Source organism: Capra hircus, chromosome 6, assembly GCF_001704415.2.
Source record: "Capra hircus breed San Clemente chromosome 6, ASM170441v1, whole genome shotgun sequence".
Classification (NCBI taxonomy): Eukaryota; Metazoa; Chordata; class Mammalia; order Artiodactyla; family Bovidae; genus Capra; species Capra hircus.
Window position 1 is genome coordinate 70,902,081 of NC_030813.1, and position 60,948 is coordinate 70,963,028.

Below are 60,948 nucleotides of genomic sequence, written 5' to 3' on the forward strand. Positions count from 1 at the left end.
AGAACATGTTGGGTAACTATCAAATTCTCACACTGGGGAAAAATCAAAGGCAGGTGAACCACAAGAGAGCCTGTTGCTTTAGGCTAGGCTGCTAGTCACTGCTCCTGAAAGCTCAAACACATGCTATCGTTGGAATCTCTGGGAACCAGTTCAGTTCAGTCGCTCAGTCGTGTCCGACCCTTTGTGACCCCATGAATCGCAGCATGCCAGGCCTCCCTGTCCATCACTATCTCCTGGAGTTCATCCAGACTCACGTCCATCGAGTCCGTGATGCCATCCAGCCATCTCATCCTCGGACGTCCCCTTCTCCTCCTGCCCCCAATCCCTCCCAGCATCAGAGTCTTTTCCAATGAGTCAACTCTTCGCATGAGGTGGCCAAAGTGCTGGAGCTTCAGCTTTAGCATCATTCCTTCCAAAGAAATCCCAGGACTGATCTCCTTTAGAATGGACTGGTTGGATCTCCTTGCAGTCCAAGGGACTCTCAAGAGTCTTCTCCAACACCACAGTTCAAAAGCATCAATTCTTCAGCACTCAGCCTTCTTCACAGTCCACCTCTCACATCCATACATGACCACAGGAAAAACCATAGCCTTGACTAGACGGACCTTAGTCGGCAAAGTAATGTCTCTGCTTTTGAATATGCTATCTAGGTTGGTCATAACTTTTCTTCCAAGGAGTAAGCATCTTTTAATTTCATGGCTGCAGTCACCATCTGCAGTGATTCTGGAGCCCCAAAACATAAAGTCTGCCACTGTTTCCACTGTTTCCCCATCTATTTCCCATGAAGTGGGACCAGATGCCATGATCTTCGTTTTCTGAATGTTGCGCTTTAGGCCAACTTTTTCACTCTCCTCTTTCACTTTCATCAAGAGGCTTTTTAGCTCCTCTTCACTCTCTGCCATAAGGGTGGTGTCATCTGCATATCTGAGGTTATTGATATTTCTCCCGGCAATCTTGATTCCAGCTTGTGTTTCTTCCAGTCTGGCGTTTCTCATGATGTACTCTGCATAGAAGTTAAATAAGCAGGGTGACAATATACAGCCTTGACATACTCCTTTTCCTATTTGGAACCAGTCTGTTGTTCCATGTCCAGTTCTAACTGTTGCTTCCTGACCTGCATACAGATTTCTCAAGAGGGAAATACCAGACCAGGTCAGGTGGTCTGGTATTCCCATCTCACAGTTTATTGTGATCCACACAGTCAAAGGCTTTGGCATAGTCAAGAAAGCAGAAATAGATGTTTTTCTGGAACTCTCTTGCTTTTTCCATGATCCTGCAGATGTTGGCAATTTGATCTCTGGTTTCTGCCTTTTCTAAAAGCAGCTTGAACATCAGGGAGTTCACGGTTCACATACTGCTGAAGCCTGGCTTGGAGAATTTTGACGATTACTTTACTAGCATGTGAGATGAGTGCAATTGTGCAGTAGTTTGAGCATTCTTTGGCATTGCCTTTCTTTGGGATTAGAATGAAAACTGACCTTTTCCAGTCCTGTGGCCACTGCTGAGTTTTCCAAATTTGCTGGCATATTGAGTACAGCACTTTCACAGCATCATCTATCAGGATTTGAAACAGCTCAATTGGAATTCCATCACCTCCACTAGTTTTGTTCATAGTGATGCTTTCTAAGGCCCACTTGATTTCACATTCCAAGATGTCTGGCTCTAGATTAGTGATCACATCATCATGATTATCTGGGTCATGAAGATCTTTTTTGTACAGTTCTTCTGTGTATTCTTGCCACCTCTTCTTAATATCTTCTGCTTCTGTTAGGTCCATACCATTTCTGTCCTTTATCGAGCCCATCTTTGCATGAAATGTTCCCTTGGTATCTCTAATTTTCCTGAAGAGATCTCTAGTCTTTGCCATTCTGTTCTTTTCCTCTATTTCTTTGCGTTGATCGTGGAAGAAGGCTTTCTTATCTCTTGCTATTCTTTGGAACTCTGCATTTAGATGCCTATATCTTTCCTTTTCTCCTTTGCTTTTCGCCTCTCTTCTTTTCACAGCTATTTGTAAGGCCTCCCCAGACAGCCATTTTGCTTTTTTGCATTTCTTTTCCATGGGGATGGTCTTGATCCCTGTCTCCTGCACAATGTCACGAACTTCATTCCATAGTTCATCAGGCACTCTATCTATCAGATCTAGGCCCTTAAATCTATTTCTCACTTCCACTGTATAATCATAAGGGATTTGATTTAGGTCACACCTGAATGGTCTAGTGGTTTTCCCTACTTTCTTCAATTTAAGTCTGAGTTTGGTAATAAGGAGTTCATGATCTGAGCCAGAGTCAGCTCCTGGTCTTGTTTTTGTTGACTGTATAGAGCTCCTCCATCTTTGGCTGCATAGAATATGCAGTCTGATTTCGGCGGGAACCAGAGTGACCCCATAACCAGTAAGACCAAGGGAGTGACTTCCTGCACTACTCTGAGTCCCCAGATGTCTTTGTAATTAGCTTATATTGGTTAGTATATGTGACTCTTCCTTTTGTTTCTCTCTTTGGAGATCTATCAGCATTATTTTTGTTGTTCAGTTGCTAAGTCATGTTCAACTATTTGCGACCTCATGGACTGCAGCATGGAAGGCTTCCTTGTCCTTCACCATATCCCTGAGTTTGCTCAAACTCATGTCCATTGAGTGGGTGATGTCATTCAACCATCTCATCCTCTGTCTCTTTCTCTTCCTGGCTTCAGTCTTTCCTAGTATCAGGGTCTTTTCCAAATAGTCTTCACATCAGGTGCCCAAATTATTGGAGTTTTAGCTTCAGTATCAGTCCTTCCAATGAATATTGAGGGTTGATTTCCTTTAGGATTGATTAGTTTGATCTCCTTGCAGTCCAAGGGATTCTCAAGAGTTTTTTCTAACACCACAGCTCAAAAGAATCTTTTCTTCGATGCTCAGCCTTCTTTACGGTCCAACTCTCACATCCATACATGACTACTGGAAAAACCTTAGCTTAGACTATATAGACTTTTGTTGGCAAAGTGATGTTTCTGCTTTCTAATATGCTGTCTAGGTTTTTCTTTGCATTTCTTCCAAGGAGCAAGCGTCTATTTTCATTTCATGGAGGAAGTCACTATCCACAGTGATTTTCAAGCCCAAGAAAATGAAGTCTATCACTATTTCCATTTCTCCCCCGTCTATTTGCTGTGAAGTGATGGGACTGGATGCCACTATCTTAGTTTTTTGAATGTTGAGTTTTAAGCCAGCTTGTTCACTCTCCTGTTTCACCTTCATCAAGAGGCTCTTTAGTTCAGGGCTGAGAGGGAGACAAAGACAGAAGGGGCTGGTCTGCAGGACATGAGAAAAGTTCCTGCCGCCATCCTGGGCAAAGTCAGACTTGGGACAGCCCCAGATCCATGGGGCCAGCGAGCTCCAGCTCCCCAGGGAAGCGTCTGCCACCTGTCCAAGCAATGGGAGCAGGAGGGCCGAAGGCAGACAGAACGCAGGGAAATGAGCGGATTTCCCTGACGCAAAGAGGCCGCCCCTCTTCCAGAGGCTCCTCGGGAGCAGCTGTAGATGGAGAAGATGCTGCTGAAGGGGGAAATGTCTGGATTTCACTTTCTGTGTTTGGGGTAAACCCAAGGGCCCTTTGGAGTCAAAAAATTATTGACGTCAAGGAGGACTGACAGCTGAGGTGACTGCAGCCCGCCTCCGCTCAGCAGGCTGGCTTCGGAGAAGATCAGGATCACAGAGCCCATCTGCCAGTACTTACCGCTGAACGGCCACGACCAGTGGTGCGCATGCGCAGAAATGACGCAATGCCACGCGGGCTGGGAGGGTAGGTCTGGAGTCCGACTCCGGGAGAGGGCAGGGCCTGCAAACAGCCTGCAAAGGTGACCAGCATACCAGGAGCTGATGGAGTGAACCCAGATGAAAAGAAAGGACTTAGGAGGGATTGAAGGACAGCAGAGCGTCTCCTTGCCAGTGAAGCAGCTCCTCGAGCAAGGGCGCACAGTAGGCCCTGGAGTGGGACTCGTGAATCTGCTTTTGAACAAAATCCAAAGCTGGTTCCAAGGCAGGTGGTGCCCTGAGCCACATTTTGACTGATGAGAGGTTTTATAGGACAGATCTGTGTGTCCTGTGGACATAGGAAAATACATTTTTTTCAATCTTCATGTTTTGGTAAGCTCTTCCAGGTCACTGTATCTTCTTCTGAGGCACAATGGCAGGGAAAGAAAGAAGAAAAAGTACCTCTGTGGGGCAGGGAGTCCTGTCCTAAAGGGGTCGCTTGCCAGCCACCGGAGAGGGTGGAGCTCCGTGCTTGAACTCAACCAGAGTCGACTATGGAAACTTCTGTGGGCAGAGTGTTTGCATGCCTGCCAGCTCACACACTCCCATGCAGATCTGCCCTTGGTCTTGCTGACTGTGGATCTGTGAAATGAAGATCAGTGGTATAGGGACCTGATCCTCTGCCTTAGAGTCTTGCCCTTACATTATCACTATGCCTGCCCCATGAGTTGTGACCTCCGTGTTCCTGAAACTGGGGTCTGACTAATTTTTAGGAATCCTAACATTTTTCCTCTGGAGTTTTGTTTTCATGATCATCTAATGCAAAAGTTTCACCAGTTATAAAAATAACACTTTTCTTTTGGAGTAATGATTCTCATTTGAAAGTTTTCTTCCACAGAATCAAACTTGATTTTTTTTTTAAAGTCAGTGTTTCTCCAGTGATGGTCTCCAGAAATATTAGGAGACCTTCAAATACATTCTCTGGGATCTATATGAATGGCCTTTTCTTTTTTCCATTAAAAGTGAAAACTACCATTTTTGAGAGTTGCAATGGAACAGTAGTTTTAAATATAGGATCTAGAAATGAAATTTTCCTTGGCTTATAATGACGTTAGGTGGAAAATCTCCAAGGTTGAAATACATCATGTGCCAATTCATTTGAATTCAGTTCAATTCAACGACTATTTATTAAGCTGTGGTCCTAATGCTATGGTTGGCACAAGGGAATAGAGTGCACTGAAGTTCCTGATGTACTTGGAAGAGAATTATTGTCCAAGAAGCAATGGGAGCATTCTCTCTGGAGGAATCAGGAAGAGCTTCTTAGAAGGATGAATTCACCATTATGACTTGCAAAGAGAGAAAAAGAAAGGGGGAGAGGGAGAGAAAGAGAAAGGTAGCCTGAACATGACAGATGCAAGCTACAGCGTGAACACAGACACAGCCTGTAACATAGTGTCATCAGTGCACAGGGTTTGAGGTCAGATAGAACGAGAAAGTAGATAAATAGACAAGGACACATGTGCCATGCTGAGGAGCTTGGGCTCATTGGCAGGAGAATTTAACAACTCTTCTAGGTTTTAATGCCTTTCCAGGATCTCTCTCCCTGTATGCCTTTATTACTCTGTTTTGTCTGGAAAGTTTGAACACGCTTAAGGGCCGTGTTTTATTGGTCTCACACTCCTAGGTGTAAAGAAGTTAAAAAAAGGAGACATAGTATATATACATAGTATGCATATATATATATATATATATATATATATATATATATAATCTTAGCAGTGGCATCAGAATTTCATTTGGAGAAAGAAATGAATGTCTTTGTTGGAAAAAATATGTTGATAAAGCCTTGGGATAGATTCCAAATATCTCAGAATTTATGACTTTAAATATCAGAAGAGGGGAAATACTTTTGCATAATTGGGGACAGAGGATTTGGGATTTAGGTGCAGGGCTCAGTCCAAAAGAGAGCTATTGAGAAGGAAGGAAAAAGCAATATTTGAAATGGTAGAAGGATTTAAAAAAAAAGCCATATGGGAAATAGTGGAAGACTATCTCCCAACTCAACAAATCTTGAGAAACATCTTTAAAAATCCATTAGTGCTGTGTGAGAGTGGTGTTTTGTGGTGGGAAGGACAGGCTTGAATTTCCGGACAAACTTGAACTGGGGTGTACAATGGAAGGGGCATAGCAGAATGTGTTGTGGAGCCTGAGGTGGCCCTAAATACATAAGCCACTGGGAATGTGCAGGCATCTTGGAAAGGGCCCGGGTTTCCCCAGGCTATGGTTCTGAACTAGATTTGAGGGGTGAACTGGTTAATTTTATGTGTCAATTTGGCTAGGCTGTGGTGCCCCCAGTTATTTGATCAAAAATCAGTCTGGGTGTCATTGTAAAGATCTTTTTAGATTTGATTAGCATTTACAGTCAGGAGACTATAAGATAGAAACAGTAAGATAGCCTTAGACTGCAAGATAGAAACCCTGCTTAAGTTTCCCACCTGTTGGCCTGCACTGCAGATTTGGACCCAAGACTGCAACATTAACTCTCACCTGAATTTCCAGCCAGCCAGCTTGCCATTTGAATTTCAAATCTGACAGCCCCCAAATCACATGAGCCAATTCCCTAAAAATCTCTGAACTCTTGAGAGAGAGAGAATCAATTTTATTTCTCTGAAGAACCTTAATCCAAGGGGCAAGGTGACTCCAAATGATGTGCAGGTGACACAGCTCTATAGAGGGCAACAGTACATATTCCAGATGCTGGGCAGGAGCAAGCCTTGGTAGAACAGAGAGGTAGATGAGCTTTAGATAGTCAAAGACATCCATGATTATCTGCATCAGCTCTGGATTTCTAAATATGGGAGAAAAACAGACCTCTACCTTGTTTATTTCAATCTGGCCAAATTTCCTGCCACTTGCTGCTGACTGCACCTCTGCCCGAGACTGCTGCAACCTCAGCCACTGATGGGTTAGGCAAGGACATTGTTTCCAGATAGGAAAAAGAAGAGTGAGGGGCCTGAAGACATGACTGAATTCCTCAGTAGGCTTTTTCCAAATAGCAAATTAGCTGAGCTTAAATGATCACATCAATTTGTCACCACCTTGAATACTGGGGAGGTAAATTTCTGTGGGTTAGGACTGAGAGTTTCGTGGAGAAGTGCTAGGACATCATCACAAGATGGGAACAGAAGGGGTTAGAGGGTATTTTACACTATAAATGATGGTTTAAAAAATAAAAGCATAGCTTAAAAAAATAGGAAATTTACTCAAAATAGTATGTGCTGTCCTTAGTTGCTCAGTCATGTCTGACTCTTTGTGACCCCATTGACTGTAGCCCACCAGGCTCCTCTGTCCTTGGGGATTCTCCAGGCAAGAATATTGGAGTGGGTTGCCATGTCCTCCTCCAGGGGATCTTCACAATGCAGGGATTGAACCCAGGTCTCCCTCATTGCAAGTGGATTCTTTACCAGCTGAGCTACCAGAGAAGCCCTTGAAATAGTATACCTGGATCTATAGTCCAGAAGGTGTTTGGTTTAAACAAAACAGAAATGAGTACTCAGGGGTGTGACCATCATCCTGTTTATAAATAAAGACATGTTCTATTTATCTCCTCTTATACTTTCAGTTCATTTTTTCTCCTTATTCATGCATTCATCCATTCAATAAACATTTATTAAGTGAATAGGGGCTAGGAGCTCAAGGATGAGTATCACAATTCTTGCACTTCAAGAACCCAAAATTTAGTATACAGGATAGTGAGCAGATTATTAACCAGATTTGTAAGTGATATTATTGTTGTTGTTGTTCAGTTGCTAAGTTATGTCTGACTCTTCATGACCCCATAGACTGTAGTCCTCCAGGTTCCTCTGTGCATGGGATTTCCCAGGCAAGAAGACTGGGTTGGGTTGCCATTTCCTTCTCTAGGGCATCTTCCCAACCCAGGGATCGAACTCCACATCTGTATCGGCAGGCAGATTCTTTACTACTGAGTTACCAGGGAAGCCCTGTAGTGATATAGAAGAGATAAAAATAAGTCTTGAACCACAGGGAATGCCCAGAGAATTAAGAATGACTCCATAATGAAGGAGACATTTGAGCTGGGGTTTGAAGTTTAAATAAGAAGTTTGCAGTGAGAGAAGGAGGGGGACCATTTCCATCTCCTGCATCTGTATGTCTAGAAACATAAATAATAAGGAGATTTGACCCATTCCAATCACTATGAACAAAGCTAGTGGAGGTGATGGAATTCCAGTTGAGCTATTTCAAATCCTGAAAGATGATGCTGTGAAAGTGCTGTACTCAATATGCCAGCAAATTTGGAAAACTCAGCAGTGGCCACAGGACTGGAAAAGGTCAGTTTTCATTCCAATCCCAAAGAAAGGCAATGCCAAAGAATGCTCAAACTACCACACAATTGCACTCATCTAACATGCTAGTAAAGTAATGCTCAAAATTCTCCAAGCCAGGCTTCAGCAATACGTGAATTGTGAACTTCCTGATGTTCAAGCTGGTTTTAGAAAAGGCAAAGGAACCAGAAATCAAATTGCCAACATCTTCTGGATCGTGGAAAAAGCAAGAGAGTTCCAGAGAAACATCTATTTCTGCTTTCTTGACTATGCCAAAGCCTTTGACTGTGTGGATCACAACAAACTGTGGAAAATTCTGGAAGAGATAGGAATACCAGACCACCTGACCTGCCTCTTGAGAAACCTGTATGCAGGTCAGGAAGCAACAGTTAAAACTGGACATGGAACAACAGACTGGTTCCAAATAGGAAAAGGAGTAAGTCAAGGCTGTATATTGTCCCCCTGCTTATTTAACTTCTATGCAGAGTACATCATGAGAAACGCTGGCCTGGAAGAAGCACAAGCTGGAATCAAGATTGCCAGGAGAAATATCAATAACCTCAGATATGCAGATGACACCACCCTTATGGCAGAAAGTGAAGAGGAGCTAAAAAGCCTCTTGATGAAAGTGAAAGGAGAGTGAAAAAGTTGGCCTAAAGCTCAACATTCAGAAAATGAAAATCATGGCATCTGGTCCCATCACTTCATGGGAAATAGATGGGGAAACAGTGGAAACAGTGTCAGACTTTATCTTTTTGGGCTCCAAAATCACTGCAGATGGTGACTGCAGCCATGAAATTAAAAGATGCTTACTCCTTGGAAGAAAAGTTATGACCAACCTAGATAGCATATTCAAAAGCAGAGACATTACTTTGCCGACTAAGGTCCGTCTAGTCAAGGCTATGGTTTTTCCTGTGGTCATGTATGGATGTGAGAGTTGGACTGTGAAGAAGGTTGAGCACCAAAAAATCGATGCATTTGAACTGTGGTGTTGGAGAAGACTTGCAAATCCCTTGGACTGCAAGGAGATCCAACCAGTGCATTCCAAAGGAGATCAGTCCTGGGTGTTCTTTGGAAGGAATGATGCTAAAGCTGAAACTCCAGTACTTTGGCCACCTCATGCGAAGAGTTGACTCATTGGAAAAGACTCTGATGCTGGGAAGGATTGAGGGCAGGAAGAGAAGGGGACGACAGAGGATGAGATGGCTGGATGGCATCTCTGACTCGATGGACGTGAGTCTGAGTGAACTCCGGGAGATAGTGATGGACAGGGAGGCCTGGCGTGCTGCGATCCATGGGGTCGCAAAGAGTCGGACATGACTGAGCGACTGAAATGAACTGAACTGAACTGAATGTCAAAGGAGACTTCCCTGAGGAAATTTCCCTTGGGGTGAGATGTGGGTGAATAAGAGTTGATGAGGAAGGAAGAGAATTCAGAGGGACCCAAAGATTCAGAGGCCTTGCCGAAGGTGAAGAATGACAGGCAAAGAGGGGCGGAAATGGAACTCAGATCATAATGTGGAGAGTGGTGTGAAATGAGGCTGGGGACATTTTTAGGGAGACAGGATGATGCAGGTATAGACAATGTTAAAGAGGCTTTTCTTTTTTCTTTTTCATACGAGCAGTGAGAAGTGATTGAAATATTTTCTGTAATGGACCATGTGATCATGTTAACTACTAACAATTTGAAACTCTCAGACTAAATATCTGCAGCTTTTCCCAGGAGCCCTGAGATTCTCAGTTCCCACTGCCAGCATTCTAAAGCCAAGCTATAGGCCCATTGGCCGGACTTACCATCAGTATCAGAATATCATGCCATCTCCAGTAGCCACATAATTCTTCTCCATCAAGACTGGCATATTGGCAAACTTTAATAACTGCCAGGTCTAATTCTGAACAGACACTGCCCTTTAGCCTTGCAAAGGGAGCCCTTTCTCCTCCAGAGGCTGCCCTGTCAGTCTCTGAATGACATCCTATGAAACCAAGTGTTAGACAAAGCACCAGCAAAAGATGCAAATAATAGTAGGAGGCAATAATATCTACACATAATACAGTCTCTGAGAAACAGGGTCTAGAGCACAGCAGATACTGCTGCACTGATGGCTGCATTTTATTCTTACCCTATTGAATATGTCATTTCCCACAGTTAGGATGTCAGTCTGTGACCTGAATTGCCAAGCGTGTTGCTTGTACCCTCAGCCATTAGCTTGGAGCAAGGTGAGAATTTTAGCATGCAAAGCAGGGCTTATATATTCAGTGCTGTAGGTAAGGAAGATGCCTTGGATTTTGGCCTAGTTGAGGAGTTGCCTTTATTTTTTCATTAATATCATCTTCCTTATAAGAACATGTTGACACAAACACACACACTGGACACACAAAGAACATTCTTGAAGGCTTCCCAGGGAGAATCTCTTAAGAAGTAAAGCCCTCAGAAGCACATTTTATCTAAAAAGGCAAAAAGCTGAGCTGGAGGATTAGAGAGAAGAAGGCTAGGGCTAAGGAAAGCTATAGCAGACACGCCATGATTCTTCAGGAACCTCAGATTTTCCTCGAGGGAAAGAAGGACTCAAGGTCAAATGGAAAAGCATGAGAAAAAATGAAATTATGGCTCTGGCTTAAATTGCAAGCAGCTCTTTTAGAAATGCTTTTCTGTACTGTTGGTAAAATGTAGGGGCAATTAGTTTCTTTTCCAGAAACCTGCCTAGAATATGGAAGTGAATTTTGAAAGCAAACAAAATCCGTTTTATCTTCAAACTTCAAAAGGCTTGAAGTTCTATATTCCTGGCTCTCTTCATATTCAAACTGCTTACCTGGCCTTTGCTTTGCCCTGTGGCAAACAAGCTTCTTGAACACCAAGACTAGTTTGTGACATTAAGAAGTAAGCATGTAAACAGCTTAAATGCAGCAAATGGGTCAGTCTTTTTAAAAGAACTCAGTCTTGTCATCCAATCAAAAGACAAGCAGAATTTTCTGACAATGCTGAGAAATGGTGAATATATGATTTCCTGCCTCTACCACCCACCCCAATCAGAAGACCCACTTTCTCTTCACCTTCCCCATTCTAAGCATTCTTGTTCTTTCTCATTCTCCTTACTCTTGGCAAACATTTCCCTAAGTGCTTTTGCCCAGTGATAGCATTTTGGGATTAAGAATATACCCTCTCAAAGCAGCAGGTGGAATGTGGCTTGTTTGCAGGTACAAGTTCTGGCATTTTAATTATGCTTCTGTTGAGCACCAGCTGTATGCACATAGAGCTGTCTTTTTTTGTTATTGCTGGTTGAGCCTCATGATAAGCATATAATTTCCCTTCTTGCATCTTTTCTTCACAGAATGAGTGCTTCCTATCCCAGAGCAATTGTGCTTAGTCTCCGTGGCTTGGGTGGAGTTTCCTTCCACCTCCCATTCCACAAGAAAAGTCACGTGGCCTGGCTTTCATCAGTTCCAGCAGGTATTCCAAGATTCTTTGCAGGGATTGGCTCAGAGATATGTGGCAATTGTTGACATTTGGAGTTTCTTGACTCTCTTTGATTGCAGCTTTCTGTGCCCTGTTGCAATAAAATTCAGTTAATACAGTAATTAGTGTTCTCTTTTGTTCACAAACAACATTGAGGTTGAAAATGGATGTGCATAAACAAATATTTCCTCATTTTCAATGACTGATTCAGGAAGATTTTTGCTTATAAATGGAAGCTTGACTCAGGTGAGGCCTCCTGGAATGCCACAGGGTTAAAAGGTGAGTCCAATCAATATAAGTTTACAAAAATAAACTCTATTCTCCCATCCAAAGTACACCTTGTGTGCTAAGTCGCTTCAGCCGTGTCTAACTCTTTGAGACCCTATGGACTATAGCCTTCCAGGCTCCTCTGTCTATGGGGAGTCTCGAGGTAAGAATACTGGAATGGGTTGCCATGCCCTCCTCCAGGGGATCTTCCTGACCCAAGGATAGAACCTGCATCTCTTATGTCTCCTGAATTGGCAGGCAGGTTCTTTACCACTAGCACCATCTGGGAAGCCCCAAGTACACATTATTTGACCCAGTGAAATTTGCACACATGCTATTTGTTTGTGGGGTAGTTTTGCTTGCTTTTCTCAAAAAAACTTTTGCCACTAACAATACAACCCTTAAAACACCCCTCTCTTTGGGTTATAGATGCAATCCCCCTTCCATACAGTTTGGATTATGGAAGACTATTTATGGATCCATGATTTATTAGCAAATCCACAATGCCAACATAAAAGCAACATTTGTGATTTTTCTCTCCCCTTTCAATTTAAAAGGAAAATTGCAAAAGTATACTTATTTTTGATAGTCCTTTCACATTCATTGCTTAGGGGATATGATGAGGTTGATAACTTGGGGGGAAATGTCTCAGAAATTAGCAAAGCAGTCATAGGTTAAAATGACTGGACACAGTTGCTGTGCCATTTTTGATGTATAGCAAAATAGGCATTATTTATTTATTTATTGGCTATGCTGGGTCTCTGCTGCCACATGAACTTTTCTCTAGTTGTGGAAAGAAGGGGCCACTCTCTCTAGTTGCTGTGAGTGGGCTTCCCACAGCGGTGGCCTCTCTCTACAAGGGCTCCAGGGCACACAGGCTTCAGCAGTTGCAATGCACAGGCTCAGTAGTTCTGATTCCCAGGTTCTAGAGCACAGGTGCAGTAGTTATGGAGCAGGGGCCCAGGTGCTTGGTGGCATGTGGGACCTTCCTGGAACAGCGATTGAACCCATGTCACCCACACTGGCAGGCAGATTCTTTACCACTGAGCCATCACAAAAGCCCAAGGTACTGTTTTTGTTTAAGAGGAAAGCTTTGTTCTAATTTATGCAATTAACTGAAAAAAAAAAAAAAAAAGCCAAAAGTGAAAAAAAAGAAAAGTCATACTTAAATAGTGGTTTGCCCTCTGGGAAACTTGGGATCAGAAGATTTTAAAACTACTTAACAGATTTGGAGTTTGGTTTCCATTTCCTGGATAGACATTTACTGTGGTGAAAAAAAAGGGAAGAAACGTTTGTTGATGCCCCTGTGTGTAGACTACTGAAGAAGGAGAGAGGTTGCATTGGGCAGATGCTACCTACTTGATTGCTAAAGCCCATTCCAGCTCTGAGAGTCTGGCTTTGAGGCTATGAATTTTCTTTTTCACATATGTGGCAAGCAACCTTGATTATAATTTGACTTCTCACACAGCTTACCTTTAGGGAAAAGCTGTGCTGGCCAGAGGACATGAGTATCTTATCTTCTTTGCAGCTAGTATATTACATTCTTGTTAAGAATACAAGCCCAGGAGTCAGAGACACCTGGGTCCCCATTCTGCCTCTGCTTTTTCACCAGCTATGTGATTCTAAGAAGTGTCTACACTTCTGAGCCTCTGTTTTGTTAGTCTATAAAATGAGGACAGTAATGAATGTCTTCCTCACTCAGGTGTGATATGAGTAAGCGACATAATACAGGTAAAGTGTTTAGAACATACCTTGGAACATGATTCATTTACTCTTGCTATACTTCTATCATAAACAAATCAGAAGGCATTCTGATTTAAATATTTCCTTTAAAAGATATTTTTAAAGAAAAATCTCAAACACAGAAGCAGAGGATTGTATAAAGAAGCCTCATGTACCCATTACCCAAAAGTCATCAAATCAGTCCAGTTCGGTTCAGTTCAGTTGCTCAGTCATGTCCGACTCTTTGTGACCCCATGAGTCTCAGCACGCCAGGCCTCCCTGTCCATCACCAACTCCTGGAGTTCACTCAGACTCGCGTTCATCGAGCCACTGATGCCATCCAGCCATCTCATCCTTGGTCATCCCTTTCTCCTCCTGCCCCCAATCCCTCCAAGCATCAGAGTCTTTTCCAATGAGTCAACTCTTCGCATGAGGTGGCCAAAGTACTGGAGTTTCAGCTTTAGCATCATTCCCTCCAAAGAAATCCCAGGGCTGATCTCCTTCAGAATGGACTGGTTGGATCTCCTTGCAGTCCAAGGGATTCTCAAGAGTCTTCTCCAACACCACAGTTCAAAAGCATCAATTCTTCGGCACTCAGCCCTCTTCACAGTCCAACTCTCACATCCATACATGACCACAGGAAAAACCATAGCCTTGACTAGATGGACCTTAGTCGGCAAAGTAATGTCTCTGCTTTTGAATATGCTATCTAGGTTGTAGTAATGGCCATTTTGTTTTACTAACGTCCCCGCTCACACCCTTTCTCTGCCACCCATCACTCCCAGCAAATTGAAAACATGAGTAACTTTACCTGAGATTTATATGCTTCTTGATAAGAGACAGTCTTCTTCTAGGGTGCTTCTAAAAGACCACCCTACTCTCACTGTGCTGTCAAGTGAGACCCTGAATCACTGTAGTGAATTTTCCTAGGTAACCTTTTCTAGATTGTGTTTCAGAGAACATTTTCCTACAGTTTGTTCATAGGTTTTATGCCAGAAGATCGGAGTTCTCTGATCAAGAAAATTCTCAAATTGTTGAATTCAAGAATGCCATCTTGCTTTATGCTGGGTGCTTTTCAGATCTTTTAATAGGTTCTTTCACCACAGTCTCTATGAAGTGAATCTCAGTCATATATAATTCTGCAACCACCTTTCCCAGAATCACCTTGGGGAACAAGTGCTCAGGGACACACTCTGACCAACACAGAACAAACACCACTTCATAGCCAGATGGTCTGCTGCAGGTCACAAATTTGCATTTTCTTTGAATTTCTAGAATTGCCTTTTGGTTAGTGCAACTGGAAACCAAAATCTTAAATTCTAGGACCACACTCTCTCCACTGCTAAAGGTGAAATGGTATAGATTCTTTGCCTGTATTGACATATAGGAAAGAAATAGACTTAAAATAGACTGAGAGGTGAGAAAAGCATAAATAGAATTAAATTGAACCTAAAATGCAATGTCTTGATCAGCTCCCAAGATCTGAACTCGTAAGCAGTCATGGTCTATATAAGCGGAACTCTGTGAAGTCGAGGCCCTATTTGTTTACATAGCCATTGGACTACTGGCATTAGACTGGAATTTCTATTTAACGACTTCAAGAAGGGGAAAAACAGGAGACTTGGGAGATCTTGGAAAACTATTGAGCCAAAGTGCCCTCTGAGGAATGCCATCAAGAACACATATAATCTGTTTGGTTGTGGAACAACTCTGTTGTCGTGCGTGTCCCTGGGAATGTTGCTTTTCAGCTGATACGAAGATGCTGTCCTCAGGAGAAAGGAAGAAGTTGTGAGGCCACAAGGTGGACACCACGGCAGTTCACCCATGTCCACTTCTCTCCTGCTGGGAACTTGGGAGATTGTACTTCTCGATCCTCTTGCAGTTGAATAGAGCCATTTGACTAGCTCTGGCCAAACATGAGCAGAAGTGAGCTAGTCCTATAGGATGAGTTACTGAGAGCTGTCGGCATGCTTCTCCAGCCTTTCATGTCCTCACCACAGTGATCAGGGTCTCATCTGCATAATTCAGATACAAAATGGAGGCGCATCTGTCAACCTGAGCAGAACCCTCCATGACCCAAGACAAACACACAGTGTGAATAAGAATAACACTGTGCTGTGTTTAAGCCACAGGGACCTGGGGGTTAATTTGTTAACATAGCATAAGTCATACTTCCTGAGAGAAAATTTCCCAGAGATCTTCTGATTCAATAGTTCTGGGGAGCCACAAGAGGGTCTAGCACTGTGTTGAAAGGAAATCTTACCCAGTATTTGCACTCCTGGACATTTACTACAGATAAATGAAAATTTATGTGTACACAAAAGATCATAGCAGCTTTACTTGTCATAAACAAACCTGGAAGAAAAGCAAAATGCCCTTAATTAGATGAATGGCTAAATAAACCATTATATCATGTCATGGGATACTGTGCTGTGCTGTGTTAAGTCACTTAAGTCATGCTCAACTCTTTGCAATCCTATGAACTATAGCAGGCCAGGCTCCGCTGTCTATGGGATTCTCCAGGTAAGAATACTGGAGTGGGTTGCCATGCACTCCTCCAGGAGATCTTCCTGACCCAGGGATCGAAGCCTCATCTCTCACATCTCCAGCATTGGCAGGAGGGTACTTTACCACTAGCGCCACCTGGGAAGCCCTTATGGAATACTACTCAGCAATGAAGAACAACTATTGAAACTACTGATATGGCTTACATGGATCTCAAGAGCATTATGCTGATTGGAATAAAAAGCCAATATCAAAAGATTATTTAGTGTAAGACTCCATATATACAATCTGCTCGTAATGACAAAATAATGGAGATTGAGAATACACTAGTTATTGTAAGAGTTTAGAGGTCGTGGTGGAGAGAAGAGTGGGTGGGCATGACTATAAAGTGATGCAAAGGAAGAGCTCTGCAGTGATGAAATAGTTTTGATTGAAGTAGTGATTACTTGAATTTAACATGTAATACAATAAATGTAATACAATACAGAATGAGCAGGGCAAAGGCTAATAGAGTTTTGCCAAGAGAATGCACTGGTCATAGCAAACGCCCTCTTCCAACAACACAAGAGAAGACTCTACACATGGACATCACCAGATAGTCAACACCGAAATCAGATTGATTATATTCTTTGCAGCCAAAGATGGAGAAGCTCTATAGAGTCAGCAAAAACAAGACTAGGAGCTGACTGTGGCTCAGATCATGAACTTCTTATTGTCAAATTCACACTTAAATTGAAGAAAATAGTGAAAACCACTAGGCCATTCAGGTATGACCTAAATCAAATCCCTTATGATTATACAGTGGAAGTGAGAAATAGATTTAAGGGACTGATAGACAGATTGCCTGATGAACAATGGACAGAGGTTCGTGACATTGTACAGGAGATAGGGATCAAGACCATCCCCAAGAAAAGGAAATGCAAAACAGCAAAATGGTTGTCCGAGGAGGCCTTACAAATAGCTGTGAAAAGAAGAGAAGCGACAAGCAAAGGAGAAAAGGAAAGACATACCCATTTGAATGCAGAGTTCCAAAGAATAGCAAGGAGATAAGTAAGCCTTCCTCAGTGATCAGTGCAAAGAAATAGAGGAAAACAATAGAATGGGAAGGACTAGAGATCTCTTCAACAAAATTAGAGATACCAAGGGAACATCTCATGCAAAGATGGGCTCGATAAAGGACAGAAATGGTATGGACCTAACAGAAGCAGAGGATATTAAGAAGAGGTGACAAGAATACACAGAAGAACTGTACAAAAAAGATCTTCATGACCAAGATAATCATGATGGTGTGATCACTCACCTAGAGCCTGACATCCTGGAATGTGAAGTCAAGTGAGCCTTAGGAAGCATCACTATGAATAAAGCTAGTGGAAGTGATGGAATTCCAATTGAGCTATTTCAAATCCTAAAAGATGATGCTGTGAAAGTGCTGCACTCAATATGCCAGCAAATTTGGAAAACTCAGCAGTGGCCACAGGACTGGAAAAGGTCAGTTTGCATTCCAATCCCAAAGAAAGGCAATGCCAAAGAATGCTCAAACTACCACACAATTGCGCTCATCTCACATACTAGTAAAGTAATGATCAAAATTCTCCAAGCTAGGCTTCAACAGTATGTGAACCGTGTACTTCCAGATGTTCAAGCTGATTTTAGAAAAGGCAGAGAGACCAGAGATCAAATTGCCAACATCTGCTGGATCATCAAAAAAGCAAAGTTCCAGAAAACCATCTACTTCTGCTTTCTTGACTAGGCCAAAGCCTTTGACTGTATGGAACACAACAAACTGTGGAAAATTCTGAAAGAGATGGGAATACCAGACCACCTGACCTGCCTCTTGAGAAATCTGTATGCAGGTCAGGAAGCAACAGTTAGAACTGGACATGGAACAACAGACTGGTTCCAAATAGGAAAAGGCGTCCGTCAAGGCTGTATATTGTCCCCCTGCTTATTTAACTTCTATGCAGAGTACATCATGAGAAACGCTGGGCTGGATGGAGCACAAGCTGGAATCAAGATGGCCAGGAGAAATATTAATAACCTCAGATAAGGAGATGACACCATACTTATGGCAGAAAGCAAAGAAGAACTAAAGAGCCTCTTGATGAAAGTGAAAGAGGAGAGGGAAAATGTTGGCTTAAAATTCAACATTCAGAAAACTAAGATCATATCATCTGGTCCTACCACTTCATGGCAAATAGATGGGGAAACAGTGGAAAGAGTGACAGACATTTTTTTTGCGGGGGAGTGGGCTCCAAAATCACTGCAGATGGTGATTGCAGCCATGAAATTAAAAGATGCTTACTCCTTGGAAGACAGGTTATGACCAACCTGCTGCTGCTGCTGCTGCTGCTAAGACTTGTCAGTCGTGTCCGACGCTGTGAGACCCCATAGATGGCAGCCCACCTGGCTCCCCCATCCCTGGGATTCTCCAGGCAAGAACACTAGAGTGGGTGGCCATTTCCTTCTCCAATGTATGAAAGTGAAAAGTGAAAGTGAAGTCGCTCAGTTTCCATGGACTATAGCCTACCAGGCTCCTCTGTCCATGGGATTCTCCAGGCAAGAGTAGTGGCGTGGGTTGCCATTGCCTTCTCATGACCAACCCAGAAAGCATATTAAAAAGCAGAGACCTTTCTTTGCCAACAAAGGTCCATCTAGTCAAGGCTATGGTTTTTCCAGTAGTCATGTATGGGTGCGAGAGTGGGACTATAAAGAAAGCTGAGCACCAAGGAACTGGTGCTTTTGAACTGTGGTGTTGGAGAGTCCCTTGGACTACAAGGAGATCCAACCAGTCCTTCCTAAAGGAGATCAGTCCTGAATCTTCATTGGAAGGACTGACGTTGAAGCTGAAACTCCAATACTTTGGCTACCTGATATGAAGAGCTGACTCATTGGAAAAGACCATGCTGGGGAAGATTCAGGGCAGGAGAAGAAGGGGATGACAGAGGATGAGATGGTTGGATGGCATCACCAACTCAATGGACATCAGTTTGAGTGAACTCAGGGAGTTGGTGGTGGACAGGGAGGCCTGGCGTGCTGCAGTCCATGGGGTCACAAAGAGTCAGACACAACTGAGAAACTGAACTGAACTAACAACTGAATTCAATGGTATGGAACTGCACAAGTATTGTACTAATGTCAATCCTCTGGTTTTGACATTATACTATAGTTATATAAAATACAACCACAGGAAGAAACTGAGTGAAGGGTACATGACATTTGTCTTTACAATTTCCTGTAAATCTATATTTCACAAGAAAAGTTTTAAAAGAAAAAAGGAATCCCAAGTCCCTTCAACATCTGTTTCCTCTATTTTGGACAACAACTAAACCTCTGCTCAGCTTTTACAGACTTCTGGCTTTGAGTTTTACTCAGCTCCTTGGCATCTTCCCCATGTGTCCAAATCACCCATCCATTTGAAAAGAGTTTGTAAACAGACCTGAGAGTTTCCCCTCTTTGCAGGTACTTCTGTTTCAAGATTTGCCCCCTCAGTTTCTAGTCACTCTTACAGTCCCAAATTGCATCTTCTGACACCTCAAACCAATAAGATTATGGTTTTCTGCTTGAATTCTAGCCACCCTGTAGTTCATAGAATGCAGAGTGTTCTCACAGGAACAACTGAAGAAATGTAGGTCTCATCCGCTGGGGCTCCTGTATTTCAAAAATAAAAACCCCTCCAAATGCCGTCTGCTTTTTTTCAGTGTCCAGTGCCTTCAAATCACTGTTGCTGTTCAGTCACTGCGTTGTGTCTGACTCTTTGTGACCCCATGGACTGCAGCATGCCAGACTTCTTTGTCCTTCACCATCTTCTGGAGTTTGCTTAAACTCATGTCCATTGAGTCGGTAATGCCATCCAACCATCTCATCCTCTGTTGTCCCCTTCTCCTTCTGCCATCAATCTTTCCCCACGTCAGTGTCTTTTCCAATGAGTCGCCTCTTCACATCAGGTATCCAAAGTACTGGAGCTTCAGTTTCAGCATCAGTCCTTCCAATGATTATTCAGGACTGATTTCCTTTAGGACTGATCAGTTTGATCTCCTTGCTGTCCAAGGAACACTCAAGAGTATTCTCCAACCCTAAACTTTGAAGGCACCAATTCTTTGGCATTCAGCCTTTTTTATTGTCCAGCTCTCACACCCATACATGACTACTGGAAAAACCATAGCTTTGACTATACGGACCTTTGTAGGCAAAGTAATGGCTCTGCTTTTTAACATGCTGTCTAGGTTGATCATAGCTTTTCTTCTAAGGAGAAAGCATCTTTTAATTTCATGGCTGCAATCACAATCCTGTATGTACATATATTTACATATTTAATGATAGTTATATGTACATATACAGATATAAAACACAGAATGCATAAAAGCAAATTGCAAACTTGTAGTAGTATCCTAGTAGTATCCTAGAAGAAGTATTGGAGAAGGCAATGGCAAGCCACTCCAGTACTCTCACCTAGAAAATCTCATGGATGGAGGAGCCTGGTAGGCTGCATTCCATGGGGTCGAGAAGAGTCGGACACGACTGAATGACTTCACTTTCACTTTTCACTTTCATGCATTGGAGAAGGAAATGGCAACCCACTCCAGTGTTCTTGCCTGGAGAATCCCAGGGATGGCAGAGCCTGGTAGGCTGCCGTCTATGGGGTCGCACAGAGTTGGACACGACTGAAGCGACTTAGCAGCAGCAGCAGTAGTATCCTATAGGATGTTTTACAGTTTATAAACCACTTTTCCATTTTATTCACATCAATCCTATGAGTTAAAAGGAATATTATTCCACAATGAATAGGTTCTATGTAATTTACCTCAGGTCTCTTCACTTTGAGACCATTCTTCTTTAGCATTTTATGAGCATTTCATTCTTTGTGTTCTCCATAAACACTTTGGTTCACGAGAGTTCTCTCATTTTCTGGCTGTTTTCCCTCCTCCTCTTCCCATGGGTGTTCTCACTCACTTTCATAATTTTAACTATCTCTTGTGCACTACAAGTCCTAAATTTGCATCTCAAGCCATGACCTCTCACTAGATTGACTCATGCATCTAGTTAGACTCTCTACTTGGATACACATAGATAGCTCAAAGAACAGATTCAAAATTCAACACTGTATCTTCACCTAAGACCTGATTTTATTTCTGTATTTTCTGTTTCTTGGAATGGCTCTACTATTTTCAGCACTCAAGTTAGAACCATGAAAGTTATTTCTCACCCTTAGATTCAACTGCCCAGCAAGTCTTGTCAATCCTGTACCTCATTTATTTCTTGAGTCCTACCTCCTCTCATCTCCATCTAGCCTCTGCCTTAGTTCAGCATCTCGGGAGTTCTCATCCAGATGATTGCAATAGACTCATAACTGGTCTCCTCATTTCTGATCTTGCTATGGACTGGGCCAGGGGTTACAGGCCCAAGAGGGCAGGCGGCAATCTTGGACTGGGAGGTGAAAGAGGAGGCCATGTGTTTAGTAAGTGATTCTGGCAATGTGGAATGCCCCCAGATTAGAAAGTTAGCACCCGCAAAGATTAATATACTCCTTATCTTCTGGTCTTAGCAGACAGGCTTAGTGTGAAGAGAGCTTTGGGGAGATGGTGGGTAGGTAGGCAGACCGCAATTTCTGGTGGTTCCTATCGTCCGGGAAGTCAGAGAGTAGAGAATGAAATAGGTGCAAACAGAAGTGGATAAAGGGGTTCAGTGGACTTCCTGGCTAACTCAATGACTCTGCCTGACGAATGGTAGAAAAGCAGCAGGTGCCCTACTCCAGAACTCTGCTCATCAACAGCAGGCGGAAAGGGCCAGAGGAAAGATTTTGGCTTAGATTATTTACTGAAGAATTCTCAGTGTCTGTATGTAGTCCAAAAACCTTGGTTTCATGTAAATGTTATACAGTCACTTGTGTTAATCAAACTTCTTTAATATAATATAATCCTGTTTAAGTGTTTGTTGTTGTTGTCCAGTCGCTAAGTTGCACCTGACTCTTTGCGACCCCATGGACTGCAACACACTAGGCCTCCCTGTCCCTTGCTATCTCCTGGAGTTTGCCCAAGTTCATGTCCATTGAGTGGGTGATGCCATCCAACCATCTCATCCTCTGCTGCCCTCTTCTCCTTTTGCCTTCAATCTTTTCCACCATCAGGGTCTTTTCCAATGAGTCCGCTGTGTTTGTAGTAAGTGTTAAGTGTTTGTATTGTATTCCAAATAGTCCCAAGAGAATGGTTGGGGGTGCAGAAGGATGCCAAATAACAATGTACCCCACACGACCAGTTATCTTAAAACGTCACATAGCAAATAAAGCAGTTCCTCAGATTGCCACCCAGCACCACCTAATTCCTCACACTGCCACCCAGTACCACCTAAAATGCAAATCTGACAAATCTGCTTAAAATATTTCAGTGACTCCTCATCACAGTTATTAAGCTCAAAATCTTTGAGGTCTATAACTCCCCCACCCCCCCACCATGACCTTGCTCCTCCTGTCTTTCAAGCCTTATCTAAATTTTTCCACAGGATTAAGAGTCTTTTCCCATAGTTAACCCCAGATGCTGCACTTGACTGTTGGTTTCATAGGCAAGAAGTCTCTCTGACCCATTTCTGTGTCATCATTACCTAGTATGATGCGTGACTCATGCAAGTGTTTAAGAGAGATTTTCTGAACAATTAATTAAATCAAGGATCAGCAAACATTTTCTGTAAAGGGCCAGAGAATAAACATTTCTGGCTTTGCAAAATTAAAGTCTCTCTTGCAATTACTCAGTTGTGCTAATGTAGCAAGAAAGCAGCTATAGGTCTCTCTCTCTGTCACACACACACTCACACACACACCACACAAGAGGGCAAAGCAGTGTTCCAATAGAACGTCATTTACAAAACCAGGTACAGAGCTGGATTTAGCCTGCTGACTCCTGAATTAAAGGAATGGATGGATGAATACGCAGATTGCCTTGGAATCACTTGGTTTTGACCCTAAACCTTCTTTTCTAGGAAGGCAGACTTCCCTGGTCCCTCAGCACACAAATTCTACATAACTTCCTAAAGCAAGGTCTAAGTCAAAGGCTTCTCCAAGTGGATGAAGGACAAGATCTGTTTATTTTCTCACCCAGCGGCTTGAATGGAATTATTTTGATGCAGTGTCACTTGAAAGGATAATAGTGGCAGCTTCATTAAAGCTGAACTTTACTATCATGTGTATTAAAAACAGGAAAAATCCTTCCTGATATTCAAGGCTGTGATGTACTGAAGCAAATACCCCAGGATTTTCTAACAGCACAGACTCCCATGGAAAATGAATGCAAATGATAACAGAATGAAATGGTGAATTCAAGCATGGTTAAGGTATATGTACCGCAGTCATGACTAAGGCTTCTCTGAGGTCCCTGGGGGTAGAAATGATTGACTAATTGAGCAATTGGAAAAGTTGTGCCTTCAAAATAAGTCTCAAGCACTAACGATGACCTTTATTAGCAGTGTGTATTAGTCGCTCAGTCGCGTCTTTGCAACCCATAGGCTCATTCAGCTCAGTTCAGTTGCTCAGTCGTGTCCAACTCTTTGCAACCCCATGAATTGCAGCACACCAGGCCTCCTTGTCCATCACCATCTCCCGGAGTTCACTCCGACTCATGTCCATTGAGTCAGTGATGCCATCCAGCCATCTCATCCTTGGTTGTCCCCTTCTCCTCCTGCCCCCAATCCCTCCAAGCATCAGAGTCTTTTCCAATGAGTCAACTCTTCGCATGAGGTGGCCAAAGTACTGGAGTTTCAGCTTTAGCATCAGTCCTTCCAAAGAAATCCCAGGGCTGATCTCCTTCAGAATGGACTGGTTGGATCTCCTTGCAGTCCAAGGGATTCTCAAGAGTCTTCTCCAACACCACAGTTCAAAAGCATCAATTCTTTGGTGCTCAGCCTTCTTCACAGTCCAACTCTCACATCCATACATGACCACTGGAAAAACCATAGCCTTGACTAGAAGGACCTTAGTCGGCAAAGTAATGTCTCTGCTTTTGAATATACTATCTAAGTTGGTCATAACTTTTCTTCCAAGGAGTAAGCATCTTTTAATTAGGCTCATTACGACCCCATAGACTTTAGCCCTCCGGGCATCTGTGTCCATGGAGTTCTCTAGGCAAGAATACTGGAGTGGGTAGACATTCCCTTCTCCACGGCATCTTCTCGACCGAGGGGTTGAACCCAGGTTGCCTACATTGCAGGCGAATTCTTTACCGTCTGAGCCACCAGGCAGCTCCTCATAAAGCAATAGGACTCCTCAAATTATTTAACTCTTCAGGATCTCAATTTTAATATCTGTAAGCTGTACATAGTAATATCCATATCCCGATATGGATATGTTTAGGGGTTACAGGAGATAAATATTTAAAGCCCTGAAGATGGTTCAGGAAACACTATTGATCATTATCTGTGTTGGGTGCTGTGGTGGATGTTTTCAGGTGTCTTGTCTCATGTACCCCTCAGAGCACTGATCTCTGCCCAACACTACTCTATACTTTAATTTGTTTATTTGTTATTGCCTGTCTCCCTTCCCTACAAAAATGTAAGCTCCATAAAGACAAGAACCAGTCTGCTTTCTGAACTAAGGCTGAACAGACTCCAGGCTCAGAGCCTAGACCCCTTTCAGTTAAAATGTCATTTTAATGACATTTAGTTTTTCATTTGCAATACTTTCTTACTATATTCTTTCAATTATAAAAGTGATAACTTAGTTTCTCTTCATGGTTCTGATAAAAGTGCCCTTTTAAATTTATTTGATAAATAAATCCAAATCTGCATATGAATTTATTTAGATTTGTTTTTCAACAGTTTGCTGATTAAAAGAAAAGTATTAGGTAAGTGGTAGTGAAGATGATACTCTCATGACAAAAATATATACATCTATTCCTCAAATAGCTAAACTTGGGGGCTTGCTGGCGCATAAGACCTTGGAGGGTTTTTCCAAGACTGTCACTAACATATGGTACTTTTATAAGTAGTGATCTTACCCTGAGCACAATGATCCAGAGATACACTCCTGCCTTGGGAGACCAAGTTTTGGGAAAGAAAGAGGCAGCCTGTGTCTAGTCTCTGGGCATACCATCCCTACCCCAACGGGAAAGGCTCCAAGTTCTTGTTTTCTTACTTAATTTTGTTCTCCCGGCAAGTTTCTGGTTAGAAACTTTCTAGTCAGGCCCCAAACATCTTGGAGCCAGACACTAGAAAAATCAAAACAAAACAATAAAAGTGAGGCTTGAGAAGAAAGCAAACAGCAATGGGAAAGGAGTTTGTCAAGATTTCTTCATTTTATAAGGATCAAGTCCCAGGCATGGGGACATTCGAAGGCAGTATTGCATCCTAACACGAGAGGACCCAGACTGTTTCTTCATGACTCTTCTTTTTCTTGTTTCCCTTTCCCAAGCCATGTTTTTTGTTTTTTTTTTCATTTAAAGGAAGAAATTTAATGCATAGTCTGATGAAACCTTTGGGTCTTCTTTCGTTTTTTTTCAATTACATCAGAGTAGGGTGGAGGGGGTGAGGGAAAGTACATGTCGATTTCCTCAGCACCATCTTGTTTTCCGTTAACTTCCTAAATCATGATGGCAGCTGTCCTGATGACAAGATTTCATATGCTGGGAGGATGGTCTTCTATACCCATGCTTCTCAAAATTTAGCAAGAGGATTAATCTCCCAGGGGTTTTCTGAATCAGTAGGATGGGAGGCGGCCAGAAGAGTCTGCATTCTAACTTGCTCCAGTGCTGCTGGCGATGCCAGCGATGCTGATCCATGGGCCATGCTGGATCCATGAAGTTATATCATCACCATTTACATACAACACAGCATTTACAAGCATCTCCCTGAACTATGCTTGACCTAGATGCTGAACTGACATTCCTTCTCAAACCAGAAACATTCTCCTAGGTCTTGAAAAAATAGAAAGACAAATAAGATTTGATTTCTGCCCTCAAGTAGCTTCCTGACCATGTCTAAGATCAAAGGGAAAGACATAAAATGGTAATTATTATGAGAAAAAGCCCCTGTAATGGGGCATAACATATATACCAAATTCAACTTCAGATGTATACATTACATTCTCTCTCTCTCATGCCCACCATTCTCCAAAATTAAAGTTAGCTCTATTTCATGCATCTAGGACTTGCCTGGACTCTAGATGGTGGGTTCAAGGGAGGTAGCAAATCATTTAGACAGACCTTGTAATGGCAAGAATGTAAAGCATTGAAAAATATTTTAATTTAAATTACCCTTAAAAATCTCTTCTTTGGAATCTCCAGAGGTGGCATTTCATAAATTGCTGCTGAGTTTGGTCACATCCTGAATCCTGTCCTTAATTTTGATGGAACCCTTGTCCTTATGCATACAGACAGTAGAAAGCAGAATACCAAGGTCTAATATTATGTTCTGCCTTGACATCTGGAGTGATAAGGAGGGCTTTGAACAGCCTCCCTGCAGGTCTCCATCCCCCGTCTTCTGCAAATGAGGTTCTCTAGTCAAACAACCCTCGTTATCAAGGGAACAAGGCACAGTTCCCACTTTCCTTGGGTAGTGGGTTTCAGTTCCCTTTCAGGCCAGAGAATTATTCAAACAAGCCAATCACATCCTCCCATGGGAACCAGGGGTCATCTCACCCTCTTGATACAATGAAGCTTGCCTCACAGTCCTGGTTGTTCGCCCTGTTCCTGAGTTTAGGCCCCTGTGACTACCCCCTGGGGTGGGTGTCCTCTTTCCCAGGCTGTGAAGGTAGGTGGCTGATCTCATTGGCTTGCTGTTGGGTGCTCTGTGTTTGGCCAAGCTCACAGCCCTAGGGCAGGAATCCCTCCTCACCAATGAGGTGAATAGGAGGCAATTAAAACAATGTATGGTTTGGCTTTGAGTGGGATTTCAGTTTGATGTGTATTGAATGGCATGCAGCTATAGTTTGCCGTGCTGAACATGGATTTCAAGCAGTTCTGGCTTCCCTCTATCATCAATATTACCTCACAGGCATTCAGGCTTAGCTAACTCCCAGATGCCTTGGTATTTAAAACTATTTTGATTGGATTTCTATTTCAGTAATCCTTCCACTTACACTCTTCATTGTCTAACACAAAATTAGAAACATTTTAACCACTCGTATATATTGCATTTATCCTGAAATCAATTCAGATTGTCTTAAATTCAATACCATAATCATTACTAAAATGAAAACAACATAGAAAAATGTTCATAGTAGCATTACTTGTAATTGTCCTAAGCTGGAAGGTCCGTCAAGACCCAATATCTCAACTCAAATGCCCATCAATGGTAGAACAAATAAATGAACAAAAGTATAATACTATTCAGCAACAACAAAAAACAAACTATACCACATACAACTACTTGGATAAATCCCACAAACATACTAATGAATTAAGGAAGCCTGACACCAAAGAACACACATGTATGGTTACATTATATAAAAAATTTAAACTCAAACTAATTTATGGCATTAGAAGTTATGACATGGGCTAACTTTGGGGAAGAAGAAGGAGTTAAAGATTTGGAGGAGAAATGAGGGCGGGATCATGAAGGACATTTAATGTTCAATTTCTTGACCTGGGTCATGGTTTAATACGTATGTTCACTTTGAAATAGTTCATTGTTCTGAACATATCTTTCTTTCTTTCCTGAATGTATATTTTAATAAAAAGATATGCTAATTAGAAAAAAAATATCTTTTCATCCATGGATTATAGCCCACCAGGCTCCTCTATCCATGGAATTCTCCAGGCGAGAATATTAGAGGGGGCAGCCATTCCCTTCTCCAGGGGATCTTTCCAACCCAGGAATCGAACCCAGGTCTCCTGCATTGTAGGTAGATTCTTTACCATATGAACCACGAGGGAAGCCCTATTAAGTGTTTATGACATGCTTAAAATGAGGGTGAGACTTCTGTGGTGATCAAGACAGCATGGGTGCGTAGAGTATATTACGATAAGAGATGAACATTAAAAATTAGCGTTCTGGGTAGCAATTGATAAAAGTCCCCAAGAGAGGTGTTTACAGACTGTCACAGGAATTCACAGGAGGAAAGATCGTTGGAGCAGATGGCACTAATGCTGGGCCACGAAGGGCAGATAAAATTTAAGTACGGAGACATGGCAGAAGATACTGGAGGGAGAGAAAATGGTACCAATGGGATGAATCCAAGGTGGTGGACGGGAAGGCAAGTGCTTTAAGCTGGCCGAAGCACAGGAATGCAGTAGGAAGCGATGGGGAGGGTAGCTGAAGCCTCTGAGTATCAGGCTAAAGAGGACAGGCTCTGTCCTTCAGAGTATGGGGTCTTGATGAAGGAGAATTAAACTTAAGGGAGGTAAGGGTAGACGCAATATGGCCATCAGATCATAGATGGGAAAGCCAGATATGGAGAAGCCAGGGAACGGACTGTGGCTATATCCCAGAGCTGAGGTGTTAAGTACTTGAATCTATGACTCAACTGGGTGATGGAGAGGAGGGGCTGATTAAGCAACTCAGAGGAGCAAAAGAGTCCAAAAGACCTGATGTTTGAATCCCAGATCCACTGCTTCACTGATGTATACATGTGGGTACATTGGTTAGTTTGTCCATCTGTAAAATGGGGCTAATATACAGTGGTACTGAGGATTATGAATATGAATGAAGTACCTCATACACAGGTCATAAGACAAACTTGATAAATGTGAGTGGTCGTTATAACTATTATGACCATCCAAGCCACCTTTAACTCAATTTTCTTTGGGTTTGGTCTAAAATAGATTGCTTTTAGCCAGAAGGTAACCATCAGCTTTTAAGGAAGCAATCTCTTTGAAACAATTGAAAATATTTTAAAATTCTTCTCAAACAGAGTATATTTAAAATAAATAAACATTTGTGTATGTGCTCATTGGTGCCTCACACATTCCCAGCATTAACCAAAAACTGACGCCTCTCTGGAAACTGATGACCATAATCAGCTCTTGAGCTGGTCTGATGATCATCTGTCAGAAAATCTAAACACAGCTTCAAGGTCATGAATCACACCAATGATGGCTCCCGACTAGAAGCGACGTTTTTTCATGAGGACATATTTATTTATTTATTTAACATCAGACACCACTCTGTCTGACTCAAAATGTGGTTAGCGTCTGTAACAAAATCCGTGTAAATAGGTCTCCCATGAGCCATTGCAAAGATCCTCAGTAACTTCATGCATAATGGAAGTTTATATAAGTGTGTTGCCTCAGGCGGGCGCCTTCTCAGAGCTCCTGGGGGTTTCTCTTGTGATTTCTGAGTTCTCGTGCCTTAGATGTTTGGGTTCTCTGAGCTATTATTCCACAGAGAAGATTTCAATTTTGGATTTAAAAGCCAGTCCAAAAAAAAAAAGCAGAAAGGGAACATTTATTTTTCCCTTCCGAATTAATTTGTCTGACATGAAACTCACAAAATTGTTGTCAAGAAAACAGACTTTGTTTCACTACATAATCAAGAGTTCACTGTGCTCTAAATGGTATGTTGTGAAAACGAAAACTTTAGACCAAAGGGATCATTTCTAACAAATATATTCTGTTTACAGGGGTTTGTTATCTTCCATTTAAAACTTACTTTACATATTTATAACAGGTAAACAGACTCAAATGCAGTTTAGATTAAATTTGGGTTGATTTTGATGTATCATGCCTCTTATATGGAACCTATTTATCTGGCAACCTTATCAAAATAGAATATAAGAGTAAGCTTCTGTCATGACTGTGCACACAGTTCTAACCAGCTTGGTTATCTGGAATCCCTTGTTAGAGAAGATTAGAAGCAAGAGTTAGAAGCTAGAATTAGATACTTTGACAATTGTCGCAATGATAGCTTGCCAACCTGCCACACAGTGAAATAATACAGAATATCTAAAACATAAAAACAGGTATGAAAATACAAAACCCATAGTTTGGAGCTCTTGAATGCAGAGGTAAGTCAACTGCTACTGACCTTCAAACCACATTGAGAAGTGTTTCAAGTAGTCATCATACATGCATCGAAAATATTTCCATCCAAAATGTTTTAAATTGATTTCCATCCACTGCTTACAGGGATAATCTTCAGACATTTAAAATGCAAATTTATGTGTATAGGACTTCAAAGTCAATGGATAAAAGAGATGTTGGTATATATTTCTAAAAATGGCAGAAACTATCAGGACAATTAGTTTAAAAAATAAAAACATACTAGGACACCTAATAAAGAATTTTTCCTTTTGGGTGAATTTCCAATGTAGGTCCACATGCTGGATTTCAAAAGTGATTCCATGAACTGTTTCTTGGAAAACTGCTTGCAAAAGATGATTTTTAGAAAAAAAAACAGCTAAGCGAGTTGAAGGCTTATTCACAATACGAATTAGGTTTATTGAAGTCTCTGAAAAGTCCCACAGTAAGGTAACATTCTAATTTTGTTAGACTCTGCACTTCATAACTTATTGGACCAATGAATCTTTTTTTAATGTAAAAATTATTCCTATTTTACAGTATCCATCTTCTGTCAATTGCTCTTTTGGAAATACTGGTCTCTGGCAATGATTCCCATTTCAGTCAGGGATCCAGCAGGAGACAGATGATACATTCAAAAGGATCTAGCTGAAGTGATTGTAATAAAGGGACTATTCTGAGAGAGGTGGTCAGATAGAGGTAAGAGAACCAGCAAGAATCCAGGTGTTAGCAAATGATAGGAAGCTGCCAACATCCTAGGGAAGGGCACAGTATAACCAAAGTATGGTGAGCCCTGGAGTGGTGGAAGGGGAGCAGCCTCCAGGAACTGTGCCTAGTGGTATGCTTCCTGGTGTATGTTTAACAACCCACTTTTCAGGGAGAAAAAAAAAAAACCTATTTGTAATATTTGCTGTTTTTCATGGCGTAAATCCTCCTGCCATAGTCAATTTCAAACTACCGAAGTAAAGTCAGTGAATGTGGAGTTGGGAGGAGATGCAGAATTCACACTTTACCTGGGATTTCTAACACAGGAACACAATAGTTGTAAGTATACCCTTGAGAGTCCCTTGGATGGCAAGGAGATCAAACCAGTCAATATTTAAGCTAATCAACCCTGAATATTCATTAGAAGGACTGTTGCTGAAGCTGAAGCACCAATACTTTGGCCACCTAATGCAAAGAGCTGACTCATTGGAAAAAAACCCCTGATGCTGGGAAAGATTGAGGATAGGAGAAGAATGTGGCAGAGAATGAGATGGTTAGATAGCATCAAAGACTCAATGGATACGAATCTGAGCAAACTCAGGGAGAGAGTGAAGGATGCGGAAGCCTGGCATACTGCAGTTCAAGAGGTTCCAAAGAGTTGGACTCAACTTAGTGACTGAATAACAACAACAACCTCAAGAGCATCCATAATTAAGAAATAATGGATTTTTAATTTTGAGTATTTAATATTTTTAATGCCATGTATTTCCTATACATTTACCTATTTTAAAGACTGGCTATGTTTAACAACTAGCTCACAAAATTACTGAACATTTAACAAGCCAGTAACAGCAAACTATTGGCTGTAACCATACATAGAATGGCCACTTATCAAAACCAGAACCATGGGGAAGGATCCTTGAATGAGACACTGGGCTCTCTGATCTCTAACCAAAGAGTTGAGAGAACTCTGCATCCATGAGCAGATCCATGAGAAGAAGGCTGCAGGGGTCAGCCTCCCAGTGTACAGGCCAGGGCAGTAGGGGACAGAGAATGGATCTGGGGGATGGAGACAAAGGGAGAATAACCAGTGGATTCCCAACCGCGTATGTTCAAGACTCGTATACTAGTTTGGACAAGTGCCTTGAAGAGCACACACGGAAGCAAAAATCACTGGATACTATGCATGTTTAATGCTGCTCAGGTGATTCTGATATACAGCTAGATTTAAAGTATTACATGACTATCGGTCTCAGTATTAATGATGCTACAACCATCACAACTGACTGTTTTTCTCTTTCCTTGAACTCAGCTGTTCTGCACTGACTTGTCTAGTTGAGAAAATATCCTCCTAGATTATTTTGCCACATCAGGGGTAGTAGTTTTAGGGTTCTGGGTGATTCAGGTAAGAGTAGTACTATAGCCAGAATTCAAAGGTTAGAGAGAGGGCTGAGAGGAGCTTCACAGGTGATCAGGACCCCACCTAACTGGTAAGCAGGGTACAGTGGTCCCCCTGAGCAGAGGAGACAGAAATCAGAAGTTAGGGCAGTTGAAGTAGCTGAAATCTGCCAAACAGCTTGGGCTGTCGTAACAAAACACCAGAGCCTGAAGAGCTTAAACAACAGGAGCTTATTTCTCACAGTTCTGGGAGCTGGAGGTGCAAGATCAAGGGGCTGGTCAATTTGGTTCACCAGTGAGGACTCTCTTCCTGGCCTGTAGAAAACTGCCTTCTCACTACGTCCTCACAGGTGAGGAGAGAACAGTGCTCCTCGGAAATCCATTCTCCAGAGCTTGTAAACCACAGCTTGACTGTGTTCATTCAACAAACATTTCATGAAGACCTACCAAATGCTGGGCACTCTTCGGCTCTTTTGCTTAAAATCTTTCAGCGGGTTCTTGTTACTGTCGAAGGTCACTGGGACATCCAAGGCTATCTCATATGGGATATCACTCTCATTTCTTGTGTTGGCTGTCCTTCACCATCAGTCCCCTGATTAAGTCACCTCCTGAAAGCTAGTGGTGCTTTGAGTTGGGGTATCAATTTGAGCTCTATCACTTACATGGTCATGTGACTTTGAACACGTTTTTTAGCCCCACAAAGCCACAGTTTCTCTATCTATAATAAGAAGTAATAATAGTGTCTGCCTCTTCAGGTTAACTTGAAGATCAAAACTAATCTTGTTCATAAATTACTTAGCCATGTTCCTGACATAGAGGAAAAGTTCATTTCATGATTAAAGTTCATTTTGTTATCATTATACCATGTGGGACTCTATGAAGGACAGTTGTGTGTGTGGGTGCTAAGTCGCTCAGTCATGTCTGACTCTTTGAGACCCTATGGACCACAGCCCACCAGGCTCCTCTGTCCATGGAGTTCTTCAGGCGTGAATACTGGACTGGGTTGCCATGCCTCTTCCAGGGGATCGTCCCCACTCAGGGACTGAACTCGCGTCTCTTACATCTTCACTTTGGCAGGTGGATTCTTTACCACTAGCGCCACCTGGGAAGCCAATGAAGGAGAGTTCAGTTCAGTTCAGTTCAGTTCAGTCACTCAGTTGTGTCTGACTCTTTGCGAACCCATGAATCACAGCACGCCAGGCTTCCCTGTTCATCACCATCTCCTGGAGTTCACTCAGACTCACGTCCATCAAGTCCATGATGCCATCCAGCCATCTCATCCTCTGTTATCCCCTTCTCTTCCTGCCCCCAATCCCTCCCAGCATCAGAGTCTTTTCCAATGAGTCAACTCTTCACATGAGGTGGCCAAAGTACTGGAGCTTCAGCTTTAGCATCATTCCTTCCAAAGAAATCCCAGGGCTGATCTCCTTCAGAATGGACTGGTTGGATATCCTTGCAGTCCAAGGGACTCTCAAGAGTCTTCTCCAATACCACAGTTCAAAAGCATCAGTTCTTTGGCGCTCAGCCTTCTTCACAGTCCAACTCTCACATCCATACATGACTACTGGAAAAACCATAGCCTTGACTAGACGGACCTTAGTCAGCAAAGTAATGTCTCTGCTTTTGAATATACTATCTAGGTTGATCATAACTTTTCTTCAAAGGAGTAAGCGTCTTTTAATTTCATGGCTGCAGTCACCATCTGCAGTGATTTTGAAGCCTCCCAAAATAAAGTCTGACACTGTTTCCACTGTTTCCCCATCTATTTCCCATGAAGGGATAGGACCGGATGCCATGATCTTTGTTTTCTGAATGTTGAGCTTTAAGCCAACTTTGTCACTCTCCTCTTTCACTTTCATCAAAAGGCTTTTTATTTCCTCTTCATTTTCTGCCATAAGGGAGGTGTCATCTTCATATCTGAGGTTATTGATATTTCTCCCGGCAATCTTGATTCCAGCTTGTGTTTCTTCCAGTCCAGCGTTTCTCATGATGTACTCTGCATAGAAGTTAAATAAGCAGGGTGACAATATACAGCCTTGATGTACTCCTTTTCCTATTTGGAACCAGTCTGTTGTTCCATGTCCAGTTCTAACTGTTGCTTCCTTACCTGAATACAGATTTCTCAAGAGGCAAGTTACGTGGTCTGGTATTCCCATCTCTTTCAGAATTTTCCACAGCTTATTGTGATCCCCACAGTCAAAGGCTTTGGCATAGTCAATAAAGCAGAAATAGATGTTTCTCTGGAATTCTCTTTCTTTTTCCATGATACATGCAAATATCTGCCTGTCCCCCAAACTTTTGCCCAGTACTGTTTCAAAACCAATACTCTTCAAATATTTGTTCAGTATTTAATCTCAGGAGGATGTCTGGTGCTCCCATCCTGTATATATCTCCTTCATCAAAGCAAATACTCAGAGCTGATCAGACCCACTCTTCATAGAAGGCAGTGTATCATCTCTCTAGCAGTGAACTTCTCCATAGGGATAACTTGTTGCCATCCCACTCAACCAAATCATCCTAGGTCCCAGGGCTTTATGAGTTCCTTGGCAAGGGACAGATACAGAGGAATGTACCATCAGCCTAGAGCCAAGTCAGCATTAACGTTCCATCAAGGAAGCAGTGGGGAGGCCTCCAAAAATCTTTTTCATAAGACAGATCTCCAGTGACAACTTTCTTTTACCATATTTGGAATGTGAAAGGACATATTTAGAGAAGGGCATGAAGCAAGCAAGGAAGTATAAGAATGTATTTCCAGACCTTAAACTTTCTCTCTTATGGTAGATACGCAGCTGATGTTCTGGAAGGTCTAGCTGTACCTTGCCTAGGGACAATAGACAGTGGCAGCAACCTATTAATGGAAGATTCAGAGTCTACCACCCCACCTCTGGAATGTCCCTGAGAATCTTCCAGGAAAGGATGCCCAGGCAGCTTCACAGCCCAGGCCTTTCTCTGCCGTGTCCTCTGTCTACTATATTCTTCCATGTCCTGTTTTAGTTTCATAGGGCCACCATAAACGAATTACCACAAGCTTGAACAGTTTAAAACAACAAAATTTATTGCCTCATAGTTCTGGAGCCTGGAAGTCCAGAATTAAGGTTTCAGTGGGGTTAGATCCTTCTTGAGGCTCTGAAATTCTGTTCCCTACCTCTCTGCTAGATTCTGGTGAAAGCGAGTGAAGCAAGCAAGGACAAATCCTTCCTAATTTTTAGAGAAGTGCATGAAGCAACAAAGATGTGTAATAATGTATTTTCAGAACATTTAAGGTCTTGGCTTGCTCATTATTACACATCTTGCATCCTCTGTCATGAAATTCTCCAGGCAAGAATACTGGAGTGGGTTGCCATGCCCTCTTCCAGGGGATCTTCCCGACCCAGGGATTGAACCCAGGTCTCCCACATTGCAGGCAGATTCTTTACCATCTGAGCCACTAGGGAGTTATCAGCAATCCTTGGCTTTGATTTGTGAATGTATCTCTCCCATCTCTGCCTCTGTGTCACATGGTATTTCTTCCTGTGTGTTTTTGTGTCGAAGCTTCTCTCTTCTTATAAAGATACTAGTCATCAACTTGGGACAAACCTCATTCAGTATGATTTCTCTTTAACCTGGTTTTTTCCGCAAATACCCTGTTAGATCAGATTCCCAGGTCCTGGGGCTTAGGGTTGTAACTTGCCTTATAGGGAAACACAGTTCAACTCACAACAACCTCCATATGGCAAACACCTATCTATGTTCAAGACTCTAATCATGTCAAAAACTATGGCCTGAACATAATTATTTTAAATAGCTCTGTCTCTCTGGACCACAACTGCTTTTTTTTACTGTTGTCCCTACAACATGTTGATTGCCAAGTCAGTTATTTCTTTTCCTGAGATTTCAGTTTAGTAACGTAAGAGTTATATAGATTTAAGGGCTTTATAGCTTCTGAATATGCACATTTTCAATCTATTATTCTCAGCTGAACCTTGATAAGTCTTATTTACCTAATGTGACTGGGAATACAGTTTTAATACTGATCAGTAAAGACAGCATCTTTTTGAAAAATAGATGAACCGAAAGATTTTATAAGTGACATGCCAGTATGTCTGTATTTCTCAGCATTTTAAGTTTTATATATTGTACCCAAAGACTTAATATCAACAGTAAGCAACAGTAGGGAGAAAATAATATATTGACAAATTATATTTGTTGATCTTTCTAAATCTACTTTATTTAATGAACAAAATTATAATTGTTTCCAAAAATGAACTTTTAGTTTTCTATAACTGGGGTTGTCATTTATTACACACATTAACACAGAAGGTTTTTAAGCAATAACATTCTGAGATTTCAATTAAATAACAAGGGTTGAATATATAGGGAGAAAGGAGATGGATTTTTGCTGTTTAATGAGGACAGAGTTTCATTCCTGGAGGATAATAGGTTCTGGAGATGGATAGTATAACAACATGACTGTACTTAATGACATTGAAATGAACATTTAAAAATAGTTAAATGGGAAATTTTTTTTTTTAAATGCTTAGCTTATTGGTAGCCTCACAGAAGATGCTTCTGATCCAGTCATCTCCTATAGAATTGGTTACTCTCTTTTTGTGTTCCCCCTGATTCTCTGTTCAATTTTTTGTCATGTGTATTCTTTTTTTTTTTTTTTTTACTTTTATTTGCATTTATTTTTTGCGGCATTTATTCCTGGGCCATAAGTTTTTGTTTTTTCAGTTTCTTCTGGGATATCTTTTTCTTCTGTGCAACCTCCTCTTCTGGTTTAGCAACAATCTGTTCTTTTTCAGTAAGGATCATCTCAATGTGGCAGGGAGAGCTCATGTAGGGGTTGATCCAACCATGAGCTCTGTAAGTCCTGCATCGCATCTTGGGGGCTTTGTTCAGTTGGATGTGCTCAATGACCAGAGAATCTACATCTAAGCCCTTAAGTTCAGCATTACTCTCTGCATTTTTGAGCATGTGTAGTAAAAATTCAGCACTGTTTTTGGGCCATCGACCCTGAGTCCAGCCCCACTGTTTGGCCTGTGCACACCTGCCAACTCCACCATTGTAGCGGCGGAACGGCACACACTGCTTCTTTAACGTGACGTCCTTCAGATACTTGGTGGCTTTTCGGATATGCATGCCCTTTATGGCCTGGGCGGTTTCACGAGTGTTCTTAAAGTGTACACGAAGATTTGAACCTCTTGATTTGCATGATTTTGTGGGGTTTTCTGGGTCAAGTGAATAGCGCACCATTTTTAGGAGTCACCTCAGGCTGCTTACTGGAAAAGGAAAGGGTGTCATGTGTATTCTATAACTCCCTTTGTCACTATCAGAATACTCAAGCATCAAAAAATAAGCATCAATATTAAGAGCTTCCTTCTTCCTCTCACCCCCTCCTTGTCCTACTGTGCTCTTCTTTTTCTTTCTTTTTTTTTTTTTTAAAAAACCAATGTATTTATTTTAGTTTAGTTTTATTTTGGTTGCACTGGGTCTTTGTTGCAGCTTTCTCTAGTTGCGGTGAGCAGGGCCACTCTTCATTGCAGTGTGCAAGCTCCTCATTGCAGAGGCTTCTCTTGTTGCAGAGCGTGGAGTCTTGGGCATGCTGACTTCAGTAGCTGTGGCTGGTGGACTCTAGACCACAGGCTCAGTAATTGTGGTGCATGGATTTAGTTGCTCCACAGCATGGGGGAATCTTCTCAGACAAGGGATCCAACCCTAGTCCCCTGCACTGGCCCCTAGATTCTTATCCACTGGACCACCAGGGAAGTCCCACGCCATTCTTCTTAAAGGGCAGCCACACTTGTACTGTAAGCCATTTAGTGCTGGTCAGGGTAACAGGTAGAGTAGCAAAGCTGACAAAGTCTACAGGAAGTGGCTAAATTGATTTACATGAGAAATGGTGTGAATCACTCTCAAAGGAAGATAATTTATCCAAAAGTCAAAAGGAAGATGGGAGATCTGAATGCTCCTTGAATCTAACACAGGCCATATATCTGTTTTAACCACCAGTGGATAACACAGTCCCTGGATCTTGGTAGGTAACTATTGATCATAGATTGGATGATAGAAAAAGCAAGAGCATTCCAGAAAAACATCTATTTCTGCTTCATTGACTATACTAAAGCCTTTGACTGTGTGGATCACAACAAACTGCGGAAAATTCTTAAAGAAATGGGAATCAGGTCAGGTCAGTTGCTCAGTCGTGTCCGACTCTTGGCGACCCCATGAATTGCAGCACGCCAGGCCTCCCTGTCCATCACCAACTCCCATGAGTTGACTTAAACTCACGTCCTTTGAGTTGGTGATGCCATACAGCCATCTCATCCTCTGTCGTCCCCTTCTCCTGCTGCCCTCAATCCCTCCCAGCATCAGAGTCTTTTCCAATGAGTCAACTCTTCACATGAGGTGGCCAAAGTACTGGAGTTTCAGCTTTAGCATCAGTCCTTCCAAAGAACACCCAGGACTGATCTTCTTTAGAATGGACTGGTTAGATCTCCTTGCAGTCCAAGGGACTCTCAAGAGTCTTCTCCAACACCACAGTTCAAAAGCATCAATTCTTCGGTGCTCAGCTTTCTTCACAGTCCAACTCTCACATCCATACATGACTACTGGAAAAACCATAACTCTCGAGAGTTCCTTGGACTGCAAGGAGATCCAATCAGTCCACCCTAAAGGAAATCAGTCCTGAATATTCATTGGAAGGACTGATGTTGAAACTGAAACTCCAATACTTTGGCCACCTGATGTGAAGAACTGACTCATTTAAAAAGTCCCTGATGCTGGGAAAGATTAAGGGTGGGAGGAGAAGGGGATGACAGAGGATGCGGTGGTTGGATGGCATCACTGACTCAATGGACATGAGTTTGAGTAAACTCCGGGAGTTGGTGATGGACATGGAGGCCTGGCATGTTGCAGTCTATGGGGTCGCAAAGAGTCAGACACGACTGAGTGACTGAAGCAAACTGAACTGGTAACTATGGTGTGATGCAGAGATCTCTAAATTCTTGAATTTCAAAGACCAGTGAAAGTTCATATAAAATCCAGGAATCTATCAGTGTTACAAATTATTTGCTTCATCAAATAAGTAAAGTAACTTTGTAGAAAAACCACCATTCTAGAATCTGCCTGCAATGCAGGAGACCTGGGTTTGATCCCTGGGTTGGGAAGATCCCCTGGAGAAGGGAATGGCTACCCATTCTAATATTCTTGCCTGGAGAATTCCACGGACATAGGCGCCTGGTGGGCTACCGTCTCTTGGATCACAAAGAGTTGGATATGACTGAGTGACTAACATTTTCACCATTCAATGGTTAGTAACGCATTATAAAAGGATAGTTTTAACACCCCTAAATGGACAGAATGAAAATTAGAATAAAGAAAGCTTTTTTACTTTTTTAGCATTTGGAGGCTTTTATACATCCTGCCAATGTAACAACATGGATGATGCTGAGGACATTATGCTAATCGGAAAAAGCCAGTCACAGAAGATCAAATATGTGTAAGTGTGCTTTTCACTCAGTTGTGTCCAACTCTGCGACCCCGTGGACTGTGGCCCCGTCAGGCTTCTCTGTCCACGGGATTCTTCAGGCAAGAATACTGGAGTGGATTGCCATGCCCTCCTCCAGGGATCTTTCCAACCCAGGGATTATACCCAGGTCTCCCATAGTGCAGGCAGATTCTTTACCGAGCCACCAGGGAAACAGAAGAATACTGGAGTGGGTAGCCTATCCCTTCTCCAGGGGATATTCCTGACCCAAGAATCGAACCAGGGTCTCCTGCATTGCACGCAGATTCTCTACCAGCTGAGCCACCTGGGAAGCCCAGAACAAATATATCAGGTATTTAAAATAGTCAGAGTCTTAGAAATGAAGGTACAATGATGATTGCCAGATGCTGGGGGGAGGGTGGGACTGGGCAGCTGCTGTTCGATGGGCATAAAGTGGCAGTATATAAGATGAATGCATTCTAGATTCTTCCTGTACAACATTGTGCCTGCGCTGTACTGTGCACTTAAAAATTCCTTCCTTAAGAGGGCTGAGTGTTCTTACCTCAATAAAAGATAAAGAAATAAGGAAAAGCCTTTTTCACTGGCTATTTGTCTTTATGAAAACCTTTACATGGTTCTTACTTTTCTTAATTTACTGCTGACTGGCCAAAACTGCTTCTTAGATGGAGACCAACATTTGGAAACTGCTGGGATAAAAGATATGGCTGAATCTGTGCTGGTCCCAAGAAGTCACTGGAAGAGCTCTCTGTTTGAAATGAATTATTGATATTGGTTTTTTCTCCAATGACAGCTCTTTTTCATTAAAAAAAGAAAGAGAGAGAGAGAGAGATTTTGGGAACCAGTAAATGTGCATTTTTTGCCTAGAACATTAAGGTGAAAATTCACTGCTGGCTTTACCGATGGCCAGTTGTAAGACCTTGATCAAGTTGCTAATCTCTTCAACATCTTTTCTCCCTCTGCAAAGTAGGGATTATCATGCTGTGGTAGGCAACCTCGAAGATGGCCCCCAATGGTCCTGATTCCTGGTATCCACACCCTTCTGTAATCCACTCTCCTGCAGCAGGGCTGGACCCAGTGATTCACTTCTAACAAACAGACTATGGTGAAAGTAATGGGAGATCACTCCAAGATTGGGTTACAGATTATAAGAGCTCTTTCCACTTTCTTTCTGAATCACTGGGGGGAAGCCAACTGCCATGTTGGGAGGTGCCTTGTGGAGAGGTCACTATGAGGAAATGAAGCCTGCCAACAGACACTCGAGTGAGGTGGAAAGGGAGCTTTCCTCTGCCTTTAGATGAGCAGCAGCAGACCAGCAGCAGAACTGTGGCTTCCCGGGAGACCCTTACCCAGAAGTACCCAGTGAAGCCGCACCCAGGGTCCTGATCCACAGAAAGTATGAGATCATGAATATTTGTGGTTTTAAGCTGCTTAATGTTGGGGTAATTTGTATATGGCAATAAGTATTAATACAAATGCCTACCTTGCAAAACTGTGAAGAACAATTGGAAAAAACGTGCTTAATTAGATCACCTATGCTAATAATCTAAAACCTATGAAACAGGAAGAGAAAGCCTAGCTCATAAAAGGCAGCCTATAAATGTTAGTTTTCTCTTCCATTCGCCTCTAAAATGAGAACAATCATAACTGCTCTGTTGTGAAAATGTTTTGAAAAATGTAATCTACTATGGAACTATAATACATGTAATAATGTAAGGTATTATTGTAACAAGAAAGAAAACATTGTTACTTTAAAAGCTGTTTGCAGGTTACACTGGTTTGGTTGGCCCAAAAGGAATGAAGAATTCATAAGAAGACACTAGGTCTTTTGTTTGGGAGGAGGGGACCCTAAATAAGTGGGTACAATTATGAGAAAGAAAGGAATTCACTGAAAGCTGGAATTCAAAACAGGAGGTGACCCTGATAATGTAAGAACCCCTCCACCCCCTGCCAGGAAGCTTTGGCAATCTTGGAAAAGGTGTGGTTTTCCCACAATACTCAAGATTGGGCCACATACTATTTAATGTGTATGTTCAAAGACAAGTGTCTCTAAAATGATGGAGGGCCTGGAGGGTACATGGGCAGGGAATACAAAGATCATGAGATAGGTACAGGACTGAAATCTGACCCAGAATAAAGCTTAGCCTTGAGTTTGGGGACAGAATGAAGGTATAAAGTAAATCATTATAGAAACACTCAAGGAAAAAGCTCTTTGTCAAAGTATGGAGGACAATCATGTTTGTCGTAAATGTTTTCCACTACCACTCATTTTATTTATTCTTATTAATTGTTAATTAATCTTCTTAATCTCTTGTTCATTTAAGAGATACAAAGAAGGTGTGTTGTTTGCTAGTCAAGGAATGGAGTCAATAGTAAGTCAAATTTTCCCACAATTTATGTTACTTTAATAAAAATTATGTGATTCCTTGGGTGTTCTCCTTTTTTTTCTTTTACTTGCTTTGAGGGAGAAGTAGAACTTTTTAAATTATTTGTTTATTTATTATTATTTGGCTCTGCCACATGGCTTGCAGGATTTTAGTTCCCCAGCCAGGGATTGAACCCTGGCCCTGGCAGTGAAAGTGCCAAGTCCCAACTACTGGACCACTAGGGCATTCCTGGTATGATTGTGTGTGTGTGTGTGAAAACTAAGAATCCAGAGTAGTTCAGAGAATAAGACATTTGTATACCCAGCTTGGGCATTGTGCCTGCAGATGTGGCTGGTTCTGTCCTTTATTTCAGTCTTTCATAAGCCACAGGACAAAGTCTAAGCTGCTTGGTGCAACATTCAAGGTCCTTCATCATCTGCCTTCTGACCATCTCTCCAGTGGCACTTCCCACCCAATCCTTACCCCCTCCTATGACACACACCAGCAACACCAAACTGCCCGATCACCAGAATTCACCTGCTGTTTCAGACTTCTCTGCCTATAATCCACCATGTACTACTTCATCTTTAAGAGCCCAACTCAAAGGTCACCTCTACTGGGAAGCATCCTCCAGCCCCCATCGGTCCTTTCTCACAACCCCTTCTGTCCTGGGCATCTGTTTCCATAACTGTATTATGTTTAAGTGTGTGGGCTGCTTAAAGCTACCACTCACTAGCTATGTGACCTTGAACCAGTTGTTTAACTCCTCTGTCCCTCAGATTCCTTATTTGTTAAATGATGTAGGTATATTGTGAGGATTAAATGAGTCAATCCTTGTAAATTTAGAACGGTGCCTGGCACATCATAAGTGCTCCGTTTTCATTATAATTATGAATTTGCTTATCCTTCTGTTTGCTTATTTGATTCTGAGCACCTTGGAATTAAGGACAACACAATGTCCAACACATAAAAGAAACTGAAGACTATACATTTCGTGCTAATGAAAATCTGGTGTGTGTGCATGTGTGTGTATTTTTAAAAAGAAACTTCTGTAGCTATGGATTCCTTAGTGAATTTCTTAATAATGCCCAGATGTTTGAAAACATGAACTAAATTTGATTTTGTATATTCCATAAGCATCTATTGATAATGATAATAAAAATCCTATTTTTGTTTAAAAATAAGCTGCCAAACACTATCCTCAGAGCCCATGGAGAAGCAAACCAGGTCCATCTTTTATTTTCCTCCATGTGAACAAAACACCAAATTTAATTTGCATCTGTATTAAGAAGCTTTTTTTTTTTTAAGACTTTCATTAAAAGCAGAATATGGCATTTGGGAAGGATAATTAAACACATCTGAAACCCAGGAGATAACAAGAGATGAAGAATTTTGTAATAAAATCAGCCTAGTTAAATCCCCTCCCCTTCCTTCTAAGTTCAAAAATGACTGTTCTTGGAAAACAGAGTGGGCTCTTCATTTAGAGCCTTGCTGGAGGCTTGCTGTGTGGAGGCTTGTGGAGGCTTGGAGTCTCCACTCCTTGAGGGAGGAGGTAGACACTGTTACAGAATTAATTCAAAAGTCTAAGCTGGGGAGTGCAGCCATACTGCTTCTCCTGCAGACCTGACTCAGGTTTTACAACCTCCACGTGACCTTCCCTGACCACCCAGACATCTCTGAAGTCATAGCACTGATTAGCTAATCCAGAGACTTCCAAATTTTTTCTATTCACAGCATCTCGTGTCTCCCAATTTCTTTGTGTGCGGTATTCCTTGGCCAAAAGAAATCTTAATAGTCTTCATCATTAGCAGTTATGTCTGAAAAAATCATGTCCTAACAACTTAGCTGCTGTTTGAAAGAAATACTACATACAAACTGAAAGAAAATTGCTCTTTGAAATTTTATTCTTACATAACCCTAATTGCTTACTAATGGATATATATGCCTGTTGGGCACTATACAACTTCTTAAACTTTGAAATCAGATTGGACACCACCACTTTCTTTGCTTGTTCCATATGGATTTTTGTGTAGTACTTACATTTTTTTTTATCACAGTAGAGTTACTGTGAGAATTCAGCTTTGCCAAGTTGTAAGACAGAGGAATGTAGCATGATCTAATGCACAAACAATGAACTACTAGTAACACATATGATGAGGATTACTGGTCTCTGGGATTTTTTTATTAAAAAAATATCCCATGGTGCCCCTGTGAATTCACTGTAGCACCCTGGCGTGCCTCAGTGTACAGTTTGGAAATCTTAAATATTATCCCTGGCTACTCAAAATTTGGCCATGAGCCTTCAACCTTGGCATTAAGTAGGAACTTATTCCCACCGCCCCCAAACTACAGATCAGAATGCGCATTTTAACAAGATGCCTAAAGAGATTTGTGTGCATATAACAGTTTGAGAGGCACAGTTATAAGCATTATTGAGCACCAGATCATATCCTGCTATTCTGAGATGCCCTATATTAGTATATTTTTAGATTCTTGTGCTTTTTAAAAAGGTTATTGCATCTTTTCTGTACAACTTTCCCATGTGGGTAGTTAGCTAGATGGAGGGCAGAGATGTCATTATGCTTTGTGATCTCCCCAGTGTTCAGTGTGGAGTATCTTGCACGGAGTAAGGGGCTCAAATATCTGCTGAACAAATGGATCCAATCTCTGGGCCTCCCAGACATACTTGGTGGAATCACTTGTACAAGAAAATTATTGGCAAAGCTAGATCCCAAAGATACCAACAACATTCTTAGTAGATATAGGATGAATATGGCGTTTTAGGATCTTGGGTTTAATATGTTAGTTCTTTTAAAATGGACGCATCCTGATATTTGCATCATAGCAAGAAGAGAATTATACCTTATTTTTTCAGCCTGATGGGGAATATAATTATGTTGTAGTTATGTAGCCCCAAACTACAGTGACATGATTATATAAAAGTGAAGGCAGAAAAGAAGCTGTTAAAATTTAGGTATGCTGCATTTCCTGAAAATATAATGCACTGAGTGTTCGAAGATGATAATGCCATTTATTAATCGCACTCACGAATCATTTGAATGCCAAAATCTGCATCCATGCAAAATGTCATGGAAATTGGATTTGATTCTGTTTAAAACAGCTGCCTCCACTACAGCCAAACTGAATGTACCACATTCTTGGGAATAAATTTGAAAGGAAAGGAAAGCAGAAACATTGCTTTGCTTTGTCAGAGGGTTCAAGTTTGTTCTCAGTGCCATCAGGTACTCACTACTTTTCTTTTTCCTTCAGAGATATTTCTCTCATCAAATGTTCCACTGACTCATTGAAACAAAGCATCATGCTAGTGGATAAAAGGCCACTCTGGTCTCTCTGCAGCCAGTGTGAATCTGCTTCATAACCACAAACTACTTTTCTCATCCCAAGTAGCCATCTCATAGATGTGGGAGGGAAGAGAGGGAGTCAGCTAGGAGCATAGAATGATGGCATCTTAATAGACCAGTAGGTCTTGGAGGTATAAACATCCACTCCTTAGCATGTGCTCTTGACTCCAGCTCTGTAACACAGCCCACCCCCTCCCACTGCGGCCATCACTCAGCTGGGTTACTGCAGCAGGTGCTTACTTCGTGTCTTGGCTTCATTCTTACTCATTAATACAGCCCATCTCCACAGAGCCTCCTGACAAACCTTTAAAAACAAAACAAGACAAAAATAGACCACATGACTCCCTTGCCCAAAACTGATGGGTCAGAATTGCTCATGACCACTTGAATAAAATCCATCCCCCTTCCACAGCTAACCAGACCTTACAGGATCTGGCCATGCGCCTTTCTAACCTCATTCCATATCCACTCCATTTACACTACTCTCCAGCCACGCAGGTGGCACTAGGGGTAAAGAACCTGCCTGCCAATGCAGGAGGTGTAAGAGACACAAGTTCAATCCCTGGGTTGGGAAGATCACTTGGAGGAGGGCATAGCAACCCACTCCAGTGTTCTTGCCTGGAGAATCCAATGGATAGAGGAGCCTGGTGGGCTACAGTCCATAGGGTCTCACAGAGTCGGACACGACAGAAACAACTTAGCACCAGCCACACTCACCTCCTTATCCCTGGAGTGCACCAAACTCCTTCACTCTTCCAGGCCTTGCGCTAGCTCCTCCTGCTGCCTGGAGTGCTCTTACCCTAGATCTTCATGTAGATAACTGTTTCTCACCACTCAAATATCAGCAAAGAAGGAACCTCTTCAGGAAAGTTTGCCTGTCTACCCACCCTATATAAATAGTTGCTCTTAACAAACACATATCTCTCTGGATATTATTGGTATTATCCCATTTAGTGTTCTTAAACACATACACTATCTGAATGCATCCTATTTATTAATTAACATGCCAGTTTTAGAAATTATGTTTCCCCATAATAATAAATGCTCAGTGGGATCGGGGATCATATATATTTTATTCACACCCACATTCCTTTAGCAGACTCTGATATAAGAGGCACGCTTTTATAAAACCTTTAGAAATGAACTCTCTTGTTTTCCTAGAATAATTGAGATCCAGAAGAGTTGTGGGCATATGCCACACCATATAGGCAGTTAATGATGAGGCCAAGGACCCAGTCTAGGAGTTACTGGTTCACTGCTATTTCTGTTGCACCTCCTGGCTTTCACTCAAAGGAAAAACGATCTCAACCCAAGTGGTTTAAAAAAACTGTTCAAAAAAAAATTCAGATGACTCTGATTCAGTCATGCCCCATCTTTGGATATGAAATTGTCTGCAAAGTTCATTGTCCAAACTTTTCTGTGTAAAGATTGTTCACCAAACTTCCCAGGGCGTTCACATATAAGTCAGTTTAGACTTCAAGGTAGAAGTTTTTTTTTTTTTTTTTAAGTTTCATCTTTTATTAATAAAATGAATCTGTTGTTGAAATTAACATATCAGATGGAACAACAAAACTAGAAATAACTTAGATCTCTGAAGATAATTTATTCATTAAATTAGAACTTTTAAACACAGGCAAAAGAGAAAATAACTATTATTAAAATGTTCCAACCAAATTGCTGCTTATCTTACACTATGCTAATTAGTAACAGCACCCGAAATTCACTCTTCCACAACCATCAGAGAAAATTGGAGATTATAGAAAGGCTGCAGGAGGACGGTTGATAGGCAGGCAGGGGGGCTGTGCTAGTAGTAGTTATTAGAAAGACTGAATACAAACCATTAAGGTTTGAGTTCAAAACCATCCTTGGGGTTTGTGTCAGGTTGTTAATACTTCTCTCTTCTTTCCACCATCCTGAGGACAACCCTGTAATACTTGCAAGTTAGGTTCCTCATAGGATTATGAGAAATCATTTTCTGCATGCAGATAGAATGATCCTAATAAAGCACAAAATATACTAGGTCACATTCCCACTTAAAACCCTTCAAAGTCTCCTCATTGCCCTTAGGAGAAAAATGCATACTCCTTAGCATGAACTACTGGTCCTATCACATGGTGCCCCTATTTGCTTCTCAATTTTATCTTTCCTTTGTATTCTCTGCCTCAGTCACATGCAACTATATTCAGTCTTTCACCTGAGAACATTTGTAGATGCTGACTCCTTAGCTGAATGCATATTTCTCTTTTAAATATTAGAAATATAGTATAACAGCACATGTTATGGACTGACCTTTGTACTCCCAAAATTTGAATGTTGAAGTTCTAACTTCCAGTGTGACTGTATGTGGAGATAGGGCCCTTAGGAGGTAATTAAGGTTGAATGAGGTCATAAGTGTGAGGCTCTAATATGATAAGATTAATGTCTTCGTAAAAAGAGAAACCCAGTAACTTTCTCTCTCTTGCTCTCTCTCTCTCTCTCTCTCTGTGTACAAGTAAGCAATCATTGAGCACACAGCAAGATAGATGGTGGCCCCTTATAAGACAAGAGAAGAAGCCTCAGAATCAAACCTACCTTTCTGCCACCTTGATCTTGGATAGCATCTTTTATAAGCTCCTTGATCCAGTCTTTAGAACTGTAAGAAATAAATGTCTGTGGTTTAAGCCACCTAGTCTATGGTATTTTGTTATGACAGCTTGAGTTGGCTAATACACTCTAGAAAATATTATTAAAATAATAAAATAATAATACTAACAACAATAGTGTAGTTTGTGTATTCCAGGTATTATACTAACCATTCTATAATGTGATAGCTCACATAATCTTCAAGACACCCATAATATAGCTATTATTGTTTCCATTTTGCAAGTAAAGTGCAGTTCAGAGAGGTTATATCTTTCTCTTAGCAGTGATAAACCTGAAATCAATAAAGGTAAGTAATGTACCGTCACACACACAAGGTGCCTTGAAGAACAAGGATTGTGACCTGGCCCTAACTGGCTGCAAGTCCTTTGTAATTGCTGCCCCATGCCTGCCCATTGATTAAAGCTCTGGAGTCCTATGAGGGATTGCTGAAGGACCCTGGGATGTCTTGCCTAACAATATCTAATAGTGTGCCCAAAGATACTCACCTCAAGTATCTGGAGGATGGATTAATTTGGAAGAGGGACTAGATTATTTTCCAAAAACTTAAGCAAAGTCATTTGAACCAATGACAGGAAGTTTCTGAAAATAGATTTCAGCCACTTCAATGAAGATTTTTCTCACAGTTCAGAGATGAGATGGGCTATCTGGAGACCTGGGTCTCAAGAAGTGGGCTGAAGAAGGAACTGGAAATTAATTCAAGGCTAGAATGGAGATGACCAGACACTAGGCTAGAGTTAGACCAGATAACCTCTAAGGTTCCATCCAGCTTTGGGAATAACTGACCCCAGGTTTTCACAATGAGTGGACTCTTCACAACCTTATTGTTGGTACAACCATTTAAGGTTGCAAAACACATGGTCCTAAACCAGCCATGTTTGGTGAAGATGTGGTTGTATTTTTCTGTCGCTTTTATAACCAGACTTCCTTTTACTGAATGCCTGAAGGGAGGTACAGTGAACTGCCCATTCTTGCTTGGGAATAAGTAATTGCACTTGTGAGTTCGCAAAGGTCATCCCAGTTCTCCACTTTTACTTCACCCTCTTCCCCTGCCTCCTGAAGCCCAAACTAGGATGGTAAGCTACAACAAGGCTCAGTGAGGGAAGTTAAACCCTCTGGTTTCCATCTTTCATAATCAAAATCACAAGTATAATACTTTCTGAGAGGAAGTTTTATATTTTACAAAAGGAAGTTTTACTTTGAAAACTATTGAAGAAGAGGTAAGAGAAACAAATATTTTTAGCTTGCTGTAGTTCAATTTGCCAAGTTGGCGGCAGATTTATTCTTTTTCAGGGATTTTTTACTTTTTCCTCTATTTTCCCCCCATGTTTAATTATACAACCATCAAGCTTTTGTTCTCCCAATATACCTAAGTAACATTGGATGCTTTCTTTTCATTTTAGACTGACCAGTACAGTTCTCAGAAAATTAATTAATTCAGCCAATTTGTGCTTTGCTTTAAAGCAATAAATAAATGTCTTGAGTGCCTATTCTGTGCCAGGGTCTTTGCTAGACTTCAGGATACAAAAAATGAACAAACCCTGGCCTCCATTCTGGAGGAAAAACTTACTGAACTTTTTGGGTTGCAAATTACAGAAACCAAACTTCAATTAGCTTAGGCAAAAAAAGGGAGTTTGTTGACTCACATATCCAAACCACAGAAATGACCAGGACAACATGAACTAGAGACTTGGGTGCTTTTCAAATGTTTATTCCCATCTCTTATCTCAGCTTGATTTCTGTTTTGGCAATTTCCCATGAAACTGACACCATAACAACCAAGAACCCAAGGTTATACCTTCTCTCTTTTTTTCTACCCAAGAGGAAAAAACACTTTTCCACACAGTTGCATATAAAAATGTCCTAGGAAAGAACTTGATTGGTCCAGCATAGGTCATATGCTGTCAGACACTGCGGCTATAGGGGTAAGGTCAGCAATCTTAAAAAAAAAAGTTTATTAAAGTATAATTCATATACAGAGAACTGTACATATTTAATGTGTACAGTTTAATGAGTCCAGACATCTGCTACCATTTAAATCTCATATTACAACAGAGGGATCTGCAAGGGTAGAGAGGGAGGAACAGTTTCCTAAGTCAAAGTGGGTGCTGGTGATGGTTTAGTTGCTCAGTTGTGTTGGACTCTTTATGACCTCATGACTGTAGCCCACCAGGCTCCTCTGTCATGGAATTCTCCAGGCAAGAATACTGCAGTGGGTTGCCATTTTCTTCTCTAGAGGATCTTCCTGACTCAGGGATTGAACTTGCATTGCAGGTGAATTCTTTACCACTGAGCCACCAGGGAAGCCTTAAAGGGGGTACTGTTACTTGAAAAAAGAGTGCTCCTATGCAGACCAAAGACCACAAACCCATCTCAAGGAGCTTACTGTGTTATAGGGAAGACAGATATGCAAGCAAATAACAATAAAGTAATGTTATAACAGGCTTTAATGGGAGTATGCGTAAGAGTAATGCTGAGGGCTATCAAAGCACGAGAAAGAAATTAATTCTTCCTGGAGGTTTAGAAGAAGCTGAATTCATGGAGAAATGAGAAGGGATGGGAAAATAGGATTAAATCAGGTTGTGGTAGGCCTAGAGTACTAAGTTGAGGAGTTTGGGTACAATTCAGTGGGCTACAGGATGGGACTTGAGAATATTATGCACGGGAGTGTCACAGGACCACTTAGAGACATCCTCCATGGGATCCTGCTCTTTTGGAGACCCAGCTGGCCCTCTGATAGACATATCAATTTCCACAAGACAAGGAGTCCAAAGGGCCAATGAGGTGTGTTCACTCACAGCCTGAATTCTTTCCCACTTCTAGACCACAATCCGAGGGCTCAGAAACTGAAATTCCCTGCTCAAAGGATGACAAGCCTGCTTTTAGGGATGGTAAGTTCTGCAGACCGCCATAGGTCTCTCCTCTAGGCCTCCATAGGTCTATCCAATGGGAAAAGAATAATCTTTTCAATGAACTGTGCTGGGAAAACTGGATATCTACATGCAAAAGACTGAAGTTGAACACTTACCTCACATCATATACAAAATTAATTCAAAATGACACAAAGACCTAGATATAAGAGATCTGTAAAACTCTTAGAAGAAATTGAGATAAATCTTTATCACCTCAGATTTGGGAATGGACTTATAGATGTGGCACTGAAAGCCTGAAAAACAAAAGGAAAAATAGAAAAGTTACACTTCATCAAAGTTAAAATTTTTGTGCTTCAAAGGACATTATCAAGACAGTGAAAAGACTGGGAAAGAAATATTTGTAAATCAAATGTCTGATGAAGAAGATATATTTATATATAAACAGCTCATATAGCTCAGTAATAAAAAGATAGCCTAATTTAAAAATTAGAAAATGAACTGAATAAACATTTCTCCAAATCAGATAGAAAAATGGCCAATAAGCATATGAAGTTGTTTAACATTATTAGTCATTCAGTTCAGTTAAGTTCAGTCCCTCAGTTGTGTCTGACTCTTTGGACCCCATGAATCGCACGGCATGCCAGGCCTTCCTGTCCATCACCAACTGCCATGAGTTGACTCAAACTCATGTCCATCAAGTCAGTGATGCCATCCAGCCATCTTATCCTCTGTCGTCCCCTTCTCTTCCTGCCCCCAATCCCTCCCAGCATCACAGTCTTTTCCAATGAGTCAACTCTTCACATGAGGTGGCCAAAGTATTGGAGTTTCAGCTTTAGCATCATTCCTTCCAAAGAACACCCAGGACTGATCTCCTTTAGAATGCACTGGTTGGATCTCCTTGCAGTCCAAGGGACTCTCAAGAGTCTTCTCCAACACCACAGTTCAAAAGCATCAATTCTTTGGTGCTCAGCTTTCTTCACAGTCCAACTCTCACATCCACACATGACCACAGGAAAAACCATAGCCTTGACTAGATGGACCTTAGTCGGCAAAGTAACGTCTCTGCTCTTAAATATACTATCTAGGTTGGTCAAAACTTTTCTTCCAAGGAGTAAGCGTCTTTTAACTTCATGGCTGCAGTCACCATCTGCAGTGATTTTGGAGCCCAAAAAAATAAAGTCTGACACTGTTTCCACTGTTTCCCCATTTATTTCCCATAAAGTGATGGGACCAGATGCCATGATCTTCGTTTTCTCAATGTTGAACTTTAAGCCAACATTTTCACTCTCTTCTTTCATTTTCATCAAGAGGCTTTTTATTTCCTCTTCACTTTCTGCCATAAGGGTGGTATCATCTGCATATCTGAGGTGATTGATATTTCTCTCGGCAATCTTGATTTCAGCTTGTGCTTCGTCCAGTCCAGCGTTTCTCATGATGTACTCTGCATAGAAGTTAAATAAGCAGGGTGACAATATACAGCCTTAACGTACTCCTTTTCCTATTTGGAGCCAGTCTATTGTTCTATGTCCAATTCTAACTGTTGCTTCCTGACCTGCATACAGGTTTCTCAAGAGGCAGGTCAGGTGGTCTGGTATGCCCATCTCTCTCAGAATTTTCCACAGTGTATTGTGATCCACATAGTCAAAGGCTTTGGCATAGTCAATAAAGCAGAAAGAGATGTTTTTCTGGAACTCTCTTGCTTTTTCCATGATCCAGCAGATGTTGGCAATTTGTTCTCTGGTTCCTCTGCCTTTTCTAAAACCAGCTTGAACATTAGGAAGTTCATGGTTTATGTATTGCTGAAGTCTGGCTTGGAGAATTTTGAGCATTACTTTACTAGCATGTGAGATGAGTGCAATTGTGTGGTAGTTTGAGCATTCTTTGGCATTGCCTTTCTTTGGGATTGGAATGAAAACTGACCTTTCCAGTCCTGTGGCCACTGCTCAGTTTTCCAAATTTGCTGGCATATTGAGTGCAGCACTTTCACAACATCATCTTTCAGGATTTGAAATAGTTCAACTGGAATTCCATCACCTCCACTAGCTTTGTTCATAGTGATGCTTTCTAAGGCCCACTTGACTTCCCATTCCAGGATGTCTGGCTCTAGGTGAGTGATCACACCATCATGATTATCTAGGTCATGAAGATCTTTTTTGTACAGTTATTCTGTGTATTCTTGCCACCTGTTCTTAATATCATCTGCTTCTGTTAGGTCCATTTCTGTCCTTTATCGAGCCCATCTTTGCATGAAATGTTCCCTTGGTATCTCTAATTTTCTTGAAGAGATCTCTAGTCTTTCCCATTCTGTTGTTTTCCTCTATTTCTTTGCATTGATCGCTGAGGAAGGCTTTCTTATCTCTTCTTGCTATTCTTTGGAACTCTACATTCAGATGTGACTATCTTTCCTTTTCTCCTTTGCTTGTCGCTTCTCTTCTTTTCACAGCTATTTGTAAGGCCTCTCCAGACAGTCATTTTGCATTTTCGCATTTCTTTTCCATGGCGATGGTCTTGATCCCTATCCTGTACAGTGTCACAAACCTCCATCCACAGTTCATCAGGCACTCTATCTATCAGATGTAGGCCCTGAAATCTATTTCTCACTTCCACTGTATAATCATAAGGGATTTGATTTAGGTCATACCTGAATGGTCTAGTGGTTTTCCCTACTTTCTTCAATTTTAGTCTGAATTTGGCAATAAGGAGTTCATGATCTGAGCCACAGTCAGCTCCTGGTCTTGTTTTTACTGACTGTATAGAGCTTCTCCATCTTCTACTACTTCTGTCTACTACTTCTATAGCTTCTCTCTCCATCTATCTCCTACTGTGGGCAGGAATCCCTTAGAAGAAATGGAGTAGCCATCATGGTCAACAAAAGATTCTGAAATGCAGTACTTGGATGCAATCTCAAAAATGACAGAATGATCTCTATTCGTTTCCAAGGCAAACCATTAAATATCATGGTAATCCAAGCCTATGTCCCAACCAGTAATGCTGAAGAAGCTGAAGTTGAAAGGTCCTATGAAGACCTACAAGACCTTTTAGAACTAACACCCAAAAAGATGTCCTTTTCATTATAGAGGACTGGAATGCAAAAGTAGGAAGTCAAGAAACACCTGGGGTAACAGGCAAATTTGGCCTTGGAATATGGAATGAAGCAGGGCAAAGGCTGATAGAGTTTTGCCAAGAGAACGCACTGGTCATAGCAAACACCCTCTTCCAACAACACAAGAGAAGATTCTATACATGGACATCACTAGATGGTCAACACCGAAATCAGATTGATTATTAGTCATTGAAAGTGAAAGTGACATTGCTCAGTCATCTTCGACTCTTTGCGACGCAGTGGACTGTAGCCCACCAAGCTCCTTCGTCCATAGGATTCTCCAAGCAAGAATACTGGTGTGGGTTGCCATTTCCTTCTCCAGGGGAATCTTCCTGACCCAGGGATGGAACCCAGGTCTCCCACGTTGCAGGCAGACGCTTTAATCAGATTGATTATTAGTCATTAGGGAAATGCAAACCAAACTTGAAAAGACATGAAGGTGTGGCATGTGAATTATCTCTCAGTCAAGTTCACTCAGTCATGTCTAACTCTTTGTGATCCCATGGATTGTAGCCTACCAGGCACCTCTGTCCATGGAATTCTCCAAGCAAAAACACTGGAATGGTTTGCCACTCTCTTCTCCAGGGCATCTTCCTGACCCAGGGATCGAACCCAGGTCTCCTGCACTGCAGGCAGGTTTTTACCATCTGAGCCACCAGGGAAGCCTATCTCTCAGTAAAACTGTTAATTTTTTTGAAAGGCAGCCTGAAGGGAAGAGGGAATAAGTAATTCAGTAAATATATAGACACATACATACACAAGTGCATAAATAAAATGGACATATATTTAAAACAAAATGTTCAGATTCCCTCTGGGGAATTGCCAGCGATTTAAGTTATTCTGTAACAAACAACATTTAGGTATCAAAATTCTTAACTACTTAAAAGCTTAAAAATGAAAAGCATTCCATCCACTCCAGTTGCCTATTAAATGGGTAATTAATCCCTGTTTTCAGGCCTCATATCTTCCTATGGAAATACTCTTCCAGTGCAACACACCTGGCCTCTCCAAACCCCTGTCCCCAATACAGCAGCAACTTAACTGACTGGTGAATTTAAAAATGAAACTGAGCGTGCGCTCTAGTGCAGCTGGGTCTGCCTACAGAGAGGCATTTTGGAAGCTCCTTGTGGCAGTCTTTGTCCCTGCAAGGGATCAGAACTCAACTTAGAGGGATGGGAAAGGTGTTAGAGATCCACGTGATGCACATTGTGGTGGTTTTAAAATATCCACAAATTCTCTGGCATTTTTCCCATCTGAAGGTAGAGTCTCTATGTACTTCCCTTTTGAACCTAGCTAAGGACTTTGCTTCAGAGAAGGCATTGGCAACCCACTCCAGTACTCTTGCCTGGAAAATCCCATGGACGGAGGAGCCTGGTAGGCTGCAGTCCATGGGGTCACGAAGAGTCGGACACGACTGAGCGACTTCACTTTCACTTTTCACTTTCATGCATTGGAGGAGGAAATGGCAACCCACTCCAGTGTTCTTGCCTGGAGAATCCCAGGGATGGAGGAGCCTGGTGGGCTGCCATCTCTGGAGTCGTACAGAGTCGGACTTGACTGAAGAGACTTAGCAGCAGCAGCAGCAGCAAGGACTTTGCTTAATCAATAGAATAAGACAGACGTTGTGCAGCCTGACTTCTGAGGGTGTTAAAAGAAAAAATGTCGCATGGCTTCTGTTAGTTTCTCTTGGAACAATCATTTTGGGACTCTTCGGTCACCAGAAGTTCAGGGGCCCTGAGGTCACCATATGGAGAGAGCATATGCCACGAGAGGGAGAGACAGTGCTCCAGCCACAGCTGTTGGAGGCTTTCCAGCCCAGGTGCTAGACACGGCAGTGAATGTGCCTGCTCCCCGTCGCCATTTGACCGCAACCATGTGAGGGACCCTGTGACACTCACCTCCATGAGACTGGCAAGTTCCCGTTTATTTGTGAGCAAACAAATGATTGGTATCATTTTATGATTTAGGGTGGCATATCAGAGGGGAAAAAAATCCAGAACACATAATATTCTCCACCGCAATCTTTACTAATAATGAAGTTTGATCTCCTCTCTTTTTTTCATTTTTGGCCCCACCATGTGGCGTATGGGATCCCAGTTCGGGGACTGAACCCATGCCTTCTGCAGTGATAGCATGGAGTCTTAACACTGGACTGCTAGGGAAGTTCCTGATCTGCTCTTATTTAGCCTCTTTTTCATATTTGTCGGTTGGTTTCAAACTCAGGAGGGAAAATTTATTCAATGGCCTCCTAAAACTCCAACGTTATCAACCCAATATAAGAATTTTTCTTGTCCACTAAGTGGACATGGATGGTGTTTCTGCTTGACTTTAATGGTCAAAAATGTCTCCCCAAACAGTCAATTAGAAGGGCTTTTTCTTAGAGTGTTATTTCTTAATTTTTAAAAACTCTTTAAAATAGCACTGAACAAATCTGCTCTATCTTGTGCATATACATCTGTCAAACTTTTCACAGCAGACATTTTTCTCAACTTCTTGCCACTTTTCTTATTAGAGGTTCAAATAGTACAGTGGTCCTCAAACTTGCACGTGCATCAGAATTGTGTGGAGGGCTCACAACATGGGCTCCTGGATTCCCTCCCCAGAATTCCTGATTCAGTAGCCCTGGGAGGGGCAGGAGAATTTTCATATCTAGTAAGTTCCCAAGTGCGGCTAATGCTGTGATCCAGCACAGATACTCTTTGAGAACCACCGAGCTTGAAAAATCAAATGTATAGAATGGTAGAAAGAGTTCTCATGTTGGCTGTGCCATCTTCTAGTAAAATGCAAAGGTCCCTAATAAGATGAAGGTCCCCATGTGAATAAAGAGGAACAAATGGAAGATAATCAATTTGTAAATCCCATTCATCAAGTGACAATGGCCAAGACCGTTTCATGAAGGCTGGTCATGAAGCAAGTGTTTTCTTTCGTCTCATTAAAGTACATGGTTTTGTCACAAAGACAGTGCCAGGCTACAAGCACTAGACACTGGTTGAATCCAAAATGCTACCTGTTAATGAGTCCATCTATGAATCTGTGAATCCAAGATGACTAGTAATATGTTTCATAAAAGAATTATTTGAATTAGGATATGTATTTCCTAAATAAATAAATGAATGAATTCTTAACAACAAAAAGACAAAGTTCCCCAGTAAAAACCAAGACCTCTGCCTATAATACAGTTGTGAGTATCAACAACGATAATGACAAATAAGTGCTTTGCAAACCGTCTGAGGTTATATAGCCAGGAAATGTGGCTTGAAGAGATTTGCCTGTGGATTTCATCTAAGTGTTAATATCTCTTTTCAAAGTGACACGAGAATCAAATGAAATATGACAACTGAAAGCTGTGGGAGAATCCACTAACCCATTTCCTGTTTGTTTCCTTTATAGGTTCCTGTGCTTTCCAGAAGCTCCTAAAACCCGGAAGTAAAAGAAGAGTGGATAACATGTACTGAGTGCTTTCATGTGCACACAAAAGAGGCCATATTCCTGGAAGTGGAGAGCTAATGCCAGTCTTAGCTGGGACCATTATTGGGAGTCTCATTTCATCTGCAAAAAGGGACAACGATAGCCTTAATTTATAAGTTGTGAGGGCTGAGTTAATATATGTAAAGCTCTTAAAAACAGACTTGGCATGTATTAATTAATATTGTTATTGTTGTTACTGTCATTTTCTCCCTTTTAAAAATGAGGATTAGGTTCAGAGAGTTTGAGAAATATACCCCAGATCTCCTGGCTGGAACTTCTCTGCAATCCTGCCTCTCAATTAAACAGAGGAATTAGAGCAGGAAAGTCAAAATAAAATGTGTACCCATACCTTTGCCATCATCACTTCTGCCTGAAAAATACATTGCTAATGGATCACAGCACAGTGCTCTGCAGAGTCAACGCTTCAGGACCCTCCTGCAGCCAGTGCTGTGGTTGGTGAGGGCTGCCTAGAAGCCCTTGAGATGTACCTGTCTGACCACACCAGGAGTGGGAAAATTGAATCTGGCACACTTTTAGAGCATTATAAAGTGAGAAGACCAAACCCAACAATGGAATCCTGGAATGAAAGCCTTGGGCTGCTTACCGATAGAACACTATTACCACCTTCCCTCTCCTTTTGGGTTACGTTTCCCTGACTCGCAGCCTTCCACATCTTGGGGTGAAGTCAAAGAAAAGAGGGTGATGTCTACTGCCATTCTACTTTTGGTCTAGGCCAATGGTTTTTCATCTTTTAAAAAATTAACTTTGTATTTCAGAAGATATGCTTCAGTGACTCAATTTTGTCCGAGGCAACTTCACAGTAAATGCTTCCTGATCAGCAGCAGGAACTCCATTAAAACCAAATAAAAAGGGAAACATTTTAAGGATCAAAGAAGATGAAACATTACAGAAACGCCACCGTCATAGTCAAAGGTCCAGTAATTCTACACTGTGAGTCCCTGATTCTTTACAATGGTGCTAGAAAAATTAATTGTTTAATCATGATGAAGACATGGCTATAAGTAATATTAATTGATATTGCCTTGGGCCTAAATTTTATTCTTCTACCACACTGAGAAGGGGATTATTATGCAGAGTAATGGATAATCTTCAAAGAGATATTTTCTCATTCTCTGCGCCCTCTCTCCAGCATGCACTCATGGGCACTTTCTCTTGCTGTTGCTCCCTAGCTGACTTCACAAGTTCTTATTCTAGTTAAGAGTTCAGAACAGAATCAAGTTCTCCTTGAAGGTGAACATGTTTAAAGTTGTAGCTAACACATATTCAACTCTTAGATGTTTCAAGCACAGTCTTGTCTATTTAATGTGTCCAGTGCATACTGTTCTAAGCATTTCACAAATATTAACTCATTTAACCCTCACAACAATCCTATCAAATTTTACAGAAGAACAAGTCTAGCACAGAAAGGTCAAGTAACTTGCCTAAGGTCACAGCTGGAAAGTGGCACAATAGCTACCTTAGAAACAGGTATGATGATTCAGCCTAGGGAATGTGTAATGTTAGGTGTTTATGGTAAAGCTCTGGCTATCTGTTGATGACCTTCATGCTGAGTATGAACAATACTCACTTGCATGCTTGAACTCAGTTAATCCTAAATTAACTCTAAAAGGTCGACTCTAATTTCTTTCCACTTTGCAGTTGTTAAGAACCAAGACAAAAATGGCCAAGTAACTTGTCAGGGCCACACAGCTAATACATGGGATTCAAACCCAGGAGGCAGACCCCAGAGCAGGCACCTGTATCTGGCAGGCTGTACAGGAGAGACTTGTAGCTCTATTCCTGCTGTGCTTCGTCTCAGACATAAACCTCTTGTTTTCAAATCTCGTTATGTGGTCCGAGTAAACAGTGTCATTCCCCTATCCACACTTTCATCTCCCCGGTACTACACCCAGCTGCTCTTAACACAGGTCTAGACACATGAGTCAGTCTGTCTGCCTGTCTGACATCAGGGTGAGGGTCACATGTGAGAGCCAGAACTTAGTCATACTAACCACCAGGCATTCCTCAACCCATATTACCAACCCCGCTCAAATAGAGTCATTATGCCAAGAAACAGACAGCTTCATGACTTTTAACCTAAAATCTGCATTTCCCCAGCAATTAAATTTTCTTATTTGCACATCAGGAACGGTCATCATGGCAGAGTCTGGACCAAAGAATGAAACCAAGTTTAGTTTTAAATAGAAAGGTGGAGGAAAGGATTGTAATACAAAGGGCAGCGGAAACGTTAGGTTCTCAGGCTTTTAATGCACTTAGCATCTGAGAGACGTAGACTTTCTCTGAAGATTTTGGAAACCAAAACACCTGGATTCTAGAAGCTCATGCTAATGGTTATCTTACAGACATTCCTTCTCTCTCTGTCTCTGTCTCTGTGAAGCAGCACATGGCTATTCATTTCCTGATGGAGAACTCCTGGGACTTGGTAACAAGATGTTTGTGATGGATGCCCTTTATCTTTGGAATCCCTTCCTTCCTGCACTGGCAGAATCCAAATATCTTGGCCTTCCACATAGCCTGTTCCAAAGGTTGTCTTTTTAATTGAGCTTCCGCTTAAAAATCCTTAAGAATCTGTGTTTTCTTGCTACTTACTGACACCACCGTGAAATCCTGTCTGACAGTTCTGGGCCCTCATTTCCCCCGCAACATTTAAAGATAGAGTTCAGCACTCATTAAACTAGTAACTAACCTCCCTCTTGTAATTTTCTATTAAGAGTGTTTTCTTTTCTCAGACCCTAAGAAAAGGCTTTACGGTGATCAGCTTAGGACTCTTGAGAGTTGAACCTATTTTGAGAGGGAAGCACAGAGAGAAGCCTGTAGTAGTGGATTCCAATGGCCAGGCTAAGCTAAACCCCAGCATCAGATGTGAGTTCTAATCTCTGGATCTTCCAGAACAAATGAGAAGGCATAAATTAATTTTGAAAGATTTTTAATGTTAATGACTTTAAAGTTTTAGTAAAGAGCACTGTTTTCCTTAACTTTATCTTGCACAAAAGTTGAAATACCTTGTTCTTTGTCCAGATTTGAGTAACCAAACTGACCTGAGATCATTATTTTTTTAGAAAAAAAATCCTATAAACACAAACTTTCCAAAAGCAACATATTTAGCAACTAAAAGTTTATTTTGTCCACTGAAATCCATTTTATTGTGTGTCCCATTGTCCTAGTAAAACTTGAGTAAGGAAATCAAAATGCATGTTAAAACAGGGGTAGATTTTGCAAATCTGGCTGGCTCTCATTAACTCTTGATTTGTATATTTCCACATGTTGGTTGCTGTCTCCAAAACCATCCCTCCATTTCTCCAAGTCCAGTTCATTACCAGGACTGGGCTTCATGCTCACACTGGATTGTCATTATCCTACTCTTTTCTGGCACCTGTCAAAACCCTGAGATGGCTTTTTAAGACACTAAGGTCACTTGTGGCCATCCAGGCAGAGGCAGGAAGGCCTCCTGGTGTTTGCAGATCAGAGTATTCCCTGAATCTTGGCTTCTGGGCTCCTGCTTCCTGCCTGTTTCCCCTTGAAGGAGTCCCATAGGGTCATGGACTAGGGGATGCAGTTTCTACAACTCAGGGGC

At 41.6% G+C, this 60,948-nt stretch overlaps 1 long non-coding RNA gene and 1 pseudogene across 1 annotated transcript; one reads left to right on the plus strand and one right to left on the minus strand.

The window, feature by feature from the left end:
• Window positions 36,736-37,324, minus strand: LOC102174549 (annotated as a pseudogene).
• Window positions 39,516-57,556, plus strand: LOC108636277. Its single transcript, XR_001918249.1, has 3 exons — window positions 39,516-39,535; window positions 50,733-50,800; window positions 57,276-57,556. It is a non-coding gene; the product is annotated as an uncharacterized LOC108636277 (long non-coding RNA).